Source organism: Coregonus lavaretus (assembly GCF_964263955.1).
Source record: "Coregonus lavaretus genome assembly, chromosome: 28".
Lineage (NCBI taxonomy): Eukaryota > Metazoa > Chordata > Actinopteri > Salmoniformes > Salmonidae > Coregonus > Coregonus lavaretus.
This window is the reverse complement of record NC_140015.1, coordinates 2,881,772-2,953,860: the sequence shown is the minus strand read 5'-3', so window position 1 is coordinate 2,953,860 and position 72,089 is coordinate 2,881,772. Positions and strand designations below refer to the sequence as shown.

Here is a 72,089-nt window from a genome sequence, read left to right as displayed (position 1 = left end):
CTAACCCTAACTCTAAACACTAATTCTAACCTTAACCCTACACCCCCTAGAAATATCATTTGACCTCATGGGGACTAACAAAATGTTCCCAGTTGGTAAAATGTTTGATTGTTTACTATTCTTGTGGGGACTTCTGGTCCCCACAAGAATAGTTAAACACGTCCACACAAACACATTAACAAATAGACCATGGGACATAATTACAATGACTTTGAAGCAAAAGGAAACATAGGGGACAGTAAGCATCAGTGTAGGGAAAAGTCCCAGTTCCTGATGGAATACTTTTCAAAGTGTATCCTTCTCTCCATCCCTTCTGGAGTTGTCAATGGTAACCATGATTTGATTGAACATTACCAATTGATGAAGGAGCTCTTGCCGGCAGAGTGGTTGCCCATCAACATGACTGTGATCTTTTTCCTGGGTGCCAGCAGAGTCACACCAACTGACTGAGCCACTGCTACCAGGCCTAGAATAGAGACAGGAGATGAGAGATGTGATCAGGACAATTAGTTAACGTTAGATAAGCTAACATTGGCTAGCTAGCTATGACATAAATACTAGCTGTAAACTTGCTCGCTAGCTATGATATAAATAGTAGCTGTAAACTTGCTCGTCGATTTGATGAGTTTCGTATAATGCCGATTGATCAACTTTGTTAGTTTACTAGTATTAGCCACTAAGCTATAGCTAGCTAACTAATCTAGCTAATTATTGCTAACAACTCCTGCCGGTAGTTACGTTAAAGTGGAAATCCTTAATTGAAATATTAACAAAGTATCCTCCCCACCACAGTTTCAGTAAAAAGCTGAGGGACGTGGCTGGAGAAATACAACCAATTCAAATCCATAGACTATGCTATGGATGCAAGGGTTCTGATGGGGTTCGACTGTTGAACTAAGCTCAGGCATTTATACGTTATATTCTTCAAGATAAGCAACTAAGTAGCGTGTACCCCCCAAAAAAGCATATTTTGACCAATTAGTAAAATAATTTGTTAATTGTGTAGATAATCATCTAAGAAAATCAATGGTCCAAACCTCATGTCTCTATCATAATCTGTTCAAAAGTGACTCTTATCAACTGTATACAAGAATTTTAAGAATTTAGCATTCTCTGAGAAGCAGAGGTTACATCATGTAGGCCTGATACACTATCAAATCAAATTTTATTGGTCACATACACATAATTTATTTAGCAGATGTTATTAAAAAATAATATATATATATATATATATATATATATATATATATATATATATATATATATATATATATATATATATATATTTAACCTTTATTTAACTAGGCAAGTGAGTTAAGAACAAATTGTTATTTACAATGACGGCCTACACCGGCCAAACCGGACGACGCTGGGCCAATTGTGCGCCGCCATATGGGACTCCCAATCACGGCCGGTTGTGATACAGCCTGGAATCGAACCAGGGGGTCTGTAGTGACGCCTCAAGCACTGAGATGCAGTGCCTTAGACTGCTGCGCCACTCGGGAGCCCAAGAGTTATTGCGGGTGTAGCGAAATGTTTACAAAAGTATGTGGACACCCCGTCAAATTAGTGGATTCGGCTATTTCAGCCACACCCGTTGCTCACAGGTGTATAGAATCGAGCACACGGCCATGCAATCTCCATAGACAAACATTGGCAGTAGAATGGCCTTACTGAAGAGCTCAGTGACTTTCAATAATCCCTAGCTGTGTATTGCTGCTCTCCATGTTATCTGTGTCTTGTGAGGTGTGGAAACACTGTTGCTTTTATGGATTTTGTGTTGTTGCTTTTTGTGCGGTTGCTCTGTCTGCATGCTACGTGTTGCTTGTCCTATGTTGTTCTGCATGTGCTCCCTGCTCATTGTTTGTCTGTATTGTTATTGTAATAGTTTTTAATAACCTGGGTTTGGCGGATGCCAGGAGAACGACGCTACCTGCCTGAATGCATAGTGCCAACTGTAAAGTTTGGTGGAGGAGGAATAATGGTCAGGGGCTGTTTTTTCATGGTTCGGGCTAGGCCCCAGTTCCATTGAAGGGAAATCTTCATTTTGAATTGGAAGGCTGACTGCGAGCCAGGCCTAATCGCCCAAAATCAGTGCCTGACCTCACTAATGCTCGTGATTTAATGGAAGCAAGTCCCCGCAGCAATGTTCCAACATCTAGTGGAAAGCCTTCCCAAAAGAGAGGAGGCTGTTATAGCAGCAAAGGGGGGACCAACTCCATATTAACGCCCATGATTTTGGAGTGAGATGTTCGATGAGCAGGTGTCCGCATACTTTTGGTAATGTAGTGTATCTGATTGGAGGTTAACTTTACAGTAATACAATTGGTCAAAAACATAGGTTTTGAATCCAAACAACTCAGATTCTTATGAAAGGGTCTAAGATGAATTGTTCTTTCTCTTATTTGTTCCTGACCTGCTGTGATGAGATACTTTATTTCATTCTTTCTCGCTCCACCCCATGGACTTTTGGGACATGGCCTTTCAGGATATGATTCCTCTCTATCTGACCATGCTTAGAATAACGCCTTGTAATGCTTGTTAATGCCTTGTAACTTAAGCTTTATGCCTTGTATGTGAATCCATTTGTTTCACAAAGTAATTAAATACGTTTTTATTTAGAATTCTATTCCCAGACATTTCATCATTGCCTATAACTGTCACTCAAGTCTCCTTGCATATTCCTATTTATCCTATGGAGTCTGATAAAGATCATTAATTTAATGGGCTAATTGCTTAGTCTTATTACGAGTGGCATGCGAGGTATATATACACATACATACATACACACACACACTACCGTTCAAAAGTTTGGGGTCACTTAAAAATGTCCTTGTTTTCTAAAGAAAAGCAATTTTTTTGTCCATTAAAATAACATAAAATTGATCAGAAATACAGTGTAGACATTGTTAATGTTGGAAATGGCTATTGTAGCTGGAAACGGCTGATTTTTAATGGAATATCTACATAGGCCCATTATCAGCAACCATCAGTCCTGTGTTCTAATGGCACGTTGTGTTTGCTAATCCAGGTTTATCATTTTAAAAGACTAATTGATCATTAGAAAACCCTTTTGCAATTATGCTAGCACAGCTGAAAACTGTTGTGCTGATTAAAGAAGCAATAAAACTGGCCTTCTTGAGACTAGTTGAGTATCTGGAGCATCAGCAATTGTTGGTTCGATTACAGGCTCAAAATGGCCAGAAAGAAATTACTTTCTTCTGAAACTCATCAGTCTATTCTTGTTCTGAGAAATGAAGGCTATTCCATGCGAGCAATTGCCAAGAAACTGAAGATCTCGTACAACGCTGTGTACTACTCCCTTCACAGAACAGCGCAAACTGGCTCTAACCAGAATAGAAAGAGGAGTGGGAGGCCCTGGTGCACAATTGAGCAACAGGACAAATACATTAGAGTGTCAACTTTGAGAAACAGGCGCCTCACAGGTCCTCAACTGGCAGCTTCATTAAATAGTAACTGCAAAACACCAGTCTCAACGTCAACAGTGAAGAGGCGACTCCGCGATGCTGACCTAGGCAGAGTTGCAAAGAAAAAGCCATATCTCAGACTGCCAATCTTAATCTTTTATTTTTATTGGCCAGTCTGAGATATGGCTTTCCATACAGCGCCTCCGACCACATTTTCGTCTCAAGCATAAATTTGCTCTTATCCATAGGATATAGTGTTTTTGTCATTTTAGGGAACTATCGCTTCTACCAAGTGGCGTGGCGAGAAGCTGTCTCCGCACCACGTGCTCTCACCACTGGTGTCCCCCAGGGCTCAGTTCTAGGCCCTCTCCTTTTCTCCCTATACACCAAGTCACTTGGCTCTGTCATATCCTCACATGGCCTCTCCTATCATTGCTACGCTGACGATACACAACTAATCTTCTCCTTTCCCCCTTCTGATAACCAGGTGGCGAATCGCATCTCTGCATGTCTGGCCGACATATCAGTATGGATGACGGATCACCACCTCAAGCTGAACCCTGGCAAGACGGAGCTGCTCTTCCTCCCGGGGAAGGACTGCCCGTTCCATGATCTCGCCATCACGGTTGACAACTCCGTTGTGTCCTCCTCCCAGAGTGCGAAGAGCCTTGGCGTGACCCTGGACAACACCCTGTCGTTCTCCGCCAACATCAAGGCGGTGACCCGATCCTGCAGGTTCATGCTCTACAACATTCGGAGAGTACGACCCTGCCTTACACAGGAAGCGGCACAGGTCCTAATCCAGGCACTTGTCATCTCCCGTCTGGATTACTGCAACTCGCTGTTGGCTGGGCTCCCTGCCTGTGCCATTAAACCCCTACAACTCATCCAGAATGCCGCAGCCCGTCTGGTGTTCAACCTTCCCAAGTTCTCTCACCTCACCCCCCTCCTCCGCACACTCCACTGGCTTCCAGTTGAAGCTCGCATCCGTTACAAGACCATGGTGCTTGCCTATGGAGCAGTGAGGGGAACGGCACCTCCGTACCTTCAGGCTCTGATCAGTCCCTACACCCAGGCGAGGGCATTGCGTTCATCCACCTCTGGCCTGCTGGCTCCCCTTCCTCTGCGGAAGCATAGTTCCCGCTCAGCCCAGTCAAAGCTGTTCGCTGCTCTGGCACCCCAATGGTGGAACAAGCTCCCTCACGACGCCAGGACAGCGGAGTCACTCACCACCTTCCGGAGACATTTGAAACCCCACCTCTTTAAGGAACACCTGGGATAGGATAAAGTAATCCTTCTACCCCCCCCCCCCCCAAAAAAAAAAAAGTATAATTGTAAAGTGGTTATCCCACTGGCTATAGGGTGAATGCACCAATTTGTAGTCGCTCTGGATAAGAGCGTCTGCTAAATGACGTAAATGTGCCCTTGAGCAAGGCACTTAACCCTAATTGCTCCTGTAAGTCGCTCTGGATAAGAGCGTCTGCTAAATGACTAAAATGTAAATGTTAACAAATGTGTGATGAACATGAATTAATATATTTGATGTGATTATTTAATCCATTAAACGTATGTACATTTCTATTAAAATTGAAATCATTTTAACATTCTGTGCCAGATATAACCTTATGGCTGAACCCAGATTGAAAAATAATAAATACAAAAACATATTTGGGGGCCAGGGTTTCCCAAACTCGGTCCTGGGACAACATCCCCCCGGGTGCACATTTGGTTTTTTGCTCTAGTACTACACAGCTGATTTAAATAATCAAAGCTTGATGGTGAGTTGGTTATTTGAATCAGCTGTGTAGTTCTAGGGCAAGAACCAAAACGTGCACCCAGCAGGGGCCCCAGGACCGAGTTTTGGAAACCCTGCTCTAAACCACCGCTTATGTTGCTTATGCCTGGAGCCAGCCCTGCTCAGAACTATGCTTTGTGAAGATAGAACCTTATAGTCCCAACGTCTGATTTGTCTTCGTAAAATGTATTTTATAACATAAGGAAATTAAAGTATCACTAAATCGCGTTTTCACTCACTCTGGCACACCTTAAACTATGGATTTCCCATTTAACGTAACGTTAGCGTCCGTTGGTGCTAGCTAGCTACTAGCTAACGCGTTAGTCATAATCAATGAGTCATACCAAAAATAGCTAGCAAGACATACAGGCTGAATGATATTCAGACTACAAATGTCTGTTCAAATTGGTTGATCTCTTCATTTGATCAGACATTAGCTAGCTATCTAACTCACCACTGTCGGCATCGATGTACAACTGATGACAGTCCCGTAAAATGCGCTCATCGCAAGACACACTTCCAGATAACGAGTCGGCATTTGCTGCGCTTCGGCTCTTGATTTTCCCAGACATTGCAAAACGTTAATCCAAACGCATCAATGAAAATAATGAATGTTGCTTTAAACTATAAAAGTATTAGCTAGCTACTCATTAAATGTCAGATTGATCTAAAAAGCCCCTCTTCTTACTCAGTTTAAATTTAAACACCCCGGTCCGTTGTAGAGGAACGTCGGAGCCACGTCTTCAATCAGTATACGCAAAGCCTTTCGGGTAGTGTAGTTCCTGGTTCTTCTTTTGTATGCTGTCGTTCGCACATTTTGTTTGTGCATGCCATCACTTACTGTGCAGTAGTGTGTGGTGAGTCATGTTACATTTTGTGATACAAAAAAAGGAAGGGGGAAAAATTACACCACCAACTCACCATACACATATATACCACTATTTCATAAAAATCACCGAAGCGCAGCAAATGCCGACTCGTTATCTGGAAGTGTGTCTTGCGATGAACGCATTTTACGGAATTGTCATCAGTTGTACATCGATGCCGACAGTGGTGAGTTAGATAGCTAGCTAATGTCTGATCAAATGAAGAGATCAACCAATTTGAACAGACATTTGCAGTCTGAATGTCATTCAGCCTGTATGTCTAGCACCAGCGGATTCAAAGGGTGAATGGGCAAGACAAAATATTTAAGTGCCTTTGAATGGGGTATGGTAGGTGCCAGGCGCAACGGTTTGTGTCAAGAACTGCAACTCTGCTGGGTTTCTCAAGCTCAACAGTTCCCCTTGTGTATCAAGAATGATCCACAACCCAAAGGACATCCAGACAACTTGACATAACTGTGGGAAGCGTTGGAGTCAACATGGGCCAGCATCCCTGTGGAACTCTTGACACCTTGTAAATTCCATGCCCTGGTAAATTGAGGCTGTTCTGAGGGCGAAAGGGGTGCGCAGCTCAATATTAGGAGGGTGTTCCTAATGTTTGGTATACTCAGTGTACATTGTGCCAAGAAAGAAAATTGGTCATTTCACATGAGTGTATTTTCATAAAAATGTTTTGAAGGTGGGAATAGACACATGGTTATGTCACACAGACAGGCATGTTGTTCACCCTGGCAAAGACAATAAAAGCCCAAATATAATAATTGATATGTGTTTACATAACACTTGGCTTCATCAAAAAACAAAATAGACCGATATAGTTTCAAATGCCTTTATTTTTTATTATGGCATTTTCAATTGAAGCAAAAGTTAAACTCAGACGCGTTTCGGAATCAGGGAGTAACAAAGGAACTATGAGAGCATGTCTTCTTTTGAACAAACCATGTTCCCATCAGCCCTAATTAAAGGAGGAGTGGTTACAGAGTAGTCATTGGTGGACACCACATAGTAAAAAGCAATAGGTAATATACATTCTAAATATATATACTATCAAAATGCATATTAAGGTTAGAAACATTAGAGGTCTAAGTAGTTCTTGCCTTGAAGAGCACGGCGCTTGTAACGCCAAGGTAGTGGGTTCGATCCCCGGGACCACCAATACACAAAAATGTATGCAAGCATGACTGTAAGTCGCTTTGGATAAAAGCGTCTGCTAAATGGCATATTATATTATTATTGAATATGGAAGGACATTAATGTATTTCTCACCATTTCTGTAGGGTCCTAGTTTGCTATAACTACTTTGTGGTCTGTTTTTTGCCGTATTACCCTTTTCTATGTTTTATCTATTGTGGTCCATATTCGCTGCCATCTAGTGATCTTTGAAATGTATGGCTCTTCTCACTATATATCTTTTTTGTCCTTCCATATTCAAGGCCATAACTACTTAGACGTTTCTAATGCTTCTAACCTTAATATGCATTTTAATAGTATATATATTTAGAATGTATATTACCTATTGCTTTTTACTGTTTACTATGTGGTGTCCACCAATGACAACTATGTAACCACTCCCTCTTTAATCAGGGCTGATGGGAAAATGGTTTGTTCAAAAGAAGAAATGCTCTCATTGTTTCTTTGTGACTCCCTGATGAAGGCCATGATGCCGAAACATAGTGATTATGCTGCAGGGCCTTGCTCGGGCCAATCCTCTTGAATGCGAGGACAGTGTGTCACCACTTGTTGAGGTCACACTACCTCATAATTCCATCATTATATTCTACTCAACCTTGCACCAACATCAGTACGAATCATCTTAGTCCTTCGGTCAAACACGGTTTCCTTGGTTACCAGTGAGCATGCCTCTCCTTGGCGACCACCTCCAAGAAATGGGAGTGGCTTGCATAGAGGGATAGCATGGAGTCAAGGTCGATCCAGTGGACTTGCCCGGCATCATCTCCTGCTTGCAATGGGAGCTCGCTCACACTGTTCCCTAGGTAACCAGAGCAAAAATCTATATTTCAGAGAACTGCAATGTGTGTACAAATAAAGAGCAGAATGGGGGAAAATGAAAGAATAAGGAAACATGTTGCACGCTATCCTGCTGTAAGAAGAGCCACATCCTGATTGTTTTCATTGAATTTAGTCAAAAAAAATTCCCACATAGATAAGACTGCCTTAACTTGTTGTTTATCAGTGTCTATAATATTGTAAGAGTAATCATTGATATACCTGTATCATCATGGAAGTTGACAGCAATTGTTTCCATCCAAGAGTTGTCATTATTTCTTGGGTCATCTACATAGCCCTTATAAACCTGAGAAGTAGAAGAGGGACATAGAGAGAGAAAGAAAACGAAGTGTTTTACGTCAACTACACAAGCGAATACAAAATGAAAAGAAATATATGAGGATAAATTATTTCTAGCCTGCTGACCTCCAGACCTGGCGAGTTGAACAGCTGAGTGATGTGCTTGTGGATCCGCTCTCTGTCCTGGGGGGAAGCTGCCAGGGAGTTCAGAGCCTCCTCAGAGAACTCACGCTGCAGGGTGAGGGACACCAGCTCCCCCGGGTCTACCATACCCTACACACACACAGTCATCATCCATACGAATACGGTGAGGTGAGGTGTAGAGCCATGGTTGATGCCCTATGCTCCCAAGAAGGCCAAGATGATACAGATGTTCAGAGCAGGTGAGGAAGAGGATGGAGGAGCAGGTGAGGAAGAGGAGGGAGGAGCAGGTGAGGAAGAGGAGGGAGGAGTAGGTGAGAAAGAGGAGGGAAGAGCAGTTTAGACAGAGGAGGGAGGAAGGAAGGAGTTTAAAGAATCCCACTGACCCCTGGGATGGCCCATTCCCCACAGTCTCTCCTCTTGATGGACACAAACTGCAGAACTGGCAGTTTGGACACTGGGTGCGACACTTGCTGTCCAGCTGAGTCTCTCTTCCACCTGTAGGGCGGTGGCACATACAGTAGAGAAAGGTTAAACTACGGAGACTACAGTACGCAAATCTACCCCTAACTCCATAGGCCAGGGGTAACTCTTACCCTATGAGGTCCGGAGCCTGCTGGTTTTTTGTTCTACCTGATAAATAATTGCACACACCTGGTGTCCCTGGTCTAAATCAGTCCCTGATTAGAGGGGAACAATGAAAAAATGCAGTGGCACTGGCTTCGAGGTACAGAGTTGAGTTTGAGGCTCATAGGCACTTCTGAGAGGGTTGTAACCAATATGGCGAGAATTCTACATAGCCTTTCAGAGGTCAAGGTCAGGGTGGAGCTACCTGGGTTGGGGGCCATTCCATTTAAATTCCAGTCAATCCAGGAAGTACACTGAAATTCAAATGATTTTCAATTAGGAACATTTATAATTTGGTTTACTTTCTGAATTGACTGGAATTGAAATGCAATTGACCCCAACCCTGGATACTACCATATTGCTTACACCTATTATCTCTTGCCTAGGGGGTGGCCCAAATTGGGCACAGGAGTTGGTTTTACTTTAAAGAGAGTTTGTGGGAAGGTTATGGTTAAGTTATCTGAAAAGTAGTTGCATAGTTTAAGAGATGATGGAATAAAGTGGGAAAGTTACCTGGTAACAATGGGATCTGCTGCGTGATTGGGTCCCCACCGTCCCAGCAAACCTCTCCCAGTCAAACCAGTGCGGCCGTGAGGATTTCTAGAGGGGGACGAGAGTTAGCTTATGTATGATGAATTGCTACACAATCAATTATTTTAAATTGATATGAGTTCATATACACTACCGGTCAAAAGTTTTAGAACACCTACTCATTCAAGGGTTTTTCTTAATTTTTTACATTGTAGAATAATAGTGAAGACATCAAAACAATGAAATAACACATATGGAATCATGTATTAACCAAAGCAGTGTTAAAAAAATCTTAAAATAGCCACCCCATGCATTGATGACAGCTTTGCACAATCTTGGCATTCAATCAAACCAGCTTCACCTGGAATGCTTTTCCAATAATCTTGAAGGAGTTCCCACATATGCTGAGCACTTGTTGGCTGCTTTTCCTTCACTCTGCGGTCCGACTCATCCCAAACCATCTCAATTTGGTTGAGGTCGGGGGATTGTGGAGGCCAGGTCATCTGATGCAGCACTCCATCACTCTCCTTCTTGGTAAAATAGCCCTTACACAGCCTAGAGGTGTGTTGGGTCATTGTCCTGTTGAAAAACAAATGATAGTCCCACTAAGCCCAAACCATATGGGATGGCGTATCGCTGCAGAATGCTGTGGTAGCCATGCTGGTTAAGTGTGCCTTGAATTCTAAATAAATCACTGATAGTGTCACCAGCAAAGCACCCCCACACCATAACACCTCCTCCTCCATGCTTTACGGTGGGAAATAAACATGCAGAGATAATGCGTTCACCCACACCGCGTCTCACAAAACACGGCGGTTGGAACCAAAAATCTCAAATTTGGACTCCAGACTAAAGGACACATTTCCACCAGTCTAATGTCCATTGCTCGTGTTTCTTGGCACAAGCAAGTCTCTTCTTCTTATTGGTGTCCTTTAGTAGTGGTTTATTTGCAGCAATTCGACCACAAAGGCCTGATTCACACAGTCTCCTCTGAACAGTTGATGTTGAGATGTGTCTGTTACTTGAACTCTGTGAAGCATTTTGTGAAGCATTTATGTGGGCTGCAATTTCTGAGGCTGGCAACTCTAACGAACTTATCCTTTGCAACAGAGGTAACTCTGGGTCTTCCTTTCCTGTGGCGGTCCTCATTAGAGTCAGTTTCATTATAGCGCTTGTTGGTTTTTGTGACTGCACTTGAAGAAACTTTCAAAGTTCTTGAAATGTTCCATATTAACTGACCTTCATGCTTAAAGTAATGATGGACTGTCGTTTCTCTTTTCTTACTTGAGCTGTTCTTGCCATAATATGGACTTGGTCTTTTACCAAATAGGGCTATCTTCTGTATACCCCCCTACCTTGTCACAACACAACTGATTGGCTCAAACGCATTAAGGAAAGAAATTCCACAAATTAACTTTTAAGAAGGCACACCTTTTAATTTAAATGCAATCCAGGTGACTACCTCATGAAGCTGGTTGAAAGAATGCCAAAAGTGTGCAAAGCTGTCATCAAGGCAAAGGGTGGCTATTTGAAGAATCTCAAATATAAAATATATTTTGATTTGTTTAACACTTTTTTGGTTACTACATGATGTGTTATTTCATAGTTTTGATGTCTTCACTGTTATTCTACAATGTAGAAAATAGTAAAAATAAAGAAAAACCCTTGAACGAGTAGGTGTTCTAAAACTTTTGACCGGTAGTGTACATGTAGAACTCTGTAGCAAAACACTACTTAGTAACATGCTGCAGAATGCTAGCTTATCATTGGCTAGTCAATGATTGAATAGGGTCACACATTTGCCACAGCTGCTTCTGACAGCTCATGTTTACAAGTCAAGTATTATGTTGGAGATTTTAAAGATACACTCAGTAAGATGACATCAGCATCAACAGAATTCAAATCTGCTAAGACTGATTTTCTTGGGGATTTCCACAATTTGAGCCAATAATGGCATCCTTGCCATATTTGAATGCTGTTGATGTTGTCTGTAAGTAGGAAGTTGTGTATTTTGATGTCATCTTGCTGAGGGTCACCATTGTAGAACTGTATTGGATGAAGGCTCACAGTGGCATGCCCTGCTCCACTCTGTAGTCTCCCTCGTGACTCCGCCTGTCCACATTGCCATCCAGAGCGTTAAACCGCGGGGAGAAAGACCTGTGAAATAATACAACATTGTAATAATTCTTAATAATCATTAATATTCAACTAATCACTTAGTTTAATATTAATGTCAGTAAAACAGATGACAAAATGGATTTGTAACCCTCTCTCTCTCACTCACCCGATGTCCTGATCTGCCCATACAGGCTTGATGAGCACAGACGTGGCAGTGTAGCTCACTGGGCTGTACTGGGGCCAGTCGGTCTTCCAGTCAACTTTGTCATCAGGCACTGGGAACCGCTGTGTCTCTGAGCCGGGGTACTTTGGGCATCTGGCCTTGCTGTGAGGGGCCGAGGAGGGCATGGTGAAGACACTGGGCGGTAGCACACACAGACTATAGGCAGTACTGGTACTGAGGCTTTTACTAACTCTGGCAGAAAACTGGTCAGGAGAGCATGAGGTGGGAGGCCTGGGGAGGGAGAGAGATTTAATATCTAAAACTAACATTTGAAGAAACCTTAGCAATGTATGACAATAGTAACATAAAACAGAGAGTAGATACAATGCAGACAACAAGGCAATAGCAGTCTACAGAAGGTGAAAAGAACAGATAACTACCTAATGATACGAATAGAATGATCATAGGTCTCCAAAATTACTTCAGAATGATTCCATACCCGATTCCTGAGGTGCAGAGGCAATATGGAAATCCTAAAAGGGTAAGTGCTATTCGAATCGGCCCAACCCAGTTTCGTCCCACTCGTATCATAACCAGTTAGTCAACACAGTACAGTCGTGTATACACACTGATAATGCTGCAGTAAGCAGGAAATACAGTCAAAGCCCGCTGCTTTTAAAAAAGGAGCGCACCAAATCGTATAGGAATATTTCAGTGTTGTTGCAGACGGCGCAATCTGAAATAATTTGGAAGCTGCATTTGCTCATATGATTCGACGTTTCATTCAGTTTCAACAGTGTCCAAAAGATTTGTCTAACTAACCCCAGATAGACCACAGCCTGTCCTTTCCAATGGGAACAACTGAGTCATAGTGGGCAGAACAAGAAAGGAGGGGGCAGAGCCAAGCACGAGCTAGCGAGATCCTATTGGCGCGTTCTAGCATGAATTTGCATATTTCTGTCAAGGAACATCTACTCTGTGCAGTGCGCGTGTGCAATAAATAAATTCGCCCTTGCACTCCTTCTAAACAACGCAATTTTTTAAAACTTTGGCAACAGGTAAAATCGACAAAACTTAGTCCACTCTGTTCGTAGCAGATTGTAGTTTGATGAACAGAAAACTATTGAAATCAAATGTTTCATCGATGTGAAATTTAGCATAACGTCTGCCAAAATCAATCTCGCTCCGTCTTCTCCCACTGCCGGCCACTGGGCTTCCTCTCATCAACATATTTGGTAGTGAGTGGAACCGCCAGCCGGATGCTTCACACGTAAACGTCTGGTAAAATATCTGGCTCATTGTTCAATCTGTGACTGTACTGTCTTTGGTGTCAACGTTTGTTTCTGCTTCCGCATGTTGTCATGACGTCAGCGCCCAGTCTTTGATCACAAATAGAACAATGAGCCAGATGTTTCACCGGATGTATAAATCTGAAGCATCAGGTTAGCGTTTCCAATTGGTGGTTTAGACACGAGAGCAGGATCAGAGAGGAAGAGAAAGAAGCGATTCCCAAACTTTCCATAACAAAGCCATCACCTACAGAGAGATGAACTTGGAGAAGAGTCCCTTAAGTAAGCTGGTCCTGGGGCTCTGTTCACAAACACAAACAGACCCCACATAGCCCCAGGACAACAACAACAACAACACAATTAGACCCAACCAAATCACAAGAAAACAAAAAGAGAATTACTTGACACATTGGAAAGAATTAACAAAAAAACAGAGCAAACTAGAATGCTATTTGGCCCTAAACAGAGAGTACACAGTGGCAGAATACCTGACCACTGTGACTGACCCAAATTTAAGGAACGCTTTGACTATGTACAAACTCAGTGAGCATAGCCTTGCTATTGAGAAAGGCCGCCATAGGCAGACCTGGCTCTCAAGAGAAGACAGGCTATGTGCACACTGCCCACAAAATGAGGTAGAAACTGAGCTGCACTTCCTAACCTCCTGCCAAATGTATGACCATATTAGAGACACATATTTCCCTCAGATTACAGAGATCCACAAAGAATTCGAAAACAAACCCAATTTTGATAAACTCCCTTATCTACTGGGTGAAATACTACAGTGTGCCATCACAGCAGCAAGATGTGTGACCTGTTGCCACAAGAAAGGGGCAACCAGTAAAGAACAAACACCATTGTAAATACAACCCATATTTATGTTTATTTATTTTCCCATTTGTACTTTAACTATTTGCACATCATTATAACACTGTATATATACATAATATGACATTTTAAATGTCTTTATTCTTTTGGAACTTCTGAGTGAAATGTTTACTGTTCATATTTATTGTTTATTTAACTTTTGTTTACTATCTACTTCACTTGCTTTGGCAATGTTAACATACATTTCCCATACCAAATAAAGCCCTTAAATTGAAATTAAATTGAATTGAATTGAACGAGAGAGGCCCAACTCGGCGGAAAATCTGTCTCCCTCCAGCAGGTGGCGTTTTTCCATTGTTTCGCCCACCAAGCAGAGTTTTTGTATGGAGGTAAATGAGTGTCGAATTTGGTCCCCCAAAAAAGGTATGTCTTATTTGCTATGTGAGGTTTATTTGATCGAATAGAAGTTTCATAATGCTTAAGTTGTTATATAGTCTTTATATTGGAGTTGTCTCAAGATGGCTATGTATATTCATGGCATGAGGCCAGTAGCATAGAATCTCTCTCCATTGAATACAGGCGGTTGACGTCAACAACCCTCATCAAATATTCAAAAAATGATTAGAATAATTAGATGTATCCACCAATCCAAAGAAAGGATAGCTAGACAGCCCACTGTGCCACTTTGTGGACAACGACTCTCGTTGTTAGGGCGGAGAGACATGTATCTTGTCAGTATATCCATCATCTTTGGCGGGATACAGATTTGAGGAAAGAGAAGAAACACGAGACGGACGGAGGAGGTGCGATGACGTGAAAGTGTAAGAATGGCGCTGTTAAGATCAGAGATTCATCTCCTGAGTTTACACCTTCGTTCAAGGTGTACATACCTACATCTCCTGATTTCAGACAAAGTAATCTTATATGTAGGTCTTCATGCTCTCTTGAAAACCTTGATGATCTCAAATGGAGTCCGACGGCAGTGGTGAGCACTCTGAGGTTGAGCCAGTCCAGGATGAACAGGGCCTACTTGGTGTAGTGGAGACTTTCAGTGGAAACTTTGAATGTTTGCCCTGAAAATCCTTCCAGAGATGATTTTTGGAAAGATTGTATTCCTGCTTTTTGGCCGACCCATACATTGTGTCGGACTGGGTAAAGGACAAACCGGGAAAATGTAGATAATTCGGAATTGTTTCGTTTTTTTGTTTATCCGCCTCCCAGACGAAGCAGACGCTTCGAGTCACGCGGCTCGGGGCTCAACCTGTGGTGTGCTTTGCTCTCCGGAGCAGTGCACCACTAAAAGGGGTGATCATTGGGGTAGCGTTGAGTGTAGAGGTGGATCAAATGAAAATAAATATTCCTAGTGTTTGTGACGCCCACCGTTTGGTGAGACGTAGACCCGGTGGCAATGGCGAGACTGAGAATACCCTGTTTGTCTTGTTGAGCTTTGATACAGAGTTTCTTCCTGATAAGGTCAGGTTAGGTTATATTTGCTATTCTGTGAGGGCCTATGTTCCGAACCCGCTTCGGTGCTTTAGGTGCTAAGGATTCTGACATGTTGAAGCAGTGTGTAGAAGGGAGATCCCACAATGTGAGAAATATACAGGAGGGCATAGTCAGAGGGAGTGTACAGTTGGGATAGAGAAAGCACTGTGTCAACTGTGGAGGTGCCCATGCAGCTGGGGATCCGAAGTGCCCTGTGAGAGAGAGACAGGTTGAGATTGCTAGAGTTCGAGTGGGGCAGAAAGTTTCCTATGCCGAGGCAGTGAAGAGAGTAGAGGATAGCCTGAGGGTGAGTGAGTCGACTGGGAGGCCCCCAGTGAGTAGGCCTGAAGAGCGAGAGCCAGAGAGTTTTAATAAGGTTGGATTTCTTGCATTTATAGCCATTGTGATCAACTGAACTGCAATGATCGAGCGGAAATAGATGTGGTAGTTGCAGCAGCAGAGAAATATTTGGGTGTGAGAGATTTTAGTGCAGAAGATCTACAGGAAGTTTTGAGAGAAGGGGTTCCATCCTTCCAGGACCAAATAGTGGGATGGGGTGGTGGGTTTTTTGGGAAAGTGTATAGGTGCAGGGTAAGATGGTGGGGCAATTCCCATTCCCCTTTGTCCTGTATTTATTGATTTATTTTTTGTCACAATGTGGAATGCACATTCCGAACTGAGAAAGGCGGTAATCCGCCAAAAAGCATCTAGTCTTTCCCAGAAATTCACAAGAAGAAGAAGGCATTTCCACTCACTACCAAATATGGTGATGAGAGGAAGCCCAGTGGCCGGCAGTGGGAGAAGATGGAGCGAGATTGATTTTGGCTGACATTCTGCTAATTTTCTCATCAATTAAACATTTGATCTCAATACAGTTTTTTGTTCCCAAAACTATAATCTGTTAAAAACAGAGTGGACTACGTTTTGTAGACTTTACCCTTTGCGGAAGTTTGATCAATCTTGGGTTAGTTATAAAAATCTTTGTTTTGATCCCAAATTATCCCCTGCTTAGTCCCTTACCCTCCCTCCCAGTCATGACTAGAAGGGATCCAGTTTTTGTCAAATAAACGTCAAAAGCAGATTTTTTGCATTTTAGCTAACCTTAACCATTTTCCTAACCTTAACATAATTCTCCTAACCTGCTATGTTAATTATCCTAACCTGCTACGAAAAGTCAAATCTGATGTTAATTTGACAAAAGCTTCTAGCCATGACCCTCCCTCCAAGCACTTGTGACAGACATTCTTACCTGTGTTCCCTCTATTTTTTTTCGGCACTGAGCAAATTTTAGGTCTGCTGAGCGCAAACTTGAACATTGTGAAAATTCTATGCAACTTCCAGCGCGCGTTTACTATGAACACTGAGGCTGTACCCGCTTTAAGTTACAGTTTTAACAGTGGCCATGTAGGCTACTGTGGCTATTTGATCATAATGCAGGGCTTGACATTAACCTGTTTATCCACTTGTCCTTCAGACAAGGAGGTGACTGAAAATGTTGTTGTGTTGTTTGATGCAAGGAACCACTTTACAAAATAAAATGCATTATTATTCCCATACCATTATTACAGAGGATCAGACAAATGATGGCTACTTAGCTTATTCAAGCCTGTCTCAAAATACAACACTGCCCCTTTAAGACAAAAAAAAGCTATTTACCTGACTCACTTTTCAAAGATGTTTAGAAATAGATATGTTTTGTGCTCGTGTAGGAAGCAATCGCTCCCCTATTACTGACTATAAATAATTTATAACTGGGCTAATAACTCACTAACTAGCAAGTGCATCTACTCACGATCGCTTATGCGGTAAACACAGTCCAGTTCAAAGTAAATGGCACAGATCCATATATGGCAATGGTCTATTTGCATATAGGCCTACTGTAGCTCTGATTGTTTATGCCACACCAGTCTGTGTAGAGTACAGGCTGAGTAGTGCATGTCAATGCAATAGAATCCTACTCCGATGCATTCTGCCTACAACAAAATCTCTTGCATAGTTTGTTTTGTTTTGGTATGTTGCATTGAAAGTGGGTAATATTGCGTTGATTTGATCACAATTGCCACAGTAAAGGGAAACGTTGATAGTGTTAACAGGGAAAACTGTAGCTGGTCCTCTGTAGCTCAATTGGTAGAGCATGGTGCTTGTAACGCCAGGGTAGTGGGTTCGATCCCCGGGACCACCCATACGTAAAAATGTATGCACACATGACTGTAAGTCGCTTTGGATAAAAGTGTCTGCTAAATGGCATATTATTATTATTATATTATTAAAACTCTAGAACAGTGGTCACCAACCTTTTCTGAGTCAAGATCACTTTGAGTCAAAATGCAAGCTGAGAACTATCGATCAGATTTTTTTTAAGGACTTAAAAAACATAAGCCTATTATTAACCAATTAAAAACAGTTCTGTAGCAATGAGGTTTGTGCAGTAAGCTATAGGCCCAATACATTATCACTGCATATTGGCTTTGCTTGAATTGCCCTGCCAATGCATTGTTGTTCGGGCCATTTAAAAAAATTATATTTCAACATTTGAGGTAGGCTATATGATCACACCGGTAATAGATCCGTTGTTGTATTATTTGTGAAGCACAGCTGAGTGAGCATACATTTAAATAATTCGCTTTTTATTTTACTGGGCTGATGGTGCCTGCATCTGATGGTCAGTCTCAGCGGAGGGAGAGAGCAGCAGACTGTGGGTCCGCCTCTCAACATCCCTCCTCTCTCCCTTTCCTCCACTGATACTGACCAAAAAGGGACACCGTCTTCCAGCTGATGGCGAAACTCGAGTCACACCGCATTATTTCTGCCTCATGCACAAATTCATGTTGTTACTCCTATGAACAGAGAAAGTGAAATTTTCCTCGATATTAAAAATTGGGTCGCTAATAATAACAACAACGCAAGCCTATAGATACACTTTCCTACTCATTTATTACTTCTGCAGTACTTGTTGTAGCGCTGAGTGAAAATAGGGAGAACTCGTATTTTATGGCTTATAAAAGTGATGAATATAAAGTGTTGACAGTGCTGCGTAAGAACTTAAACATGAACTCACTCATAAAACCAGCAGCTCTTTGCTGTATTCATTGACAGTCTCTCCCTAGTCATGGTTTTAAACGTTTTGAAATCTCACAGTATCAATTTTGCTGTAGCTTTCTTTTATGCCTGCTACATTACTGCAAACACTGTCATCTGAGCCAGCCGATTGGCCCGTGGGAGACCGATAGTGCACTTGATTTACATTTACATTTTAGCAGACGCTCTTATCCAGAGCGACTTACAGGAGCAATTAGGGTTAAGTGCCTTGCTTAAGGGCACATCGACAGATTTTTCACCTAGTCGGCTTGGGGATTAGAACCAGCGACCTTTCGGTTACTGGCACAACGCTCTTACCCACTAAGCTACCTGCCGCCCGCCAGGAAGGCAGTGTTCGTACCTAGTCTAGACAAATGAAATGGTTAAAAATGTTAACAGTTTGCGTCCCCGGCAGGCAGGGCAGCTGAATCGAGTGCATCAACCACCAACAGCCCGAGACAAATAATTACATTTTCTATTAAGGTATCTTTACTTTTACTCAATTATGAAAATTGGGTACTTTTCCCACCACTGGAAAAATGTACTTAGTATGACTGTGATATGTAGTTGTCCCACCCAGCTATCTTAAGATGAATGCAATAAATGTATGTCACTCTGGATAAGAGCATCTGCTAAATGACTAAAATGTAAATGTAAAATGTGTTATAAAAAAAAAAATGTCCTGGGTGTGGGGAAAATGGGGAAATAAAGGTTTTATCACAATCAACATCACATTGGATCACTTTTATTTGGGTTGTTTTAATTTTTCTATTCAGCCTGCCATCCAGATGGTGTCAGTAACGCATCATAGTTGGGATGTCAACCGCTGCTGAAACTCCAAAGCAAAGAAGACTACGACGAAGAACTAGAAACGAATCCATTTACACACTCTGGAGGGGGGCCTTGATCGACTCGTCTTCATCCGTCAACGAAACAAGGAAATATATTTAACCTTCCAATCAACCTGAAGTCAATTTTAGAGTTGCGCCAGGCCCCCTCCCAAATATTGACTGAAAATAGTAGATTTCTAGACTGAATCATGGCGGATTCGAGCAACAGTGCTGTGGCGGCTGGAGCCATAGGCTCGAATACTGGTGCCGCCGGGGCTGTTGCGCCGGAGGGAGCGACTGGAGCTGCGGGGATCAAGCCCGTGTTGGAGGTGGTAAAGGGGCAGAACTTTGACGTTGGCCCCCGTTATGTCAACCTCTCGTACATCGGGGAAGGGGCCTACGGAATGGTTTGGTAAGAGAAAATATACGACGTTCGCCGTAAAAACATTGACTTCAGTATAAAAAAACAAGCCAGCTAAGCTTCGTCTGAAGGCGTTGGCTAGCTCCCTGCCTCCTCATATCGCCTTTTCATTGACATAATAACAACTATCTAGCTGTAAACGCACAATTCTGCACCTACCCTTGTTGTGTATTCAATTGCACTTAACGTTACCACTGGTAGTGAGAAACTATTTCTACGTAGTTAACTGGCTAGGTAGCAACAGATTGCCAGCGTTTGGCTCACTTAGCTAGCTACACTAGTAGTTAGGTTAGTAGGTAGCTACTAGCTAGCTAACGTTACATTTACATTTACGTCATTTAGCAGACGCTCTTATCCAGAGCGACTTACGTTACGCGTTGTGGTTTTAGTATGTCCTGATTCCCGCTATTGTATCCCAGTAACGTGCGCAATTGCATAAAATGAACAATCTAGTTTCTACAAGACACAGCATACGTCATTTGTAGTAAACAACGCTATCTAGCTAGTTTGCAAACTAACTAGCTATATAATAACCGCAGGCTAACTTGCTAGCTAACAACGTTAGCGTACAATTAGCTAGCTAAGTCGCTAATAGGCGTGGTTATTATGAGGCTGCCAAATTCTTTTTCAATACAGGAAGTGGCAGGAAGTGATTGCGCAGGTCTTTGTAATCTTGATACAGTATAAACAGTCCAACGTTCACACAGCTTGAGTCGTTTTTTGATGGGCCTACTGTTACTAGCTTTTTAGTTAACCAACCTCACTGATGATAATGACGATAACACTTGTTTTCTAGTAGAAAATGTCTCGCGAGGTTTTCTGTGCAATGTTGCACAGTGCACAAGGTGCGCGTGAGAATTGTTTAAGCGAGATCAAAGATGGAGTTAAGCTCGATTTCAGATGTTTTCATTGGTCCTTTTATCCAAGAGGAAACTGCACTTTACAGCTCCAGCTATATGCAGTATCAACAGTTTATCTACCTCTGGCACACCATTGCATGCACACCACACTCTGAATAGTTTATAGACCCGAATATTTTTTATTTTTAATGGCTCAAGAACTTTTACATTTCCTTGACAGTTTTATTTGCTATGTTGTCAAATAGAGCCAAACCCCTCTTCTGCAATGGTTCCTCTTAGTTGGTCGTCTCATTGTGCTCATGCTCAGGTGTCAGTCATCACTGTGTCAGTATTATAAAGAACTGCCATGTCATATGTAATGTGCTGGGCTTATTGTGTTGTAACTGGAGCCCTCTCTTCCCCATCTCTCATCTCGCTCTACCCCCCCCCCCCCCCTCCCCCCTCCCCCCCTCATCTTTCTCTCTCTCTCCATCCTATCTCGCTCTGTCTCCTAACTCTCTCCCTGTCTCTCTCTCCATCCTATCTCGCTCTGTCTCCTCTCTCCCTGTCTCTCTCTCTCCATCCTATCTCGCTCTGTCTCCTAACTCTCTCCCTGTCTCTCTCTCTCCATCCTATCTCGCTCTGTCTCCTAACTCTCTCCCTGTCCCTCTCTCCATCCTATCTTGCTCTCTGTCTCCTCTCTCCCTGTCTCTCTCTCCATCCTATCTCGCTCTCTGTCTCCTCTCTCCCTGTCTCTCTCTCCAATCCTATCTCGCTCTCTGTCTCCTCTCTCCCTGTCTCTCTCTCCATCCTATCTCGCTCTCTGTCTCCTCTCTCCCTGTCTCTCTCTCCATCCTATCTCGCGCTCTGTCTCCTCTCTCCCTGTCCCTCTCTACATCCTATCTCGCGCTCTGTCTCCTAACTCTCTCCCTGTCTCTCTCTCCATCCTATCTCGCTCTCTGTCTCCTAACTCTCTCCCTGTCTCTCTCTCCATCCTATCTTGCTCTGTCTCCTAACTCTCCCACATCTCTCCCTCTATCTTCTCTCTCCTCCACCCAACCCAGCTCGGCCCATGACGGCATGACAGATTCTCGCGTGGCCATTAAGAAAATCAGTCCATTTGAGCACCAGACTTACTGTCAGCGCACCCTGAGGGAGATCAAGATCCTGCTGCGGTTCCGCCATGAGAACATCATCGGCATCAACGACATCCTGAGGGCCCGCCGCATCGAGTGCATGAGGGACGTGTATTCTTTTACCCAGAAAGGAAAGGGAAAGGGGGATACCTAGTCAGTTGTACAACTGAATGCATTCAAATGAAATGTGTCTTCCACATTTAACCCAACCCCTCTGAATCAGAGACAGAGGCTAATGGGGAAACTGTCTGTCTCTCTCTGTGTGTGTGATCTCTGCACATTACTAGTACATTACTAATGGTGGGGGAAGGCTAAATAAATACAGCAGAATAGGCCTAATTTAAAATAATAGTGATAAAGGAACCAAAATATGCTGGGTAGTGCATGCCCAGCGCTCATGGCTGAACAGTACCCGGATTGAAATTGGAGTGGGAGAGAAGGTCAACGCTCTTTTTTTAAATTTATTTGTTATTTATTTGTTATTTATTTTTTTACATCCGCTCCACTCACCTGCAAAATTACGCAAGCATGGCTCCTCGCTCCACTCAGCTCACATGCTCTGGTGTGGTATTAAAAAATATGTACTGCTTGTCTCCAGTCATGTAAAATGAGGTAGAGTTGCATGAAATGGGTTTATCAAAGGCTAGTTTTTCTCGGATCTGCAAATACCATGCTAGATTTATGCAATGCTTTTATTATAAAGTAGATATTTTCACCCCCTACCCTTGTCCGCTGTGGTCTGCAAACCCATAACCTTCTGGCCTGCAGCCCTGCGCACTATCAAAATTGCTACGCTGCTATGTAATGTTTACGAGACCCATACGTTTCTAAAACTGCATATCTAAGGCTCTGGTCTGTCCTAGGAGTGAGGGTAAACATGTTCTCTGCTATCCACCTTGTTTTAATTATTATTTAGGGTATAGGGGAGGGTCACTTTTTTTACGTGTTCAGGGAGGATCGGGTACAAATATATTTTACTGAAGGAAGGGCCGTCCATTTTCATTTCAGAGAGGTCCGATTTTCTCCAGGTATCCCTCATTTATAAATAACGTACAGTCCCTAAATGTTTTGCATGAGCTCAGTATTTCCTTGATGAAAACAAAGGGTAAGAAAATTTAGTAATTCCATGCAGAAGCATTGGAAAATAAACAAATTAATTGGTCCTGCGCCAGAGCGGAAATTACTGGAAGTGAATATTAGCTATACGGGGGGAACTAGGAGATATTATGATGGGTGTGTAAAGACCTTTATGCTTTCTGAAACTCCACCAAAAATTCACACTTAACACATGGAATTGGTTACAGTCAGGTTCAAATGGATATGTGGATGTTGGCCTGTAGTGCCCGTAACTGTCATATGCCTCCTCATCCACTGTTGGCCCCTTGAATGGCGCCACCTGCTGGTTCCCAGCGGTATAGTACTGAACCTCATGGAGACAGACCTTTACAAGCTTAGATCTAACAGAATAACATGGGTTAGGGTTAGGGTTGGGTCCCTCTCTGTTCGTTAGGCTCCTTAACCCCTTGATTCCCAGCTACATAGTGCAGGACCTGATGGAGACAGACCTGTACAAGCTCCTGAAGACCCAGATGTTGAGTAACGACCACACCTGCTACTTCCTGTACCAGATCCTGAGAGGCCTGAAGTACATCCACTCTGCCAACGTGCTGCACCGCGACCTCAAGCCCTCCAACCTGCTCATCAACACCACCTGTGACCTCAAGGTAATAATAACCAGAATACTACTACTAACCCTAACCCTATAACTTCAATACTACTGCTAACCCTATATCTGCAATACTACTACTGCTAACCCCAACCCTATAACTGCAATACTACTACTACTTACCCTAACTGTGACCTCAAGGCATGGTTAGCTACCCCCTATCCATTGATCTAAGACCAGGGCCGATATTTATAAAGCGTTTCAGAGTAATAGTGCTGTTCTAGGGTCAGTTTTGCCTTGTCAATTAATGGACAGGAGGCACTTCTTCTCTGAGACCCTTATGAATACGCCCCTGGTTACCCTAGCTATCACCCAATCATAACCCTAACCATTTGGGAGTGGGGATATCTAACCTTGGACCGGTGGTTAGGGTCCATCTTGTGAAGAAAATGATCTACTCTATACTGTATAGATTGATCTTAACCAGAAGAGGGCGTAGTGGGGATTTTCTGGCATGAACAGGGGTGTATTTATTCCGCCGAATCTGTTGCAAAACGTTTCTTAAGTGGAAGCAAACAAAACGAGGAGGGACTTAACTGAATTTGTCCAATACAAACTCTCGTTTTAGTTGCAAGCAAGTGTTTGGACTAATGATTACACCCCAGGTCATTGTGTGTACATGTCTGCATGCTTCTCTGCGCGTTTTAACGACCCTCCTCTGTCAGATCTGTGACTTTGGGCTGGCACGGATAGCTGACCCAGAGCATGACCACACAGGCTTCCTGACAGAGTACGTGGCTACGCGCTGGTACAGGGCCCCCGAGATCATGCTCAACTCTAAGGTGTGTGTGTGCATTGATTCCATGTCTGTAGACCATGTTTTCTCTGTCAGGGCTACTCCTAGTCCTTTGATAGTGTGTATGTGAATTAATGTGTTTGTTCTAACTGTGTGAGTTGTTCAGGGCTACTCCAAGTCCATTGATATCTGGTCAGTGGGCTGCATCCTGGCTGAGATGCTGTCCAACAGGCCCATCTTCCCTGGGAAGCACTACCTGGACCAGCTCAACCACATACTGGGTGAGAGAGAGAGACACAGGATGCGACCCAAATGGCAGCCTAATCCCTATCTAGTGCACTTCTTTTAACCAGAGATTTATGGGCCCTGGTCAAAAGTAGTGCACTATATAGGGAATAGGGTGCGACACTCGCTTAAACTTTTGCATGACTTGCTGTGTGCTCTTTTCCGAAATATCCTTGACTTTGGCTTCTGTCTGTGAGAAGGGGTGGACATGGCTGAACTTACCTGAACTTGCCTTATACACTGAACAAAAATATAAACGCAACAATTTCAATGCTTATACAGGTGATATAAGGAAATCTGTCAATTGAAATTAATTAAATAGGCACTAATCTATGGATTTCACTACTGGGAATACAGATATGCATCTGTTGATACCTTTTTTTTTAATGTATAGGAGTGGATCAGAAAATCAGTCAGTATCTGTGTGACCACCATTTGCCTCATGCAGCGCGACATCTCCTTTGCATAGAGTTGATCAGGCTGTTGATTGTGGCCTGTGGAATGTTGTCCCACTCTTCAATGGCTGTGCGAAGTTGCTGGATATTGGCGGGAACTGGAACATGCTGTGAGCATCCCAAACATACTCAATGGGTGACATGTCTGGTGAGTATGCAGGCCATGGAAGAACTGGGACATTTTCAGCTTCCAGGAATTGTGTACAGATCCTTGCGACATGGGGTTGTGCATTATCATGCTGAAACATGAGGTCATGGCGGCAGATGAATAGCACGACAATGGCCTCAGGATCTCGTCACGGTATGTCTATGCATTGAAAGTGCCATCGATAAAATGCAATTGTGTTTGTTGTCTGTAGCTTATGCCTGCCCATACCATAACCCCACCACCACCATGGGGCACTCTGTTGACATCCGCAAACCGCTCGCCCATACGACGCCATACTGTCTGCCATCTGCCCGGTACAGTTGAAACCGGGATTCAACCGTGAAGAGCACACTTCTCCAGCATGCCAGTGGCCATTGAAGGTGAGCATTTGCCCACTGAACTCGGTTACGACACCGAACTGCAGTCAGGTCAAGACCCTGGTGAGGACGCAGATGAGCTTCCCTGAGACGGTTTCTGACAGTTTGTGCTGAAATTCTTCGGTTGTACAAACCCACAGTTTCATCAGCTGTCTGGGTGGCTGGTCCCAGACCATGCCGCAGGTGAAGAAGACGGATAGAGAAATGAACAGTAATTTCTCTGGCAACAGCTCTGGTGGACATTCCTGCAGTCAGCATGCCAATTGCACGCTCCTTCAACTTGAGACATCTGTGGCATTGTGTTGTGTGACAAAACGGCACATTTTAGAGTGGCCTTTTTATTGTCCCCAGTACAAGGTGCACCTATGTAATGATCATGCTGTTTAATCAGCTTCTTGATATGCCCCACCTGTCAGGTGGATGGATTATCTTGGCAAAAGAGAAATGCTCACTTACAGGGATGTAAACACATTTGTGCACAAATGGGATCTCATGAAACATGGGACCAGCACTTTACATGGTGTTTATAATTTTGTTCAGTATTAATGCATTTCCTATTTCCATTTTCAAAGTGTTTCAACTGTTTGCTACATTGTGTCCTACTGAACAGGACCCAGGTGTAAAGTGTTTGATTGGTTGTGCAGGCATCCTAGGCTCTCCCACTCCGGACGACCTGAACTGCATCATCAACATGAAGGCTAGGAACTACCTGCAGTCTCTGCCTGAGAAACCCAAGATCCCCTGGAACAAGCTGTTCCCCAAGGCAGACAGCAAGGGTAGAACACACACATTATTGCATTACATTATAGTAATTTATCTTACCCAGAGCGACTTACAGTTAGTGCATTCATCTTAGGGTCATTAGGTAAGACCGTCATAGTAAGTAAAACTGTTCCTCAATAAAGCAGCTATCAGCAAAGTCAGTGCAATGTTTAGTGCAAGAAAGGGAAGTACAACAGGATTTTTAGTTTTTTTCACACATGTACACATTCTCACATGCTAACACACAAAATGCATACAGTGAGTGAAAAAAGTATTTGATCCCCTGCTGATTTTGTACGTTTGCCCACTGACAAAGACATGATCAGTCTATACATTTAATGGTAGGTCTATTTGAACAGGGAGAGACAGAATAACAAAAAAAATATCCAGAAAAACGCATGTCAAAAATGTTATAAATTGATTTGCATTTTAATAAGGGAAATACGTATTTGACCCCTGTGCAAAACATGACTTAGTACTTGGTGGCAAAACCCTTGTTGGCAATCACAGAGGTCAGACCTTTCTTGTAGTTGGCCACCAGGTTTTCACACATCTCAGGAGGGATTTTGTTCCACTCCTCTTTGCAGATCTTCTTCAAGTCATTAAGGTTTCGAGGCTGATGTTTGGCAACTCGAACCTTCAGCTCCCTCCACAGATTTTCTATGGGATTAAGGTCTGGAGACTGGCTAGGCCACTCCAGGACCTTAATGTGCTTCTTCTTGAGCCACTCCTTTGTTGCCTTGGCCGTGTGTTTTGGGTCATTGTCATGCTGGAATACCCATCCACGACCCATTTTCAATGCCCTGGCAGAGGGAAGGAGGTTCTCACCCAAGATTTGACGGTACATGGCCCCGTCCATCGTCCCTTTGATGCAGTGAAGTTGTCCTGTCCCCTTAGCAGAAAAACACCCCCAAAGCATAATGTTTCCACCTCCATGTTTGACGGTGGGGATGGTGTTCTTGGGGTCATAGGCAGCATTCCTCCTCCTCCAAACATGGCGAGTTGAGTTGATGCCAAAGAGCTCGATTTTGGTCTCATCTGACCACAACACTTTCACCCAGTTCTCCTCTGAATCATTCAGATGTTCATTGGCAAACTTCAGACGGCCCTGTATATGTGCTTTCTTGAGCAGGGGGACCTTGCGGGCGCTGCAGGATTTCAGTCCTTCACGGCGTAGTGTGTTACCAATTGTTTTCTTGGTGACTATGGTCCCAGCTGCCTTGAGATCATTGACAAGATCCTCCCGTGTAGTTCTGGGCTGATTCCTCCATTCTCATGATCATTGCAACTCCACGAGGTGAGATCTTGCATGGAGCCCCAGGCCGAGGGAGATTGACAGTTCTTTTGTGTTTCTTCCATTTGCAAATAATCACACCAACTGTTGTCACCTTCTCACCAAGCTGCTTGGCGATGGTCTTGTAGCCCATTCCAGCCTTGTGTAGGTCTACAATCTTGTCCCTGACATCCTTGGAGAGCTCTTTGGTCTTGGCCATGGTGGAGAGTTTGGAATCTGATTGGTTGATTACTTCTGTGGACAGGTGTCTTTTTATACAGGTAACAAGCTGAGATTAGGAGCACTCCCTTTAAGAGTGTGCTCCTAATCTCAGCTCGTTACCTGTATAAAAGACACCTGGGAGCCAGAAATCTTTCTGATTGAGAGGGGGTCAAATACTTATTTCCCTCATTAAAATGCAAATCAATTTATAACATTTTTGACATGCGTTTTTCTGGATTTTTTTGTTGTTATTCTGTCTCTCACTGTTCAAATAAACCTACCATTAAAATTATAGACTGATCATTTCTTTGTCAGTGGGCAAACGTACAAAATCAGCAGGGGATCAAATACTTTTTCCCCTCATTCACAGTTTTCACATACATTTGCAAGCATTACATGCATACTCACACTTTCCCTTTTCCTAGCTTCACTAGCAGCCCATTCTCCTACTCAGGTGTGAGTTGATGGGAATACCGGCTTTTGGTACACCGAGTAGACTTCAACCTAGTTAAAATGGTGACATTAGGTGTCTATCCTTCCCTTTCATGTGGGATTTATGGATAATCTATTGATTTTTGGAAATAACTATCCCTTTAAAGGTCATGAACAGTAAAAATCATGTTTTTCATGAAATTTGATGCTATTTGGATGAAACAAGATAGAAGTATGATGACCAAAGTATGAAAATGACTTGCTTCTACATTTTATAAAGTTTGATCATAAAGTTAGTGGTCCCCTCCCCCATGTCAAACACTTGGATTCAGGGGGTGGGATTATTAAGGGGATAGGGTGACATCACCCTAACTCATTTTAATACACCAATGGTAACATGATATTCTCTTACCTAATTTAAGTAAGTATGGCCTTGTAACCAACATCGTCGAAGGCATGTTTGCAGAGCGGCATGGTTTATATAGCTAGATAGTTACTCTGCTGGTGCCAAAATGCAAATATATAATTAAAATGGTACACTATTAATCTATGGCAAAGATACTTGTATGTCTCCCCTTTCATCTGTGTCTGGTGTTAGCTAGTTACTGGCTAGCTAGGTCTTCAGCCAGCATGGAACAGAAGGGAGGAAGGGTCGTTCAAAACACTGACGCAGTTGTCAAGTCAACACATCCGTCAGTGTTGCTGTGAACCGCATCCCAAGAGACATGCCAAACATTGATGCAATTTCGATGTTCTTTGAGTTGCTTTGTGAATCACTAACTTAGCTTGAGATGATTTTACTGCAACACTGCATCCAAGTTGCTTGACATAGGCGTTTCAAAGAGCTGTCCATCAAGGTGAGCTCATGAATATAAGCTCCCCACCCACTCATCCTGTCTTTTCAAACTTCTTGGTAGATGGCCATGAGAGGGGGAAAATTCATTTTTCTCAAATGTTGAACATTTTATATCCAAAACAAATATTATGGGTGATATTTTAGTAACTCAAAAGGCTATTTTACATGGGAATCAGAATGACTGTTCGGGACCTTTTAACAACACTCTCCCATCTCTCCCTCCAGCCCTGGATCTGCTGGGCCGCATGTTGACCTTTAACCCTATCAAGCGCATCACGGTAGAGGAAGCCCTGGCTCATCCCTATCTGGAGCAGTACTACGACCCCACTGACGAGGTATGACAGCAGCAGCCCGTCCTCACATACGGTATTCCCCTCACATGCTGTAGTGCCCTGTCTATAAACAATCTAAAGCCCTTTTCACGTATGAAATTTGGTTCCCTGGTTCGGTTTCCTGAAGCGTTTGAGAATTCTACAAAATATGTTTTGCTTTCACAACACCTAAAAATAGACCACATTTTACATGACATTAGAAAGCGAGCTTGTTTTCAACAGGCGTAAAGTTCCACGCCGCAATACCTGATACTTTGGTCCTGGATTGTTGTCCCACTACTCCCGCAGGTCCAGGATTTGTTTCAGCCATGTTTAGTTTACGTTCTACACATGCTTTATAGCACGGATCAGTAGGGATGCGCATCTTTCCCTTTCAAGACGTTTCGATGCGTATCTAGATACATGGGCTCTGATACGATACAAGAACGATACGTTTTAGTTTGAAGCGATTCGGTTTGATTAGAGAACAAATCGATGCGATACGATTCGATGCACTAACATTTGTTGCATAAACACATTTTCCATTCTAAATTAAAATATGCTGCGGCTGGATCTCATGAGCTGTGTGTGTGTGTGTGTGTGTGTGTGTGTGTGTGTGTGTGTGTGTGTGTGTGTGTGTGTGGGAGCAAGCCCCGTTCAGCAGGTATAGCCAGATGAGTCGTCTCCAGTAGCTTACTTTTTTCCCAGTAAAACTCAATTTTCAACAGCGTATAGATGGTAATACCCTAGCAAATTACATAAACTCTGCAAAAAAATAAACGTCCTCTCACTGTCAACTGCGTTTATTTTCAGCAAACTTAACATGTGTAAATATGTGTATGAACATAGCAAGATTCAATAAGTGAACATAAACTGAACAAGTTCCACAGACATGTGACTAACAGAAATGGAATAATGTGTCCCTGAACAAAGGGGGTGTCAAAATCAAAAGTAACAGTCAGTATCTGGTGTGGCCACCAGCTGCATTAAGTACTGCAGTGCATCCTCATGGACTGCACCAGATTTGCCCATTCTTGCTGTGAGTTGTTACCCCACTCTTCCACCAAAGCACCTGCAAGTTCCCGGACATTTCTGGGGGGAATGGCCCTAGCCCTCACCCTCCGATCTAACAGGTCCCAGACGTGCTCAATGGGATTGAGATCTGGGCTCTTCGCTGGCCATGGCAGACCACGGACATTCCTGTCTTGCAGGAAATCACGCACAGAACGAGCAGTATGGCTGATAGCATTGTCATGCTGGAGGGTCATGTCAGGATGAGCCTGCAGGAAGGGTACCACATGAGGGAGGAGGATGTCTTCCCTGTAACGCACAGCGTTGAGATTGCCTGCAATGACAACAACCTCAGTCCGATGATGCTGTGACACACCGCCCCAGACCATGACTGACCCGCCACCTCCAAATCGATCCCGCTCCAGAGTACAGGCCTCGGTGTAACGCTCATTCCTTCAACGATAAATGCGAATCCGACCATCACCCCTGGTGAGACAAAACCGCGACTCGTCAGTGAAGAGCACTTTTTGCCAGTCCTGTCTGGTCCAGCGATGGTGGGTTTGTGCCCATAGGCGACGTTGTTGCCGGTGAGGACCTGCCTTACAACAGGCCTACAAGCCCTCAGTTCAGCCTCTCTCAGCCTACTGTGGACAGTCTGAGCACTGATGGAGGGATTGTGCATTCCTGGTGTAACTCAGGCAGTTGTTGTTGCCATCCTGTACCTGTACCGCAGGTGTGATGTTCGGATGTACCGATCCTGTGCAGGTGTTGTTACACGTGGTCTGCCACTGCGAGGACGATCAGCTGTCCGTCCTGTCTCCCTGTAGCGCTGTCTTAGGCGTCTCACAGTACAGATATTGCAATTTATTGCCCTGGCCACATCTGCAGTCATCATGCCTCCTTGCAGCATGCCTAAGGCACGTTCACGCAGATGAGCAGAGACCCTGGGCATCTTTCTTTTGGTGTTTTTCAGAGTCAGTAGAAAGGCCTCTTTAGTGTTCTAAGTTTTCATAACTGTGACCTTAATTGCCTACCGTCTGTAAGCTGTTAGTGTCTTAACGACCGTTCCACAGGCGCTGTTGCGCCTTCTTCACCACACTGTTTGAGGTGTTGGCAGCTGCATAGGCTATTCTCGTTGAGCAGTGGCAACCTACTCTCTCTGTCCATTGCCGTTGTAATCTACTGGGAAGCCAACATTTTCCCAAACTGGAGATTTTAAACGATGATGGAGAATCCTCCTGGTTTATCGACCCCACCACTCGCCATTGTACAGAACAAGGTCCCGGCTGTGCATCACAAAAGGACAGTTTGAAATGCGCCAATTAAGATTTTAATTTTGATTACAATGTTCGCATAGGCTCTAGTTTCAACGGAATAGCCTGAAATGTATTTTTCAGCTCAGATGTACTCGAGGCATTCAACACAGCGTATGCATAGCCTTATAGGCCTAGTGTTTTTATATATTTTCTTTAATGTATTTATTCGGGTTCACAGTGCGGACCGAACCGAGGTCCCTGTACAGAGTGGTTCGGTACGAATACGTGTACCGTTACACCCCTAGCTACTGATATTCCCTAGGGTTGTTCGGCATGCAAAATTACTTGTAGATTAATGACTGTCACAGTTACATGCTTAGTTCGACACTGAAGGAGAGGACGCATCAAATATGAGATTTTCGGAAGGTAGAAAGAAAGTAATATGAGCAACAACAAAAACTGTGAATCAGCAATTCGTAACGTTTGAATCAATTTTCTGACCGATGCATTTGCATTTGGTTCGGTTTGGGGTCCGTGGACCAATGCAGTTGTATCTTAAACATTTGAATCAGGGACTGATGTGAATCGTTACATCCCTATGGATCAGGGTACCAAACGCTCCAGGATCATATGTGAAAGCGCCCTAAAGTGTTTATGATTTTGTGTACTGTTTTGAGTGTACTGTAGCCTATTTCTTGTATACTGTTATTACACTTAATAAAATATACTGAACAAAAATATAAACGCAACATGCAACAATTTCAATGACTTCACTGAGTTACAGTTCATATAAGGAAATCAACCAATTGAAATAAATTCATTAGGCCCTAATCTATGGATTTCACATGACTGGGCAGGGGCGCAGCTATGGATGGGCCTGGGAGGGCAAAGGCCCACCCACTGAGGAACCAGGCCCAGCCAATCAGAATTCATTTTTCCCCACAAAAGGGCTTTATTACAGACAGAAATACTCCTCAGTTTCATCAGCTGTCCGGGTGGCTGTTCTCAGACGATCCTGCAGGTGAAGAAGCCGGATGTGGAGCTCCTGAGCTGGCGTGGTTACACGTGGTCTGCAGTTGAGGCCGGTTGGATGTACTGCCAAATTCTCTAAAACGACGGAGGTGGCTTATGGTAGAGAAATGAACATTCCATTCCCTGGCAACAGCTCTGGCGGACATTCCTGCAATCAGCATGCGAATTGCACGCTCCCTCAACTTGAGAGATCTGTGTCATTGTGTTGTGACAAAACTGCACATTTTAGTGGCCTTTTATTGTCCCCAGCACAAGGTGCACCTGTGTAATGATCATGCTGTTTAATCAGCTTCTTGATATGCCACACCTGTCGGATGGATGGATTATCTCGGCAAAGGAGAAATGCTCACTAACAGGAATGTAAAGACATTTGTGAAAATTGAGAGAGATACGGTTTTGGGATATTTTATTTCAGCTCATGAAACATGGGACCAACACTTTACATGTTGCTTTTATATTTTTGTTCAGTGTATAAACGCAACATGTAACAATTTCAAAGATTTTACTGAGTTACAGTTCATATAAGGAAATCAGTCAGTTGAAATGAATTAAATAAGCTCTAATCTATGGATTTCACATGACTGGGAATACAGATATGCATCTGTTGATACCTTTAAAAAAATTAATTGAAAAAAATTGGGGGTGGATCAGAAAACCAGTCAGTATCTGGTGTGACCACCATTTGCCTCATGCAGCGTGACACATCTCCTTTGCATAAAGTTGATGATGTTGTTGATTGTGGCCTGTGGAATGTTGTCCCACTCTTCAGTGGCTGTGCGATGTTGCTGGATATTGGCGGGAACTGGAACACGCTGTGAGCATCCCAAACATGCTCAATGGGTGACATTGTCTGGTGAGTATGCAGGCCGTGGAAGAACTGGGACATTTTCAGCTTCCAGGAATTGTGTACAGATCCTTGCGACATGGGGTTGTGCATTATCATGCTGAAACATGAGGTGATGGCAGTGGATGAATGGCACGACAATGGGCCTCAGGATCTCGTCATGGTGTCTCTGTGCATTCAAATTGCCATCGATAAAATGCAATTGTGTTCGTTGCCCGTAGCTTTTGCCTGCCTGCCCATACCATAACCCCACCGCCAACATGGGACTCTCAGTTCACAACGTTGACATCAACAAACCGCTCGCACATACGACGCCATACTGTCTGCCATCTGCCCGGTACAGTTGAAACCGGGATTAATCCGTGAAGAGCACACTTCTCCAGCGTGCCAGTGGCCATCAAAGGTGAGCATTTGCCCACTGAAGTCTGTTACGACTCCGAACTGCAGTCAGTTCAAGACCCTGGTGAGGACAACGAGCACGCAGATTAGCTTCCCTGAGACTGTTTCTGACAATTTGTGCAGAAATTCTTCCCTTGTGCAAACCCACAGTTCCATCAGTTGTCCGGGTGTCTGGTTTCAGATGATCCCGCAGGTGAAGAAGCCGGCTGCGGAGGTCCTGGGCTGGCATGGTTACACGTGGTCTGCGGTTGTGAGAGCGGTTGGACGTACTGCCAAATGCTCTAAAATGACGTTGTAGGCAGCTTATGGTAGAGAAATGAACATTCAATTCTCTGGCAACAGCTCTGGTGGACATTCCTGCATTCAGCATGCCAATTGCACGCTCCCTCAACTTGAGACATCTGTGGCATTGTGTTGTGTGACAACTGCACATTTTAGTGGCCTTTTATTGTCCCCAGCACAAGGTGCACCTGTGTAATGATCATGCTGTTTAATCAGCTTCTTGATATGCCACACCTGTCAGGTGGATGGATGGATGGATTATCTTGGCATAGGAGAAATGCTCAGTAACAGGAATGTAAACAAATTTGTGAAAATTGAGAGATACGGTTTTGGGATCTTTTTTTTTTTTCAGCTCATGAAACATGGCACCAACTTTACATGTTGCGTTTATATTTTTGTTCAGTGTAGTATTTTCATTGTGTATAGCCCGTAGCAGAGGAGCCGTTCACCTTCACCATGGAGCTGGATGACCTGCCTAAGGAGAAGCTGAAGGAGCTCATCTTTGAGGAGACAGCCCGCTTCCAGGCCACCTACCAGGGCTCCTGAGACATAGAGGTACATACACATACATACTCGCATCACTCCATAACGATTACTAGAGCTTTATAAAAGATAGGTGGGCATTCTGCTCACACACACATGCAGACACTTTTTTGCTGTGATTTTTGTGATTTTTATCTCCTGTTCATTTTGTGTTTCAGCTTTGAAGACGAGTGACCAAGCCACACGGAGGCTTGGAACAGGAAGACTCTAAACGACAAGATACAAAAAAAACATATATACAGCATACAAAAAGGACCAGAAACATGTACATTTAACTGTTTTTTTTTCTTCTTCAATTTCTATCGTGGGAAGCTGTGTTTTTATTTTATTTTTGGTGGGGGGGGGGGGGGGGACACTGTTGTCTACTTAAAGGAAAGATTCACCCATTTTGAATGTTATATTATTTTTGTGCATCTCCGAGTGATGTGCTATTGATTCCCGGGTTATTTCATGTTTTCATGTATATCTGAGCTATTGCCATTCAAGCAGGCAGAAATTCGGACGGTATGGCGTAGCTCTGCGATAAAGCCGCTCTCATTACACTGAAAGTTGATAGAAATACGACTTTTAGATCGCAAAAACGTCTATAATGCATGTTCGATACTGGCCGATGTCATGACTCTGGAGGTTGTCTGAGCCATCATATTTTTGCAATATTCCTACCTCGAGAAATGTGTAATTAAACAGAGGGTCCACCCTATTTGTCTGCCTCTTTAGTCCATGGCCGTTGCAAATGTCAGACTCCACTCTGCGAGGCACATCGATCTGCAGGTTAAACATGGCGATTTTACAACTAACTATTTCACATGCTGAGATTGACTCTGGTATTATTGTGTGTAGCTACATTTGCTAGCTAGCTTGCCAGCCAGCCCATAGAGAGCATTGCATTGTGGGTTTTGTAGTCGACTTGAGCTGCAGCAGTTTTCCACAACTATTTTCACGTTGTTACCAACCTTATTAGAACAACAAAATGAAACATTTGTTCACTAAAAAAAATATTGTTCTCAGTGTTATTTAACACTGTAAATGATAGGAATTAGTGGTTTTGGGTGGATATTTCCTTTAAGTACTACTGCGCTCATTTTAACCACCATCAGGATACTCTTCCCTCTTTCTCTTCTTTTACTGCTTTTCTGTGTGGAGTGTTGTACTGTTTAAAAAGCAAGAACTTAATCTTACTCCCATCTGACCAACTCCATTTACCACTCTCTTCCCTGTGAGCCTGTGTTCTCTCTTTTTTTCCCTATCTCTGTGAATCTGTTCTTTCTTTCCATCTCTCTCACTAGTCACCGTATATGTTACTGTATTAACCAACTGTCTGTCTTGCTCCATGGAATTATTGTTAAAAGGGCGGGGGGAAAAAAGGAGATAGACGGGCGCTAGTTGGGTGTGTACATACAAATGGTTTTGTTTGTGATCTCATGGCGGTTTGGTTTGTACACCGTTATTTGAATGTTTATGATCAGTCAGGAGTCGTATTTGTATGTTTTGAAGTTTATATTTGAGAATAATTTGTAGTTTTTTTTGGAACACTGGTTTCTAGACATTCTTTACTTGCGAAAACAAACATGTTTTATGGGCATGTTGGTAGTTTTTCTTCTTTGTGATGTTGTTCATCTGAATGATACATTCTTGAAATGTACCAAGGTAGCAAAGGGAGAATGGGATGGAGGCATGGAGCGAGACAGCGGAATGGTTTGAATCGTCTCCATCCACACTTATTCAAAGAGGACGTCAGAGTTTTAAGATAGAAATACATATCCTAGAACAGGCACGATTACCCCACATCTTAGAATAGGGAATCACGTCAGCATTTCTAACATTTCTTCTGACTCACTAACGCCGATCAGCGACATGCCACTCACCGGTCCTTAAATGGGAGGTTAAGAAAAACTGCCAATCTTTGTTGGAGAGGGGTACCTATAGTATGTCTCTCTTCTCCCAACACAAAATGTCACCAAAACCAAATTCAAGTTGAAATCAGCCGCCATATTAGAAACATTCAAATTTCTCCTCTCTCTCTGCGTATTTGCCATTCACCTCTCTCCTCCCTTGTCTGGTATTATTTCAGGGAGGACAGTGGATGTGTAAATACTGTATTCAGTTAGTTGTGGAGGGTGGCAGGCAGAATCAGCAGATATACGGCTGATATTTACTTTACGCTTGTGTTAAACTGATAATGGTTGCCACGGTTACGGTGTCTATGGTAATTGGCTGATTTGGTCTTTGTTTCCTCCTAATGTGCTGTGTTTCATGGTGGGCGTCGCTCAGAGCTTAACGCATCGCTGTCACATTTTCCACTCGCATCTAACAGTGGACCGCTCCATTTTTCAGTAGTACGTCCTCAGAATCCATAAGCCTCTATTCACGGTAGAAGTGGCCCTATTTTCAGATCAGGGATCAGTTTAGCCTCTCCTAATCCTTATATTTAGCCATTCGAGGAGGCGGATAGTAAATCTGAGTCCATGGCTGTGTTCAGTACGTTTTTACGTTCTGGAACGTTCAATTGAACAGAAACTGTACTGAACGAGCAGTTGAAAAACAGGGAGGAGGAACAGTGTCAGCATGGCTTCTGCCCTTTTTAAAACGTTGTCAGTATGAGCAAACGTACCTCTAAGTCTGTTCAATAATGTTTTGGGGAAATGTGTCGTTCAGTACAAACCGTTCCGCAACGTAGCAAATGTTAAAGCGAACTGAACGCACCTCTGATCGATCAGTGCATATGGGCAGTATCATCCATTCCACACCCCTCAATTACCAGCCATGCTTTACTCAAAGGGCTTTCCCCCTCAGGTCCCACCCACCTTCCGCTTATCTCGCTTCTGATTGGCAGAGACCTCCCAAAACACATCCCAGGTTGCGCTGCCATTCGCTGACTCATTTATTTTTCGATTTCCTCCTGTACATTTTTGTTTGCGTCTCCTCCCTCCTCTTTTTCAACCAATCATGGATAGAAATGAAATCGGATCTGATTTAAAGGGGAGGAGCATTGCTTGAGTGACATCTGTCAGTCATGTTGGGGGAAGAGGGGGTTATTCGCGTCAATCATGTGACTCAATCAGCGCACCTGCACTTTGCCACACTGACCAAACTTTTTCCCCTTCTGTTTTTTCTTGTTTCGTTTTTTTCAACCGTTTTAGTCTTGAGTCAAGACATGGGCCTACTCTTTTGCTCTTATTTTTATTTTTAAAAAATTATCCCTCTCCATTCTGCTTACGTATTCTGGGCTGATTCTTCATGGAATCTCACTGGAGCCCATCACACTTTTTGAGTGTGTGCGTGTCAAATGTCTTAACACACATTGCAGTGGACCACCCTGGTCCGCACTGTTTCATTGTGTGTGTGTGTGTGTGTGTGTGTGTATAGTCAATGGTTGAAACACAGACACTACTCCAATCGGCAGTATGTATGTGTCTCTCTGCGTCTGTGTGTTTATCTTTTTGAAACGCACTCCAGAGGCTTTCCCCTTCTTTCTATTTGCATGTTTGGATTCTTGTGACTGTCTGTCGTTCTCTGACCAAAAGCTGCTTTACTACCCCCCCCCCCCCCCCCCCCCCCCACCAGCGACACGACCCAACTGACCACCAGTCTCACTGGAGGACCATGCGAATGAACCAACGGGACCATGTTTGCAATACGCAGTCACTCACTTTTTCACAGACACACACATACACACCACATATGCACACACGCACGCAATGCATGAATAAAAAATGCATAGTGAGTCCGGTTTCTAAATAATGTCCTTTATAATTGGCTGTTCTTATTGCTATCGTTGTTATATTGGTGTGTTTTTTACATAAAGGGAGTTAATTAGTATTATTAGTATGTTTTTATTTCTCTTTTTTGTTTCTCTTATGGGTGTGCTATAACTGGCAGTGTTTTCACTCTTTCTGGAACCTATTTTTCCCCTTTATTCTTTTAAATTAAGATGATATGCCATATGAGTAGGTTGTCAAAGAGATATGAGCTGATGAGGGTTATCGTCTATGTATATTCTATGGTAATTATGAATTAAACAATTAACAAATAAACAAAATTATATACATATAATAAATACAATTCCTGATACTGGTAAACTGTGTTTGTTGATTTTCTTGATGTATGACTTATGGTCTGTTTTTGTTACTACTACTGAATGGCAGTGTGGACAGCGTTATAGAAATATCTTAGAAGAGTTGTGAATTTATGTAGATGTTAACGTGTCACAACCTGCTTATAAGAGTAATCTCTCTCCTGTTCCGAGCCAAGCTGTCTGGTTGGACAACTCTTCTTACACCTCTTCCTCTGCATGCGTTCGGTATTCTCCCACAGCGCTCATCCTCTGTTTACTTCATCAAGGTTTGGGAATGTGTAAATCAAGGCTAGACTTTAGTTTAATAGCTAATGCAGGACTGAGTGAAAGACTGCATTTGATATGCTGGATGGTTACAGAAGGCAAAGGGCACTAGCATGTCTTACATTTTAAGAGTACCTGCTTCGACTGGACCTTGGATTGTGTGTGACCTTGTCAGTTGAGGAAGGAATGCTATACTGGGGAGTGAAAGATTGTTTCTCTGGCATACATGCTATGCTGTTGATTCTCTCAGATGTATCTAGTTCAGTTACTGTTGTTTGATACCTTTCAGCATTTCTATTGACGTAAACAATGCTGTGCTATACAGTATTCTGCTGAATTTGCATCCCTGTGTGTGAAAGTGCATTAACATAGCTTTTGACACCTATCCATTGTTAGGTACACTGTGTGTGTGATAAAACTGAGTTTACAAACCCATCCTTTGTTAAATACAACCATCTCAACCTGCCATGCATCAACGCTTGCTCACACGGCCTTTACCAGCCTATACTGTTAGCTCTCTCATATCTGTTGCTAGAGGTAACAGCCATTCTGTTATCATTACGTTCATATTCCCACCCATAAACGCATGTTTATGATGGACTAGTATTCGTTAACTGATTTTAAAGCTTTGTGTGGGTCCAAGTTACAGAGAGCGAAGGAGATAGGGTTGACTACAAACACAACCCAGGGAGGGAAGGAGAGTAGCGTTAGGTGAGGTTATGAGTCCAAGTTTTGCTAGGCATTCGAGTGCAAGTAATGGGAGTGACATCTTGTGAGACCTTGTGACACTTCCTTCGGAAGCCTCCTTTGGGCAGACTGGTTTGTCAAGTTTTTTTTTTTTTTTACTGTATGAAAATTGTTCCAACTTTCTGTTCTAGGCTGACTGGTGACCGATGGACCTTACTGAGAGGGAGAGAGAAACCGAGTGATCAGAATAAGAGAAGGAGTAGTAGAGTGGAGGATAGAAAGAGAGAAGATAATTGTGTAAAAAAGAGACAGTCGAGTGAAGTTTAGAATATGAGCAGGTCAATTCAATGTCTTTAGATGCATTTGAAGAGGATTTGGAGTGGTTCCTTCATCGGTTATTAGTTACCAGTGTTATGAAGCAGCTCGGTGGGGGATAGCTGAAAATATTCAAAGTATTTTATTACAACTTGAAAACAAGGGGACTCATCTCTGGCAGGTTTTTTCCCGTCACTTGTAGGTGTCCTATTCATTTATTGTTAGAGTATCTAGGAGGATCCAAGGACGTCTGCCTTTTGATCCTGAGCCTAATTGCCATCGGACACTTTTGAGGACTGTTTTTGGAGGGGAATTGATTATGGCCAGTTCCCTGTACTTTATCCTGCCGGCCCTAGGGGGCTACACCCTGGCATCACTCTACCTGTTGAAGAACCCTCAGATCCTCCACAAGAAGAAACGTGCTGCCTTCCACTGCACCCACATCTCACACAGAGGAGGTAAGGAAGGAACGGTGGAGGGAAGTAGTAGTTACCTTGCTGCTTCACCTTTCCTCTGTAACCATTGATGTGAATGGGCTGGACTAGTGAAAGTGGAATGTTTGGAGCCTGTGGTGTAGCTGCAAGCAGGAGTGCTGAGTGACTTTATTGATTTGGCCCAGAGTCACACTGTATCTGGATAAATATTTGGCTCTGATTTGAACTATCCTGTCATTTCAAGTCCGCGGGGATCAAGGAAAAGCAGGCCATAGAGTGAGAGTCTTGGAGCTGGATTTGACACTGATGTGCTTTGCTTTTCTTCTGATCTGTGTTGGCAGGAAGCGGCGAGAGGATAGAGAGCACCATGGAGGCCTTCACGCAGTAAGTGACCAACCCTGACCAAACCTGACTTCAGATCAGTTACAGTGCTTATCATAAGTATTCACCTCCCTTGGATTTTTTCACATTGTATTGTGTTACAAAGTGGTATTAAAATGGATGTAACTATTTTTTTTCAACGATCTAAACAAAATGCTCTGTCTATTTTTTTTAAGTTAACGAGTCAATACGTGTTAGAAACACCTTTGGCAGCAATTACAGGTGCGATTATTTTGGGGTAAGTCTCTAAGAGCTTTGCACACCTGGATTGTGAGATATTTGCCCGTTATTCTTTAAAGAAATCTCTGTCAATTTGGTTGTTGTTCATTGCTAGACACACGCAGCCATTTTCAAGTCTCGCAATAGATTTACAAGCAGATTTACAGTACCAGTCAAAAGTTTGGACACCTACTAATTCCAGGGTTTTTCTTTATTTTTACTATTTTCTACATTGTAGAATAATAGTGAAGACATCAAAACAATCAAATAACACATATGGAATCATGTAGTAACCAAAAAAGTGTTAAACAAATCAAAATATATTTTATATTTGTGATTCTTCAAATAGCCACCCTTTGCCTTGATGACAGCTTTGCACACTCTTGGCATTCTCTCAACCAGCTTCACCTGGAATGCTTTTCCAACAGTCTTGAAGGAGTTCCCACATATGCTGAGCATTTGTTGGCTGCTTTTCCTTCACATCAAATAAATGTTGATTTGTTTAACACTTTCTTGGTTACTACAAGAGGTCGGGTGATTGTGGAGGCCAGGCCATCTGATGCAGCACTCCATCTCCTTCTTGGTAAAATAGCCCTTACACAGCCTGAAGGTGTGTTGGGTCATTGTCCTGTTGAAAAACAAATAATAGTCCCACTAAGCCCAAACCAGATGGGATGGCGTATCGCTGCAGAATGCTGTGGTAGCCATGCTGGTTAAGTGTGCCTTGAATTCTAAATAAATCACAATGTGTCACCAGCAAAGCACCCCCACACCATAACACCTCCTCCTCCATGCTTTACGGTGGGAAATATACATGCGGAGATCATCCAGCAATTCGACCATGAAGGCCTGATTCACACAGTCTCCTCTGAACAGTTGATGTTAAGATGTGTCTGTTACTTGAACTCTGAATCATTTATTTGGCCTGCAATTTCTGAGGCTGGTAACTCTAATGAACTTATCCTCTGCAGCAGAGGTAACTCTGGATCTTCCATTCCTGTGGCGGTCCTCATGAGAGCTAGTTTCATCATAGCACTTGATGGTTTTTTTGACCGCACTTGAAGAAACTTTCAAAGTTCTTGAAATGTTTCGTATTGACTGACCTTCATGTCTTAAAGTAATGATGAACTGTTATTTCTCTTTGCTTATTTGAGCTGTTCTTGCCATAATATGGACTTGGTCATTTACCTAATAGGGCTATCTTCTGTATACCCCCCTACCTTGTCACGACACAACTGATTGGCTCAAACGCATTATTAAGGAAAGAAGTTCCACAAATTAACGTTTAAGAAGGCACACCTGTTAATTGAAATGCATTCCAGGTGACTACCTCATGAAGCTGGTTGAGAGAATGCCAAGAGTGTGCAAAGCTGTCATCAAGGCAAAGGGTGGCTATTTGAAGAATCTCAAATATAAAATAAATGTTTTTGTTTAACACTTTCTTGGTTACTACATGATTCCATATGTGTTATTTCATAGTTTTGATGTCTTCACTATTATTCTACAATGTAAAACAATAGTAAAAATAAAGAAAAACCCTTGAATGAGTAGATTTGTCTAAGCCTTTGACTGGTCGTGGTCAAAAGTTTTAAGAATGACACAAATATTAATTTTCACAAAGTCTGCTGCCTCAGTTTTTATGATGGCAATTTGCATATACTCCATAATGTTATGAAGAGTGATCAGATGAATTGCAATTAATTGCAAAGTCCCTCTTTGCCATGAAAATGAACTTAATCCCCCAAAAACATTTCCATTGCATCTCAGCACTGCCACAAAAGGACCAGCTGACATCATGTCAGTGATTCTCCCGTTAACACAGGTGAGAGTGTTGACGAGGACAAGGCTGGAGATCACTCTGTCATGCTGATTGAGTTAGAATAACAGACTGGAAGCTTTAAAAGGAGGGTGGTGCTTGAAATCATTGTTCTTCCTCTGTTAACCATGGTTACCTGTAAGGAAACACGTGCCGTCATCATTGGTTTGCACAAAAAGGGCTTCACAGGCAAGGATATTGCTGCTAGTAAGATTGCACCTAAATCAACCATTTATCGGATCATCAAGAACTTCAAGGAGAGAGGTTCAATTGTTGTGAAGAAGGCTTCAGGGCGCCCAAGAAGGTCCAGCAAGCGCCAGGACCGTCTCCTAAAGTTGATTCAGCTGCAGGATCGGGGCACCACCAGTGCAGAGCAGGTGTGAGTGCATCTGCACCCACAGTGAGGCGAATACTTTTGGAGGATGGCCTGGTGACAAGAAGGGCAGCGAGGAAGCCACTTCTCTCCAGGAAAAACATCAGGGACAGACTGATATTCTGCAAAAGGTACAGGGATTGGACTGCTGAGGACTGGGGTAAAGTCATTTTCTCTGATTAATCCCCTTTCCGATAGTTTGGGGCATCCGGAAAAAAGCTTGTCTGGAGAAGACAAGGTGAGCGCTACCATCAGTCTTGTGTCATGACAACAGTAAAGCATCCTGAGACCATTCATGTGTGGGGTTGCTTCTCAGCCAAGGGAGTGGGCTCACTCACAATTTTGCCTAAGAACACAGCCATGAATAAAGAATGGTACCAACACATCCTCCGAGAGCAACTTCTCCCAACCATCCAAGAACAGTTTGGTGACGACCAATGCGTTTTCCAGCATGATGAGCACCTTGCCATAAGGCAAAAGTGATAACTAAGTGGCTCGGGGAACAAAACATCGACATTTTGGGTCCATGGCCAGGAAACTCCCAAGACCTTAATCCCATTGAGAACTTGTGGTCAATCCTCAAGAGGCGGGTCGACAAACAGAAACCCACAAATTCTGACAAACTCCAAAGCATTGATTATGCAAGAATGGGCTGCCATCTGTCAGGATGTGGCCCAGAAGTTAATTGACAGCATGCCAGGGCGGATTGCAGAGGTCTTGAAAAAGAAGGGTCAACACTGCAAATATTGACTCTTTGCATAAACTTAATGTAATTGTCAATAAAAGCCTTTGACACTTATGGAATGCTTGTAATTATACTTCAGTATACCATAGTAACATCTGACAAAAATATCTAAAAACAATGAAGCGGCAAACTTTGTGAAGACCAATACTTGTGTCACGACTGTAAGTCAAAACTGTATGTAGGCCACTCAGGAACATACACTCATTGGAGGCTGCTGAGGGGAGGACGGCTCATAATAATGGATGGAAAGGAGTCAATGGAGTGGTATCAACCACATGGAAACCACGTCTTTGATGTGATTGATACCTTTCCATTTACTCCATTCCAGCCATTATTATGAGCCGTCCTCCCCTCAGCAGCCTCCACTGCATTCACTGTATTCTAGGTTATTGTCCTGCTGAAAGGTGAATTCATCTTCCAGTGTGTGGTGAAAAGCAGACTGAACCAGGTTTTCATTCAGTTAATACTCTCGGTACAACACAACTGTATGTGAGTCATGCTCTCACGACTTCGATTGAAGAACTAAAATCATGCCTGACAAGGCCACTGAAATCCACGCCTCACTGGAACCCTTCAATTATTCTGCTCTTCACCTCGATGTCAGTAGGAAATATACTAGCTTTCCCCCAGCACCTCCGATGAGGAAGCAGCCCCTGAGCACTTGGCTCGGGTAACCCCTGGAACGAGGGTCCTTGGCACGGGTGTGAGTGACCAGTGCGCCCCTCCACAAAAACATTACTGTGACAACAGTGCCCCACGTTTGGTTACGGTCCAAACAAGGTACTATGTCAGCCCTTGCCGGAGCCCCCGTGCCCTTTAAGTGGTTGTTGGTAGCAGAGTCAAGGGAATTAGCAGGGTTGGACACGACCATGCTATTATCCCACACAAAGTCTCTTTGGTTATCAAAATCTCTCCCAGTCCCGATGGTGGTGTCCCAGCCTTTCAGATGGCGCTTCACAGAAGGCTTGCTGTCTGCACCGACCAATGGCGCACATACGCAGTGTCACCCTGGATCATGCCAATAGTGATGTCGGGGTACAGGCTACAATTTGTTGTGCGTTCCCCACGCTTCTGCAGCATCATCACTTCGACTGTTCCAGAGTCCTCATCACCTGTTTTGAGGGAGGAAATATCCTCCCGTCTCCAGAAGCAGCCAATCCGATTGGTTCCTATGTCGAAGATCCAGGATGGCTGGTACGGACGGTATTTCCTGGTTCCGAAAAGGGACGGGATTGTACGTTCCATTGGAGACCTACAGTGCTATGAAAAAGTATTTGCCCCCTAATTTTCTCTACTTTTGCATATTTGTGATACTGAATGTTATCAGATCTTCAACCAAAACCTAATATTAGATAAAGGGAACATAAGTGAACAAATAACACAACAATTACACATTTATTTCATTTATTTCATAAACAAAGTTATGCAACACCCAATTCCCCTGTGTGAAAAAGTAATTGCCCCCTTACACTCAATAACTGGTTGTGCCACCTTTAGCTGCAATGACTCCAACCAAATGCTTCCTGTAGTTGTTGATCAGTCTCTCACTTGTCGCTGTGGAGGAATTTTGGCCCACTCTTCCATGCAGAACTGCTTTAACTCAGTGACATGTGGGTTTTCAAGCATGAACTGCTCGTTTCAAGTCCTGCCACAACATCTCAATTGGGATTAGGTCTGGACTTTGACTAGGCCATTCCAAAACTTCAAATTTGTTGCTTTTTAGCTATTTTGATGTAGACTTGATTGTGTGTTTTGGATCATTGTCTTGCTGCATGACCCAGCTGCGCTTCTGCTTCAGCTCACAGACGGATGGTCTGACATTCTCCTGTAGAATTCTCTGATACAGAGCAGAATTCATGGTTCCTTCTATTAAGGCAAGTCGTCCAGGTCCTGAGGCAGCAAAGCATCCCCAAACCATCACACCACCACCACCATGCTTGACCTTTGGTATGATGTTCTTACTGTGGAATGCAGAGTTTGGTTTGCTATTGTCAGGGGGCTCCCATGGGCTGAATTGTATCCTGCAAGGTGATCACGACAGCCGCATCCACCCAAGGGTGGGGTGCGCTATACGAAGGCAACTCGTTTCGAGTGGTATGGACAGTGGTTCGGAGCGCACTGCATATCAATTACCTGGAGCTCCTAATGATGTATCTGGCACTCAGGTGCTTCCCCCTGCTTTTATCGGGCCGGCTTGTGCTGGTCAGAACCGACAATATGTCAGTGGTGGCATGCATCAACAGACGGGGAGAGACTCTGTCTCTCTCCCTCCTTCTGTCTCTCTCCCTCCTTGGCTCGCTCCATAATGCTGGGAAGCAGTGCGCACATGCTCTTGCTTCGGGCGACACATTTCCCCAGTTGCCTAAACTTGGGTGCAGAACTTTTATCCAGTTGGGACCCTCTCTCTCAGGAGTGGAGGCTACACCCCTGGGTGGTCTTCCAGATATGGGAAATGTTCGGCAGGGTCGACGTAGATCTTTATGCATCTCGAGAAAATGTGCATTGTCGTCTGTTTTTCTCGATAAGGGACCCGAGCGCTCAGTTGGGAACGGACGCACTAGCGCACCAGTGGCCTTGGACCGTCCTTTACGCATTTCCCCCAGTGGAGCTGATTCAGCCCACATTGGAGATTTTGCGGCTGGAGGGCTTGTCATTGATTCGACTATAACTACTGTTCTCTGAAGGAGAGAAATGAGGTACAAGACCTGTTTGGCCCTGTGCTTCCCGGTTCTGGACTCGGTGAAGAGCGGTACTGAATTGAAACCAGAAATTTGACATTGTTTTTCCATTGGAATTTGGTTGTACTTTTAGAGGGTTGAAAGGGGCAAGTATAACGCAAACGTCTAGCAACCCAAAGGTTGCGTGTTCGAATCTCATCACGGATAACTTTATCATGTTAGCTAATTAGCAACTTTGCAACTACTTACTATTTTCTTTAGCTACTTTGCAACTACTTAGCATGTTAGCTAACCCTTCACATAACCCTAACCATAACCTTAACCCAGTCACTACAACGATACAGGCGTCCTTCCTAACTCATTTGCCAGAGGGGAAGGTATTTCACCATGAGGCCAATGGTGACTTTAAAACTGTTACAGAGTTTAATGGCTGTGATAGGAGAAAACTGAGGATGGATCAACAACATTGTAGTTACTCCACAATACTAACCTAATTGTCAGATTGAAAAGCCTGTACAGAATAACAATATTCTAAAACATGCATCCTGTTTGCAACAAGGCAATAAAGTAATACGGCAAAAAATGTGGCAAAGCAATTAACTTTTTGTCCTGAATACAAAGTGTTCTGTTTGGGGCAAATCCAATACAACACATTACTGAGTACCACTCTTCATATTTTCAAGCATGGTGGTGGCTGCATCATGTTATGGGTATGCTTATAATCATTAAGGACTGGGGAGTTTTTCAGGATAAAAAATAAACAGAATGGAGCTAAGCACAGGCAAAATCCTAGAGGAAAACCTGCTTCAGTCTGCTTTCCACCAGACTCTAGGAGATGAATTCACCTTTCAGCAGGACAATAACCTAAAACACAAGGCCAAATCTACACTGGAGTTGCTTACCAAGAAGACAGTGAATGTTCCGGAGTGGCCGAGTTACAATTTTGACTTAAATCTACTTGAAAATCTATGGCAAAACCTGAAAATGGTTGTCTAACAATGATCATCAACAACAAATTTGACAGAGTTTGAAGAATTTTGAAAAGAATAATGGGCAAATGTTGCACAATCCAGGTGTGGAATGCTCTTAGAGACTTACCCAGAAAGACTCACAGCTGTAATCGATGCCAAAGGTTCTTCTACAAAGTATTATACAACGGGTGGGTCTAATACTGAATGCTGATTGGTTAAAACCACATTCCAGCCGGTGTCTATTCCACAAGTTACCACCGGCTAAATCTATGACGTTAAAATGCCTATTTACTCTGTTCCATCTGACTGCGCAATCCACTGTCTCATCAACCCAGCCAGGCAATTTATAAACTTGATCTCCACTATAAAAAGCATCTAGACATTATCTCACATTTCTTTTAGACTAACATTTAGTTTTCAACAGCGGAGATTTGTATAAACCTTGCTGTCTGTCTCTCCGACATTTGCAACATTGTTTCAATATTCAAATTCGATCTCCTGCTGTCCCATAGTAATGAAGGTGTCGGGAGTCGGGACAAGACAGACCGGAAGGCAGCGTTTCTCAGCCAGTCTAAATCATGAGTCAGCTGGCATCATTTTCATGGATATATACAAAAGTCAAATTAAATGAAGTGCTGCTAGTTTGCAAACTTTCCAGCTTCAGTTTGAAGTGATTGTGTTAGCTGTGTTGTTGGCTAGCTCCTCTGAACAACCGTGTCCTGACGAGAGAGCACATTTTCTATGCCAGGCGAAATCGCGCCTCATTAGCTCATTGTTATGGATGTATCCAAATAAATTACACTAGAAAGCAACTTAAACAAATGCAAATGAAGCTACTTTGCTGTTTTCTGTCTGCACTGTTTGACGTGACTGTAAGTTAGCCGTAGTTGGCTAGCTAGCAAGCAAGGGATAAGAACATTGCCAGCCAGTATGGCGATGGAACATTTAGAACTAACGACTGGGTCACGTCCATAGATACAGAACAAAAAGACTGAACAACTGGGTCGAGTCTCTGGCAACCGAACCGATAGAATGTACGACCAGCCGGCTTGGGTAGCAACCCTGGATTTGTGTCGGGACTATATCTTGTGGAAGGATCAAATAGTATGAATAAATTCATCAAAATAATGTTTTTAATGAAAATATGTCAATCATTATTTGACTATGTTGGTAACCCGTTGTACAAAAGTGATAATGCCCTTGAAGCCGGTGTTTGGAGGAGACTTCGTCTCGGGCCTAACAACACCACGTTCTCGGGCATTATCACTTAATTGAATCAGGGGTGTGAATACAGTTCGTATGTAAATTTGATATTTCTGTCATTAATTTTCAATAAATATGGGGTATTGTGTGTGTGTGTATATGGGTGAGAAAAAAATATATTTAATCCATTTTGAGTTCAGGCTGTAACACAACTAAATGTGGTCTAAGCCGAGTGGCGCAGTGGTCTAAGGCACTGCATCGCAGTGCTATCTGTGCCACTAGAGATCCTGGTTCGAATCCAGGCTCTGTCGTAGCCGGCCGTGACCGGCTACGACAGAGCCAGCGTCGTCCAGGGTAGGGGAGGGAATGGCCGGCAGGGATGTAGCTCAGTTGGTAGAGCATGGCGTTTGCAACGCCCAGGGTTGTGGGTTCGATTCCCACGGGGGGCCAGTATGAAAAATATAATGTATGCACTCACTAACTGTAAGTCGCTCTGGATAAGAGCGTCTGCTAAATGACTAAAATGTAGATGATGTAAAATTAATAAGTCAAGGGGTATGAATACTTTCTGAAGGCACTGTAGGTCCATTATAACAGTTTCGATTTGGTAGATTTTTGTATTTTTCTCAAACCACCCTCAGGCCGGATTGGACCCCCTCGCGGGCCGGATCCGGGCCGTATGTTTGACACCCCTGACCTAGATTCAATCAGATCAAGCATTAACCCACGCTAACCGACACCCGCACAGCTGGTGTTTTGGCAGTGTCATAGCCGGTAACTGCGTTGGAGCTGTCAAATCAGTGAGCAGCTGCTCGTGTGGTCATTGTCACAAAGCCACACCCGTCCCACTCACGTTAGAAGTTCAGAACTAGAAAGTGTGGGCTATATAGAAATAATAAAACTCAAATTGAAAACCATTCAACAAAACATTTCAGCCTAATCGATGTGTAGATTTGTATCACACATTCCAGTGTTGGAACTTGAAAACATGGCTACATGGGATTTCTACTAATGTGCCACTATCCGCAATAAGTATGATGCCAAGAGCCACTTGTGGATTGACTCTACCGCAGTTCCACCTATGACACCATCAAAACAACAGCTAAGTGGGTGTCGGCATTGAATCTAGCCCCCCCCCCCCTTCCCCCTCAGTGCGGTGGAGCAGGGTACAGGAATGCTGGAGCTGGACTGTCACCTGACCCGGGACAGTCATGTGATCGTGTCACATGACGAAAACCTCCTGAGGCAGACCGGCCATGATGTCACCATCTCCTCCCTAAACCTAGAGGTCAGAGGTCAAATGTTTATTAAAACCATAGAAATAGAATGTAAAACTCCCTGTGATTGTTGCTCTTTGTTACCATAGCTATTCTGACCATAATGTGTATGTATTATAATGTGAATACATGTTTATAAGCTGTTTATGAGCTTTTATAAGCTGTTCCATACAGCTTATTAAGACAGTAGTGAGACAGTTCATTCATTTTGTAGAATAAAATACTAATTGTGTTTTCTTTTCAGGAGTTACCCCTGTATAAGGACAGACTGGAGGTCACGTTTTATGCAGGTATCTACTGTAGCACATACACACACATACACTATATGGCCAAAAGTGGTCGTCGAACATCTCATTCAAAAATCATAGGCATTAATATGGAGTTGGTCCCCCCTTTGCTGCTATAACAGCCTCCACTCTTCTGGGAAGGCTTTCCACTAGATGTTGGAACATTGCTGCGGGGACTTGCTTCCAATCAGCCACAAGAGCATTAGTGAGGTTGGGCACTGAAGTTGGGCGATTAGGCCTGGCTCGCAGTCGGCGTTCCAATTCATCCCAAAGGTGTTCGATGGGGTTGAGGTCAGGGCTCTGTGCAGGCCAGTTAAGTTCTTCCACACCGATCTCGACAAACCATTTCTGTATGGACCTCGGTTTGTGCACGGGGCATTGTCATGCTGAAACATGAAAGGGCCTTCTCCAAACTGTTGCCACAAAGTTGGAAGCACAGATTTGTCTAGAATGTCACTGTATGCTGTAGCGTTAAGATTTCCCTTCACTAGAACTAAGGGGCCTAGCCCGAACAATGATAAACAGCCCCAGGCCATTATTCCTCCTCCACCAAACTTTACAGTTGGCACTATGTATTGGGGCAGGTAGCATTCTCCTGGCAACCGCCAAACCCAGATTAGTCCGTCGGACTGCCAGATGGTGAATTGTGATTCATCACTCCAGAGAACGTGTTTCCACTGCTCCAGAGTCCAATGGCAGCGAGCTTTACACCACTCCAGCCTACGCTTGACATTGCGCATGGTGATCTTAGGCTTGTGTGTGGTTGCTCGGCCATGGAAACCCATTTCCCCATGAACAGTTCTTGTGCTGATGTTGCTTCCAGAGGCAGAGTGTTGCAACCGAGGACAGACGATTTTTACGCACTTCAGTACTCTGTGTTCCCATTCTGTGAGCTTGTGTGGCCTACCCCTTGGTGGCTGCGCCGTTGTTGCTCCTAGATGTTTCCACTTCACAATAACAGCACTTACAGTTGACCGGGGCAGATCTAACAGGGCAGAAATTTGAGGAACTGACTTGTTGGAAAAGGGTATCCTATGGCGGTGCCACATTGAAAGTCACTGAGCTCTTCAGTACGAGCCATTCTACTGCCAATGTTTGTAAATGGAGATTGCATGGCTGTGTGCTTGATTTTATATACTTGTCAGCAACGGGTGTGGCAGAAATAGCCAAATCCACTTATTTTAAGGGTGTCCACATACTTTTGGTGATATAGTGTATGTCTCGATCAGACCGACAGCGTCATTGCATCAATGCTATGTAATAAATTCAATATTCAAACTTTTTTAATTATGTAATCCAATGTTTTTTTGTGGCTATGTGTGCAACAAAAGTTCAACACCTTTTGCTACTATTTCTGTCAAGTCTAAGCATACAATTGTATGTATACGTTGCACCATACAGAACGCACTGCAACTGCCTCTGCAACGCAATGCTGCAAGGCAAATGTAGCATTCCATTGGAAATTAATGTACTTCTGGTGTACCAAAATGCAAAGGCGCTGTCGGTCTAATCGAGGCAATACACACACAGAGAGACACACACACACACCCTGAATCATCCACCATACTTCTCTGACAGAAGTGGGTCGATGGCATAGACAAATGCTCCTTGTGAAGTTTTGTACCTGTGTGTGTGTGTGCGTACGTATGTATATTCACTGCCCCACCCTTCTCCCTCCCATCCTCTCCCTTTCATCCCTCCGTTCCAACACCAGGCCGCTACAGCACCGGTACAGACAGGAAGTTCACCCTATTGGAGGAAGTGTTCAGGAAGTTTCCTAAGATGCCAGTCAACATCGAGATCAAAGAGGACAACAGCTTGCTGATTGAGAAAGTACAGGACTAAGCTGAATTGAATCAAATCCAACTTTATTTCAACTTTACATTGTTTTAAAGTGACCCAACTGAGCTGAATCCAATTAAATTCAACATTATTTACAGAATATACTTTATTAATAAAGTTAAATATATCAAAATCAAAGTTATAGATATAGCAGCAATGAACGGGGTTCACAGGATTACAGAAAGGACACAAGATAGTTGGATAACAAAGCAAGCAGTCTATCATACACAAAAAAAAATATATATATTATGCACGCATGACTGTAAGTCGCTTTGGATAAAAGCGTCTGCTAAATGGCATATTATTATTATTATCATGTAGGAACTATCTTCCTTTATGTGCAATCAGTGAAAGCTTTACCATGGTTATCTCTCAATACCACAAGGATGACGACATCTATTGTGCCACTAACTGGTCTGGTGCAGCAATCCAATGTTACAGTGACTTTATAGTCACACAGCTTCTAAGGACATATACACTGGTTTACATACCAAATTTCATGGCCCCATGTCCATCGGTTCAGTTCTTATAGCCTTGGTGTGATATGGTGCCATCTAGTGGTGTAACGTGGCCGTCTTTGAATGCAGCAACTGATCATTCTCATTTTTTACATTTACATTTTAGTCATTTAGCAGACGCTCTTATCCAGAGCGACTTACAGTTAGTGAGTGCATACATTTTCATACTGGCCCCCCGTGGGAATCGAACCCACAACCCTGGCGTTGCAAGCGCCATGCTCTACCAACTGAACTACACGGGGCCTATTCATTAGAGGCTAATTCATTGAGTCTATACCAAATCTGGAGTTAAATCTGATTCATGGTTCGTGAGAAGAAGATTTGAAAAGTATTTTTAGCATTAGCATATGTGCTAACGTGTATTTATAGGTACAGTGCAGCCATATTTGAATGCAGCAACTAAAACCATTAAAGACTGATGTAATGAGTCTAAATACAAAATCTGGACTGAATCTGACATATGGTTCTTGAGGAGAAGATGATTGCAGATGATTTTGAGCATAAGCGTTACATATGCAGAATGAGTTGTTAATAGTTTCCTTGTTTTTTTAGATATCAATACCAATTTCAGTGTAATTCATCTTAGAGTCCTTGATATCCTGACGGGCCTTATGGGTCCTTGAGGCAAATTTGTTCAGCATGAAGAAAGACACCTAGGTCAAACAGGGCGGCGGATATGAGGGTTTATGTGAGACCGCTTATAACAGTGCCACCTATAGGCCAATCGGTACCATTTATTTTGCCCAATTTTACTCATGGTCTCTAGTTTCTGTGTGCCAAATTAGAAAAAAAGTTGGCAATCTATGCTTGAGTTATTTGACCATGTCAAGGAAAAAAATATCTAAGAATAACCATAGGTTTCACAGCTTTGCTGAATGGCTAAGTCACAGACAACGAATAACTCCTCTCACCCTTTCTCTCCCTTTCTGCCCCGGTCTCCAAACATCTCTCTTCCGTCTCTCTCTTCCATTTCTCTCTCTCTCGCTCCATACCTCCTTCTGTCTCTCTCAGGTGTCCAACTTGGTGAAACAGTATGATAGAGAGAACCTCACAGTGTGGGCGACTGCAGACTCTACCATTATGAACAAGTGCTGCAGAACTGTAAGTGTCAACTAGGGGGAAATCCAATAAACTGAACCAGGGATCTCTAACTCCAACTCCTCTCCTAGGGAGAGATGTATTTTCTTGCACTCTCTCAACCCACCCTCTCTCTCTTCCCTGTCCCTCCTGCTCTCTTCCATCCTCTATCTCTCCTCCCCTCTCTCTCTCTCTCTCTCTCTCTCTGCTCTCCCTCTCTCCTTGTAGAACTCCACCATGCCCTATAGTTTCAGTATGAGACGAGGGCTGCAGCTGCTCCTCCTTTACTACAGCGGCCTGCTGCCCTTTGTACCGCTGGGAGAGAGCTTCCTGCAGTTCTACCTGCCCCGCATTTTCAACAGGTAGGTGTGTGTGTGTGTGTGTGTGTGTGTGTGTGTGTGTGTGTGTGTGTGTGTGTGTGTTTGTGTGTGTACGCGCGCATATGTGTTTTTTTGCGTATGGGTTCCAAAGTTAACATGCTGATACAGTACCCATCTGACTTCACCATCATCTGACTTCACCATCATCTGACTTCACCATCATCTGACTTCACCATCATCCGAATTCACCATCATCTGACTTCACCATCATCTGACTTCACCATCATCTGACTTCACCATCATCCGACTTCACCATCATCTGACTTCACCATCATCTGACTTCACCATCATCTGACTTCACCATCATCCGACTTCACCATCATCCGACTTCACCATCATCCGACTTCACCATCATCTGACTTCACCATCATCTGACTTCACCATCATCTGACTTCACCATCATCTGACTTCACCATCATCTGACTTCACCATCATCCGACTTCACCATCATCTGACTTCACCATCATCTGACTTCACCATCTGTGCATGGGTGTGTGTGGTCACATGTTTATCTTAGGTGCACACGGATGTGTGGTGACAGAGAGCTTTCTATTGTTCTATCTGTCTGGCAACCCTGTGTGTGTGTGTGTGCGCGCGTGTGTGTGCGTGCGTGTGTGCGTGCGTGTGTGTCGTAAATTGTAACTGTATCATCTAATCTCATTCTATTTGATGCAGGACATATATTCCTGAGGAGCGTCTTCTGAAGAACAGAATGGTCATCTATCTGTTAGAAAAGTGGGTACATTTATTACAGTAACAAAGCAGTTCCCTTTCCTTACTAAAACCAAAAGACCATATACAAGCTTTGATGAAAGATTAAACCACCTGCAAATGTTTCATGTTGTTCCAGATTAACGATGAGGAAGAGTCTATTCAAACATCTGGTCAACAGAGGAATTCAGGTACAGAGCAACCATAATCGTTATCATCATCATTATCATCATCATTATCATCATCATTATCATTATCATTACTATTATCATCTTAATCATCATTTTCGTTACTGTCGTCACTTCCTAGCCCCTTCTGCTAACTTCTACCGCTTCAGTATGTCATGGGCTTTCAGTAGGCTCAGCAGAGCTCCTGTTACATCCCACTTTCTCTTATCTAGCCCTTTAAGAACTGTAGACACTGAGGGTGTAGGGCAAGGGGCAAACATAGGAGGGGGTCCAATCCAGCCCAATTTTAGTGCAATTTCTCTGTTATACTGATCTATAATGGGCTTATGGATGATTAGTGGGCAACGGCCGGCCCCCCAAGATGGGTCGGCGGGGTTTTCTGATAGACTGAAGTCACGCAAACTCATATTCAAAGTCAAACGCGGCATCAGCAAAGAGACCTGCTCCGACTCTGTCATCAGTTAGATAGCCAAGATCATGGGTCGTAAAAAACGGAAAGGGTGCCTATAAACGTAGAAAGGGCACATTCTACATTGTCACCTCACTCAAAACGTCCTATTTATTGGGCAGCTAAAACTATGATTTGGTCAAACAGTAAAGTACATTATCCTCATGAAGTTTCCACTTCTTCAGGTGTTGAACCCCACATAAATTAGTTTAGGATATTAGTTAGTGCACATAAACATGTATGTAATTCATCTCTATTGAACAAATATAAATCTGGAAATTCTGGAGTCCTATTTTGACAATAAACCCCAAATTCATGACAATCACTGAATTAGCACATAAAAATATCTTAACATGCATTCCTGCTTGGACGTGAATACCTCAGTAGTCTATTTATTATCCTTCTTAATAAAGCACTACGAATGACTTTATAACATGATTACTCATGATTTGGGTCCGACCACCAACTGTAAAAGTAAGTGGCACCAGTGGAAAATGATAGTCTGGAAGCCTGTAATAGAAATGAATAGGATAGGTGTTGATTCAGGGGAAAAACATATGAAAGGCACTCATTTGCAATACAGCCTAAGGACTAGATTCAATCAGATCAAGTGTTAACCGGCAATAGCTGCACTGCTGATGTTTTGGCGGTGTCGGAAGTGTAACAATGTTGGAGCTGTCAAATCGGTGTGCAGCTGCTCTTGATTATTGTCACAAAGCCACATCCGTCCCACTCACGTTAGAAGTTCAGAACAAAAAAGTGTAGGCTATATAGAAATAATGACGCTCATATTAAAAATCATTAAACAAAATAATGAGGATTTCTATCAGCCAAATCGAAGTGTAGAATAACATCTCAAATTCCAGTGTTCGAAATTATAAACAAGGCTGCATGGGATGCGACTCCGTGCAGCCAATGACAATGTCCGCTTTAGGTATAATGCCAGGAGCTGCTTGTGGATTTGACAGCTCTAACACAGTTCCGACACTGCCAAGACAACCACTATGCGGCTGTTGGCTAAAGCAGAAGAAGCACAGAGGAACAGCAGAGATGATGCTGAGACAGAGACACACACAACAGGGAGGCAAATAAAATGGCTAGAGCAGAGGCACAGTTATAGTGGTGAGTTGTATCTCCAGTGGTTCTTTTACATATTGTATTTGTTTTAAACATGAGCTGGTTAAAAAAGAGGAGGAGGACCATGTTTTGCCAGTCACTGGTACAGAAATGGTTGAGAAACGCTGTACTGCCAATGTTATATGTCAGCACTACTGCCTGTGTCTAAGTCTAACTCACAGTGGATGCGAATGTCAGACAGAAGACTCAAGCCTGGTGTAGATGTAGGTCTGTGATAGGGTCTGGGCAGTGGCTGATAGGGTCTGGGCACCACTCCCCCCATGGTGGGGGGGTGAGTTGGTGGCACGAGCAGTGGTGTGGGCTGGTGTGGATAAAATGCCAGGGCCGAATTCTTGTCCCAGTCCACCCCTGCGGCCCAGCTCACTAATAATCAAGCTAGACAGTCAGGGAGCATCAGAAATAAAATAAAAGATGAATAAAGGACTATTTTTTGCAAATTTTGACGGCGAGGACATAAAACCAATTTTCAGTGCGGCGCTCTTCAACTTGTTGAAGACCGAATGCGCCCCCGGGTCAAAATGAGTTTGACACTCCTGGTGAAGGGACAGGTCACTGAAATAGAACCAAGGTCATGTTAATTTAAGATATTTCAACTCCCTGTTTCACTTTGTTTTGGACAATTTTCTTCTGTTTTGTACCTAATGAACACGACCCAGCCCTCTCACTCATATCCACCCACATAAAAAAATACTATAGTAATTATTGTAGTGTTTTTGCGGATTTTAGTATACTGTAGTAATCACTGTAGTGTTTTTGCAGAATGTACTATACTGTAGTATTTACTATAGTGTTTTTGTTTTATTATTTTTGACATAGAAGTGGAGGCTTTCTCCTTCAGGAAACCTACTGGAGAAATAAATACTAAAAGAGCAAATTTTCCATAACCTGTAGGTAGGTAGGTAGGTAGGACTGGGGTCTGAATGAATAGTTCAGAGCTTCTGCTCTTTTCTATAACCTGTAGGGAACACAATATATGGTCTACACTTAGCATGTAGGTTTCTCACTTACAATGCATTCGGAAATTATTCCGACCCCTTCACCTTTTCCACATTTTGTTATGTTACAGCCTTATTCTAAAATTGATTAAATTGTTTTTTCCCCTCATCAATCTACACACAATACGCCATAATGACAAAGCAAAAACAGGTTTTTTGAAATGTTTGCAAATGTATTAAAAATAGAAAACGGAAATATCACATTTACATAAGTATTCATACCCTTTGCTATGAGACTCAAAATTGAGCTCAGGTGTATCCTGTTTCCATTGATAATCCTTGAAATGTTTCTACAACTTGACTGGAGTCCACCTGTGGTTAATTCAATTGATTGGACATGATTTGGAAAGGCACACACCTGTCTATATAAGGCCCCACAGTTGATAGTGCATGTCAGAGCAAAAACCAAAAAGTGAAGGGGCCTGAATACTTTCTGAATGCACTGTATGGGTGGCACAAAATGGGATATGGGGGAGGGGAATGGGCATGTATTTATGCAAATCCAATACTGTAGTTCCTCAATACCTCTTTGAAGTCACGTAGATCACATCATTACGCTCTTTTTGTTTACAAAGCCCTGCTCCACAAACTTCAAACTTACCTAACATCACTGTTAAGATTTAAAGTGACAAGTTATCGAACTCGTTCACAGGGTTGGTTAACTCTGGAGACTCCTTTGGTGTCTAGAGAGTTAGGTAAATCAGCCTTTAATTTCCTTGCACCTTACGTGTGGAATGATCTACAATACACTTTAAAATTGGAGGAATTGGTGCCTCAATGGCATTTCAGACAGTTGTTAGGGGACCTTTTTACTGAGGAATGTATCTGTTTTTTATTATTGTGTTAAAATTTTTGTGTATATAATAAAGTGTATTTATTGTTTATGAATGTGTAGTTTAATGTGTTTATTGTATTTTGTATTGTGGCGCTTATACAGGGCTCATCTGGAAAAGAGACATTGGTCTCAGCATTGACTCCCTGTCAAAATAAAGGTTAAATAAAAAAATAGTATTTACTATAATTAAAGTGTTTTTGCGGACTATAGTGTTTCTGCGGACATTACTGTAGTATTTACTACAGTGCTTATTTTTGAGGATAATACTGTAGTATTCACTATAGTATTCTACAGTATACTACAACATTCTAAAGTAAAATTACTACACATGATCAAGGGATACTACAGTGTGTAGAACAGTATTCTACAGTATACAAAAGTTTACTATAGAATTCTATAGTAAGTACTGTAGTATTTTAAAGTAAGCTGTAGTATTTTTTCATGTAGGATAACTGACGTCTGGCCTTCTCTGTCTTCAGGTGCACCTGTTCGTCTGCAACGAGGATCCGGACATCGAGGTGGCGTTCGAAGCAGGAGCCACAGGCGTCATGACAGACTACCCCACCCTCCTGACTAACTACCTACACAGACACAGGAGTCAAGATTGACAGCCCAAACCTCCAATCAAACTACTGATTCCCAAACAGGGTTCTTGACTGCAGCTCAAGCTACCTATCAAGAGACCTCCACTCGTACGTTGTTTATCACTGAAAGAACCACACTGAAATCACAATTTTCCTTCACAACTCCAGTCTCCAGCAATGAGCAAAAGGACAGTTCTGTGAGGAAGTTGCCTGAAAAGCACAGATCCAAGACCGCGTAACTTTCCCAAATTCCAACCTTAACCAATAGAGGGAAAAACACAAAACCAACCTCTGATCAATGTCTTTAGGCAACTTCATTCCATCTACACAAAAGGATGTCACTTACACTTACTGTCTTTTGGTTAATGGATTGTGGCCAAATATTAACACACTGTTCACCTCTCTCTGCAACCTTCCCAAACCCTAATGGATCTATCAGGGGCTGTCTGGATGTTGTTGGGGGGAAAAGTGATTTATTTAAGTCTATATCCTTGACGTTCTCTCATGTTATTATGACATTTACATAATATAACTGACTTTTGGGGTCTTTATGACAGGCTATACAAGTAGTATGTTTATCAATGCAAAGATGATTTAAAGAAATACTTGTATTGTTTTAAGTGTTCTCAAGACCAGCCTCCATTTGTTTATACCACCGGAAAATAATGGCTTCCCACACACACACACACACAGTATTTATGTATTTACTTGCTTCACTTCCTCATTCTCTCAGCCCAGGCCATGGTCAAAGTCCGCTCACGATTTTTAACAATAATCTACCAGCCAGTCCGGTCCCAGTGGGAAACAAAGGCTGCACTTTCCTGACCTGGTTCTCAGTGCGTTGAATGCAGTATAACAAATAGGTTAATGGAATAAGTGGATAAATTCAAACACAACTCTTTAGAGACGTGGTAAAAGATTATTAAGACCTTGTCCTTTAGACTTCGGAGAAATAGGGCTTCTGTGACGCACGCAGCAGCTACAATGAATAAGAACTGGAAACACAAGGCACTGGACTGGTTCATCTAAATCTAGATAAGAATATCAGACTTGATAGTTGAGTACAAGTCAGACCTTTAGTTAATGTAATTTTCTAATCATCTTATAAAGTTTAAGATATACATGGTGGGATAAATATGTATTTTTATTATGGGGGGTAAATAATGGCAGTGGCAACATGAGTTATATAAATAGATATTGAGGCCAAACCAAATTAAACGGGTCTATTTATATAATTAATATGAATTTGGAGGACAGAAATTATTAAATATTAAAGGATTAGACCTATCACTAAAAGCTTCAGTCATACAAAAGTTATACTGAAATCCGAACTGGTTCTCTAGCAAATTAGTAAGATTGTCTCACCCTATGTTCAAGAATGGCCTTTTTCCCTTTATTCAGATTACAACCTCTCACTTTCAGTAATTTGAAAAGGAAATCATCTCCCAAATATCACTATTTCTAAAACAAGCCATAGAAAGTTGGTTGCAATTTCAATTTAATCCTCCAGAAACGACAGAACAAATAATGCAACAAATATTGTGGTTAAACTCAAATATAACACAAAAAAACTATTTTTTGACAAAATGTTTAAAAAAGGTATAATCTTCGTAAATAATATCATCGGTAGGACTGGTGGAGTTATGTCGCACATGAAGCTAACAAAAACATATGGAAATGTCTGCTCTACCCAAAATTACAACCAAATAATTGCAGCCTTACCGCAAAAATGGAAGAGGAAAGTGGAAGGGGGAGAAAGTAAGGAACTTGTCTGTCGGCCTTGCATTAAAGAACATAATTGGTTAAAGAAAACTGTGATAAATAAAAAAGTATACCAGTTTCATTTAAGGACCAAAGGATTGACAGCCATCCCATATAGATTGCAAAATAGTTGGGAAGAGATTTTTGACGTACCGATCCCATGGCATAGTGTTTATGAACTGATATGCAAAACGACACCGGATTCAAAACTTAGAATCTTTCAATTTAAATTATTATATACAATTCTTGCTACCAATATAATGTTATTTATATGGGGGACACAATCTTCCCAGCTCTGCAGATTTTGCTGCGAAGAGACAGAATCATTAGATCATTTGTTTTGGTACTGTACATTTGTAGCTTGTTTTTGGACACAGGTCCAGGAATGGCTAAAGGATTGCAATATTTACCTGGAGCTAACCTTGCAGATAGCATTACTGGGTGATCTGAAAAGTCATAGTCAATCGATCAATAATATAATAATACTTTTAGCAAGAATGTTTATTTTCAATTTACAATCTGTAGAAACAATGAGAATAGAAAGGTTCAGAACTTTTGTAAAATATCACAGTACAGTTGAAAAATATATGGCAAATAGAAATCCAATATGGATGGTGTTAAGAGATAGATGGGAGGTGTTGAATGGAGTTGAAGGATGGGACTAATAACTAACAACAACTAATAACAAGATAACTAATAATGTAAGCACACTGTGTCCATAATAAGTATATAGGTTGTAGGTTGGGAGCTTTTGTGAAAGAGCACAGTTAGAAAGATATGGCATATAGAAGCAAACCGGATGGACATCATGAAAATGATCGGAGAGGTTGAGAGTAGAAGTAGTTCAGGAGAAAAAACAAACAAAATATATGTATTGTCAAATTGACTGTGTCCATAAAATGTATATAGTAAGTATAAGCTGGAAGTAGAGGCCTAAGCATTGTTGTTCACTAGTTTACTCCAATTAAGGAAAGGGTGGTGGGGTTGGAAAGTAATAAAGGGGAATATATATTTTTTAAAGGATATGTATGTGTATGTATGTATGTATGTATGTATGTATGTATGTATGTATGTATGTATGTATGTATGTATGTATGTATGTATGTATGTATGTATATGTGTATGTACAGTGAGGGAAAAAAGTATTTGATCCCCTGCTGATTTTGTACGTTTGCCCACTGACAAAGAAATGATCAGTCTATAATTTTAATGGTAGGTTTATTTGAACAGTGAGAGACAGAATAACAACAACAAAATCCAGAAAAACGCATGTCAAAAATGTTATAAATTGATTTGCATTTTAATGAGGGAAATAAGTATTTGACCCCCTCTCAATCAGAAAGATTTCTGGCTCCCAGATGTCTTTTATACAGGTAACGAGCTGAGATTAGGAGCACACTCTTAAAGGGAGTGCTCCTAATCTCAGCTTGTTACCTGTATAAAAGACACCTGTCCACAGAAGCAATCAATCAATCAGATTCCAAACTCTCCACCATGGCCAAGACCAAAGAGCTCTCCAAGGATGTCAGGGACAAGATTGTAGACCTACACAAGGCTGGAATGGGCTACAAGACCATCGCCAAGCAGCTTGGTGAGAAGGTGACAACAGTTGGTGCGATTATTCGCAAATGGAAGATCAACAAAATAACTGTCAATCTCCCTCGGCCTGGGGCTCCATGCAAGATCTCACCTCGTGGAGTTGCAATGATCATAAGAACGGTGAGGAATCAGCCCAGAACTACACGGGAGGATCTTGTCAATGATCTCAAGGCAGCTGGGACCATAGTCACCAAGAAAACAATTGGTAACACACTACGCCGTGAAGGACTGAAATCCTGCAGCGCCCGCAAGGTCCCCCTGCTCAAGAAAGCACATATACATGCCCGTCTGAAGTTTGCCAATGAACATCTGAATGATTCAGAGGAGAACTGAGTGGAAGTGTTGTGGTCAGATGAGACCAAAATGGAGCTCTTTGGCATCAACTCAACTCGCCGTGTTTGGAGGAGGAGGAATGCTGCCTATGACCCCAAGAACACCATCCCCACCGTCAAACATGGAGGTGGAAACATTATGCTTTGGGGATGTTTTTCTGCTAAGGGGACAGGACAACTTCACTGCATCAAAGGGACGATGGACGGGGCCATGTACCGTCAAATCTTGGGTGAGAACCTCCTTCCCTCAGCCAGGACATTAAAAAATGGGTCGTGGATGGGTATTCCAGCATGACAATGACCCAAAACACACGGCCAAGGCAACAAAGGAGTGGCTCAAGAAGAAGCACATTAAGGTCCTGGAGTGGCCTAGCCAGTCTCCAGACCTTAATCCCATAGAAAATCTGTGGAGGGAGCTGAAGGTTCGAGTTGCCAAACGTCAGCCTCGAAACCTTAATGACTTGGAGAAGATCTGCAAAGAGGAGTGGGACAAAATCCCTCCTGAGATGTGTGCAAACCTGGTGGCCAACTACAAGAAACGTCTGACCTCTGTGATTGCCAACAAGGGTTTTGCCACCAAGTACTAAGTCATGTTTAGCAGAGGGGTCAAATACTTATTTCCCTCATTAAAATGCAAATCAATTTATACAATTTTTGACATGCGTTTTTCTGGATTTTTTTGTTGTTATTACATTTACATTTTAGTCATTTAGCAGACTCTCTTATCCAGAGCGACTTACAGTTAGTGAGTGCATACATTATTTTTTTATTTTTCATACTGGCCCCCCGTGGGAATCGAACCCACAACCCTGGCGTTGCAAACGCCATGCTCTACCAAATGAGCTACATCCCTGCCAGCCATTCCCTCCCCTACCCTGGACGACGCTGGGCCAATTGTGCGCCGCCCCATGGGTCTCCCGGTCGCGGCCGGCTATGACAGAGCCTGGATTATTCTGTCTCTCACTGTTCAAATAAACCTACCATTAAAATTATAGACTGATCCTTTCTTTGTCAGTGGGCAAACGTACAAAATCAGCAGGGGATCAAATACTATTTTCCCTCACTGTACATACACACACATACATACATACATACATACAGAGGGGAGAACAAGTATTTGATACACTGCCGATTTTGCAGGTTTTCCTACTTACAAAGCATGTAGAGGTCTGTAATTTTTATCATAGGTACACTTCAACTGTGAGAGACGGAATCTAAAACAAAAATCCAGAAAATCACATTGTATGATTTTTAAGTAATTAATTTGCATTTTATTGCATGACATAAGTATTCTCCATGGAGAATAAGAGCACCTCCTCCCAGCAGCCCACTGCACTGAGGCTAGGAAACACTATCACCACCGATAAATCTACAATAATCAAGAATTTCAACAAGCATTTTGCTACGGCTGGCCATGCTTTCCACCAGGCTACAACTACCCCGGTCACCAGCTCTGCACCCTCCGCTGCAACTTGCCCATGCCCCCCCCGCTTCTCCTTCACACAAATTCAGACAGCTGATGTTCTGAAAGAGCTGCAAAATCTCGACCCCTACAAATCATCACTCTAGATCCAAACTGTTACAGACCTATATCCATCATGTCCTGCCTTTCGAAAGTTTTTGAAAGCCAAGTTAACAAAACAGATCACCGACCATTTCGAATCACACCGTACCAACTCTGCTATGCAATCCGGTTTCCGAGCTGGTCATGGGTCCACCTCAGCCACGCTCAAGGTCCTAAACGATATTATAACCATGATCGATAATAGACAGTACTGTGCAGCCGTCTTCATCGACTTGGCCAAGGCTTTCGACTCTGTCAACCACCGCATTCTTATTGGCAGACTAAATAGCATTGGTTTCTCAAATGAATGCCTCGCCTGGTTCACCAACTACTTCTCAGATAGAGTTCAATGTGTCAAATCGGAGGGCCTGTTGTCTGGACCAATGGCAGTCTCTATGGGGGTTCAATTCTTGGGCCGACTCTTTTCTCTGTGTATATCAATGATGTCGCTCTTGCTGCTGGTGATTCTCAGATCCACCTCTACGCAGACGACACCATTTTGTATACATCTGGCCCTTCATTGGACACTGTGTTAACAAACCTCCAAACGAGCTTCAATGCCATACAACACTCCTTCCGTAGCCTCCAACTGCTCTTAAACACAGGTAAAACGAAATGCATGCTCTTCAATCGAACGCTGCTGGCACCCGCCCACCCGACTAGAATCACTACTCTCGACGGGTCTGACAGAGTATGTGGACAACTACAAATACCTAGGTGTCTGGTTAGACTGTAAACTCTCCTTCCAGACTCACATTAAGCATCTCCAATCCAAAGTTAAATCCAGAATCGGCTTCCTATTTCACAACAAAGCCTCCTTCACTCATGCTGCCAAACATGCCCTCGTAAAACTGACTATCCTACCGATCCTTGACTTCGGTGATGTCATTTACAAAATAGCCTCCACTCAGCAAATTGGATGTAGTCTATCACAGTGCCATCCGTTTTGTCACCAAAGCCCCATACAGTGGGGAAAAAAAGTATTTAGTCAGCCACCAATTGTGCAAGTTCTCCCACTTAAAAAGATGAGAGAGGCCTGTAATTTTCATCATAGGTACACGTCAACTATGACAGACAAATTGAGAATTTTTTTTCCAGAAAATCACATTGTAGGATTTTTTATGAATTTATTTGCAAATTATGGTGGAAAATAAGTATTTGGTCACCTACAAACAAGCAAGATTTCTGGCTCTCACAGACCTGTAACTTCTTCTTTAAGAGGCACCTCTGTCCTCCACTCGTTACCTGTATTAATGGCACCTGTTTGAACTTGTTATCAGTATAAAAGACACCTGTCCATAACCTCAAACAGTCACACTCCAAACTCCACTATGGCCAAGACCAAAGAGCTGTCAAAGGACACCAGAAACAAAATTGTAGACCTGCACCAGGCTGGGAAGACTGAATCTGCAATAGGTAAGCAGCTTGGTTTGAAGAAATCAACTGTGGGAGCAATTATTAGGAAATGGAAGACATACAAGACCACTGATAATCTCCCTCGAGCTGGGGCTCCACGCAAGATCTCACCCCGTGGGTTCAAAATGATCACAAGAACGGTGAACAAAAATCCCAGAACCACACGGGGGGACCTAGTGAATGACCTGCAGAGAGCTGGGACCAAAGTAACAAAGCCTACCATCAGTAACACACTACGCCGCCAGGGACTCAAATCCTGCAGTGCCAGACGTGTCCCCCTGCTTAAGCCAGTACATGTCCAGGCCCATCTGAAGTTTGCTAGAGTGCATTTGGATGATCCAGAAGAGGATTGGGAGAATGTCATATGGTCAGATGAAACCAAAATAGAACTTTTTGGTAAAAACTCAACTCGTCGTGTTTCGAGGACAAAGAATGCTGAGTTGCATCCAAAGAACACCATACCTACTGTGAAGCATGGGGGTGGAAACATCATGCTTTGGGGGTGTTTTTCTGCAAAGGGACCAGGACGACTGATCCTTGTAAAGGAAAGAATGAATGGGGCCATGTATCGTGAGATTTTGAGTGAAACCCTCCTTCCATCAGCAAGGGCATTGAAGATGAAACGTGGCTGGGTCTTTCAGCATGACAATGATCCCAAACACACCGCCCGGACAACGAAGGAGTGGCTTCGTAAGAAGCATTTCAAGGTACTGGAGTGGCCTAGCCAGTCTCCAGATCTCAACCCCATAGAAAATCTTTGGAGGGAGTTGAAAGTCCGTGTTGCCCAGCGACAGCCCCAAAACATCACTGCTCTAGAGGAGATCTGCATGGAGGAATGGGCCAAAATACCAGCAACATTGTGTGAAAACCTTGTGAAGACTTACAGAAAACGTTTGACCTGTGTCATTGCCAACAAAGGGTATGTAACAAAGTATTGAGAAACTTTTGTTATTGACCAAATACTTATTTTCCACCATAATTTGCAAATAGATTCATAAAAAATCCTACAATGTGATTTTCTGGAGAAAAAAAATCTGATTTTGTCTGTCATAGTTGACGTGTACCTATGATGAAAATTACAGGCCTCTCTCATCTTTTTAAGTGGGAGAACTTGCACAATTGGTGGCTGACTAAATACTTTTTTTCCCCACTGTATACTACCCACCACTGTGATCTGTACGCTCTTGTTGGCTGGTCCTCACTACATATTCGTCGCCAAACCCACTGGCTCCAGGCCATCTATAAATCACTGCTAGGCAAATTCCCGCCTTATCTTAGCTCATTGGTCACCATAGCAACACCCACATGTAGTATGCGCTCCAGCAGGTATATCTCACTGGTCATCCCCAAAGCCAACACCTCCTTCCAGTTCTCTGCTGCCAATGACTGGAACGAACTGCAAAAATCTCTGAAGCTGGAGACTCTTATCTGCCTCACTAACTTTAAGCATCAGTTGTCAAAGCATCTTACCGATCGCTGCACCTGTACACTGCCCATCTGAAATTAGCCCACCCAACTACCTCGTCCCCATTTTGTTATTTATTTTGCTAATTTTCACCCCAGTATCTCTATTTGCACATCATCTCTTGCACATCTATCATTCCAGTGTTAATACTAATTGTAATTATTTTGCACTATGGCCTATTTATTGCCTTACCTCCATAACTTGCTACATTTGCACACAATGTATATGTATTTTTGACATTATGTTTTGTTTTACCCCATATGTAACTGTGTTGTTGTTTTTATCGCACTGCTTTGCTTTATCTTGGCCAGGTCGCAGTTGTAAATGAGAACTTGTTCTCAACTGGCTTACCTGGTTAAATAAAGGTGAAATAAATAAACAGCAAAACATTTACTTGTTGTAGCAAAGTAGAAATATGTGTCAGATGGAGTCAGTAGACTTTAGAATTTGTTGTTAGACCCATAAAGTTCTGAAGAGAAACCCATCTGATCATTCATCTAAAAATAATAATAATTCACCTACATCAAAGAAAAATGCATACAGTCCACAATACATGAATGCCCGCCTTGCTCTTGTAATTGCAAACAGGTAATTAAAGCCAAACCTGCACAAACCTTTTGCTTTAAGGTGGTCCCTCATAAACAAGTTGTAAGCTGACACATTCTGTTTGTAGATCTTAGTTTTTTTTTAGGGACAGCTTGACTCTGGGACAGTTTTCTTCTTTCATTCCCTAACCAGTTCTAGAGGAAACAATAGGAAGACAACACAATAGTAAAGACTACAGCATCACATTTTCAAATCAGAGTAATTGCACATAATAGTTTATTAAAAGGGTAGACAAAAAAATATTGCTCCACCAACTCAGTGTTTTATCTTGCAGATGATTGAAAAAGGAGACCTTATATACCATGAATTATCTGTATTGTGTCACAACCAGAGGAGCAGTGAAACTAGAGGCAAAACAGAAATAAAGTGCCTTGCAAAAGTATTCATCCCCCTTGGCGTTTTTCCTATTTTGTTGCATTACAACCTGTAATTGAAATGGATTTTTATTTGGATTTCATGTAATGGACATACACAAAATAGTCCAAATTGGTGAAGTGAAATTAAAATAACTAGTTTTAAAAAAGTATCTAAAATAAATAACGGAAAAGTGGTGCGTGCATATGTATTCACCACCTTTGCTATGAAGCCTCTAAATAAGATCTGGTGCAACCAATTACCTTCAGAAATCACATAATTAGTTAAATAAAGTCCACCTGTGTGCAATCTAAGTGTCACATGAGCGGCCACATGAGCTCAGTATATATACACCTGTTCGGAAAGGCCCCAGAGTCTGCAACACCACTAAGCAAGGGGCACCACCAAGCAAGCGGCACCATGAAGAACAAGGAGCTCTCCAAACAGGTCAGGGATAAAGTTGTGGAGAAGTATAGATCAGGGTTGGGTTATAAAAAAATATCAGAAACCCACGGAGCACCATTAAATCCATTATTCAAAAATGGAAAGAATATGGCACCACAACAAACCTGCCAAGAGAGGGCCGCCCACCAAAACTCACGGACCAGGCAAGGAGGGCATTAATCAGAGAGGCAACAAATAGACTAAAGATAACCCTGAAGGAGCTACAAAGCTCCACAGCGGAGATTGGAGTATCTGTCCATAGGACCACTTTAAGCCGTACACTCCACAGAGCTGGGCATTACGGAAGAGTGGCCAGAAAAAAGCCATTGCTTAAAGAAATAAATAAGCAAACATGTTTGGTGTTCGCCAGATGGCATGTGGGAGACTCCCCAAACATATGGAAGAAGGTACTCTGGTCAGATGAGACAAAAATTGAGCTTTTTGGCAATCAAAGAAAACGCTATGTCTGGCGCAAACCCAACACCTCTCATCACCCCGAGAACACCATCCAATGTTTTCCATCGGCAGGGACTGGGAAACTGGTCAGAATTGAAGGAATGATGGATGGTGCTAAATACAGGGAAATTCTTGAGGGAAACCTGTTTCAGTCTTCCAGAGATTTGAGACTGGGACGGAGGTTCACTTTCCAGCAGGACAATGACCCTAAGCATACTGCTAAAGCAACACTCAAGTGGTTTAAGGGGAAACATTTAAATGTATTGGAATGGCCTAGTCAAAGCCCAGACCTCAATCCAATTGAGAATCTGTGGTATGACTTAAAGATTGCTGTACACCAGCGGAATCCATCCACCTTGAAGGAGCTGGAGCAGTTTTGCCTTGAAAAATGGGCAAACATCCCAGTGGCTAGATGTGCCAAGCTTATAGAGACGTACCCAAAGAGACTTGCAGCTGTAATTGCTGAAAAAGGTGGCTCTACAAAGTATTGACTTTGGGGGGGGGGGGGGTGAATAGTTATGCACGCTCAAGTTTTCTGTTTTTTTGTCTTATTTCTTGTTTGTTTCACAATAAAAAAATATTTTGCATCTTCAAAGTGGTAGGCATGTTGTGTAAATCAAATGATGTGTTGTAAGGCAACAAAATAGGAAAAATGCCAAGGGGGGTGAATACTTGGTCCTCTGTAGCTCAGCTGGTAGAGCACGGCGCTTGTAACGCCAAGGTAGTGGGTTCGATCCCCGGGACCACCCATACACAAAAAAAATGTATGCACGCATGACTGTAAGTCGCTTTGGATAAAAGCGTCTGCTAAATGGCATATTATTAATATTATATTTACTTTCGCAAGCCACTGTAGCTACTGGAAAAGGTTAAAATAACATAAGAATCAACATTATTATCACAACAGCAGAGGATAGGATCCAGGATTTGCATGTTATTCTTTCAGAATTTGAAGTCATAACCCTCTGATAGCTACCCAAGGGGAAGGGGTAGGGAGTGCATTGGGACCAGGGGAGGGAATCCAATAGCCCGACAAAGATGGATGAATGAATACTTAATGGTTCCATAGCGGCATTTGTTTGGGAATAATGGCACACATGTAACACATCACAGAACATTCAACACTTCACTTAAATACAACATAAATATCACAGGACATACTTCACAAGACAAGGTCAGACAGACAAATAGATAGAGCTATACTATAGGTGGTGAGTTACGGTTTCGTCTTCCTGGATGTAGGAACCTGATGCTGGTTGATATGAATGACTTGTGTGCCCTGTTTGTTCTACAGAGTGGGGTTTTGAACCTTCGACCTGACAGCAGCTGTTGGTACTGGTCGTATAGTGGGTGTGTCTTAGTAAAATGTTCTGGATTCATGGATGGTTCTTGATTTGTAGAGTGATGGGAGGCTTTGAGACTTGATGCTGCCGAACCATACCACCCAAGGAAGCAGAAGGTTAAGATGCTTTCAATTAATGTCTTATATAAAAGGTGAATCATCAGTAAGGCCATAGGAAGTTTCCTAAGTAGTCCTAAGCCAAATGTTTTGCCCAGAACCCAGGGAGATATAACAAAAATACAAAACCCTTTCTGATATTCACAGAATAGAAAACAGAACATGAATTGCCCTCACCTCCACCACACTCTCCGACAGTCCAGCTCTGGTGACTGCCTCCGCCAGCACAGGCGACCCTCTCCTGGTCATTCCCTGGTTAAATAAGGCTTTCAAAACCTCTCTTTGATCAGGAAACATGTACGATCTTCTTTGTCCTAAGAACAGAATGACACTTGTTAAGACATATCCTAATCCAGTGTTATATATGGATCAGTATACATATCACAGACTTCATATGAGAAGTGGGCCATAATAAGCTAAGAAATCACTAAGGCATAATACAAGATTAAACGCAAGGCAAGCCCCATGGCAGATGATACTGACTTCACATTATTCACATCCAGCCAAAGGTACCGTATGATGCAATAAGGCATGTTTCAGTATAAGCTTTGTGCCCTTAGCCATTAACACACTAAAAACCTACTCCACTGATTATTGTCAGGACTTACTAGTGAGATTGTTTCCATGATATGTTGGCTGATGCGGTACACTGTTGTTATGTTACTGGGTTGTGTTGCTATTGACATGGTGATTTTGCTTCTGTTTGTAACTAACTTTGTAACAACGGGCTGTAAAATCAGAACAAACGTTATTCACCAAGAATATTTACATGTACCAGGAATTTGACCTGGTGACATGGTGCTGATATACAGTATATGGATTATAACAATATTATAACAATATTACAAGGGCTCATGTAGTCAAGTATGTTGTGCTGGAGTATGCTGATGTTCGGCTTGTCAGTTGCACGAAAGAGGTAGAGCAGATGGCTATATCTTGCTACCCTGCTCCCCAGTTCTACCCTCATGTTTTTGGCCATGGTTGGTGACTTTAACGGAATGTAGATAGGAAGCCACAATTTTACCCCTCAAAGACATGAGAGATCCATCACACCCTCTTCACGACCTCCCTCCACTCAGACAGCACTGACAGTTCACAGCTTCTCAGTTCCACCTGCTAGGACAAAGCCATTGCAACGATTTCCTACATTCTGTTATCAGACTCTATACTGTTAGAGATACATTTAATGTCTACATTATTATATGATATATTCAAATCAAATACAATTTTATTGGTCGCATACACATATTTAGCAGATGTTATTGCGGGTGTAGCAAAATGCTTGTGTTCCTAGCTCCAACAGTGCAGTAGTATTTAACAATTCACAACAATACACACAAATC

At 42.7% G+C, this 72,089-nt stretch overlaps 4 protein-coding genes across 7 annotated transcripts in view; 2 read left to right on the top strand and 2 right to left on the bottom strand.

Moving 5' to 3' along the window:
* LOC311103755 (uncharacterized protein) overlaps positions 1–5,991 on the bottom strand; it is a 10,444-nt gene extending 4,453 nt beyond the window's left edge. Inside the window, exons 1-3 of one of the 2 annotated variants that reach the window (XM_084145400.1) lie at positions 5,912–5,972; positions 5,678–5,777; positions 355–466 (exon numbers count right to left, since the gene is read on the bottom strand). In XM_084145400.1, coding sequence (XP_084001526.1) covers positions 355–401 — 47 coding nt within the window. In that variant the 5' untranslated portion in view covers positions 402–466; positions 5,678–5,777; positions 5,912–5,972. Of the gene's footprint in view, positions 1–354; positions 467–5,677 lie in introns of both variants that reach the window. The other variant, XM_084145399.1, reaches the window with a different exon arrangement.
* A 931-nt stretch (positions 5,992–6,922) lies between these two features.
* LOC311103605 (ADP-ribose pyrophosphatase, mitochondrial-like) lies at positions 6,923–13,214 on the bottom strand. Of its 3 annotated transcripts, none has more exons than XM_084145202.1 (8): positions 12,435–13,214; positions 11,998–12,285; positions 11,781–11,870; positions 9,696–9,782; positions 8,942–9,053; positions 8,541–8,687; positions 8,337–8,421; positions 6,923–8,097 (listed from the first exon to the last, which is right to left on the bottom strand). In XM_084145202.1, exons 2-8 carry the CDS (start codon positions 12,177–12,179, stop codon positions 7,952–7,954), a joined length of 849 nt encoding a protein of 282 aa, XP_084001328.1. In that variant the 5' UTR covers positions 12,180–12,285; positions 12,435–13,214; the 3' UTR covers positions 6,923–7,951. The 3 variants fall into 3 exon arrangements, with proteins under 3 accessions (XP_084001328.1, XP_084001326.1, XP_084001327.1); XM_084145200.1 differs by having other exon boundaries at positions 12,476–13,212; XM_084145201.1 differs by having other exon boundaries at positions 12,494–12,862.
* Positions 13,215–19,523: 6,309 nt separating this feature from the next.
* On the top strand, positions 19,524–36,205 carry LOC311104074 (mitogen-activated protein kinase 1-like). Its single transcript, XM_084145736.1, has 9 exons — positions 19,524–19,916; positions 21,829–22,011; positions 23,435–23,624; positions 24,292–24,408; positions 24,529–24,643; positions 26,272–26,403; positions 29,398–29,507; positions 34,734–34,862; positions 35,009–36,205. The coding sequence occupies exons 1-8, from the start codon at positions 19,714–19,716 to the stop codon at positions 34,851–34,853; spliced, it is 1,170 nt and encodes a 389-aa protein (XP_084001862.1). The 5' UTR covers positions 19,524–19,713; the 3' UTR covers positions 34,854–34,862; positions 35,009–36,205.
* A 4,305-nt stretch (positions 36,206–40,510) lies between these two features.
* Positions 40,511–59,314, top strand: LOC311103832 (lysophospholipase D GDPD1-like; the record flags this gene model as incomplete). The annotated part of the gene is made up of 10 exons (XM_084145469.1): positions 40,511–40,649; positions 40,967–41,009; positions 50,164–50,299; positions 50,533–50,578; positions 52,290–52,408; positions 53,947–54,036; positions 54,241–54,374; positions 55,068–55,127; positions 55,243–55,294; positions 59,186–59,314. 10 exons carry the CDS (start codon positions 40,511–40,513, stop codon positions 59,312–59,314), a joined length of 948 nt encoding a protein of 315 aa, XP_084001595.1.
* Positions 59,315–72,089: the final 12,775 nt, after the last annotated feature.

Bases quoted from the DNA above. Each gene is read 5' to 3' on its own strand.
- LOC311103605 (XM_084145200.1), bottom strand. From the start codon at position 12,585: ATGATACGAGTGGGACGAAACTGGGTTGGGCCGATTCGAATAGCACTT. The intron at 9,054-9,695 runs GTAACTTTCCCA...ACCGCCCTACAG, and splicing joins GCAGATCCCATTGTTACCAG to GTGGAAGAGAGACTCAGCTG. The intron at 8,098-8,336 runs GTATATCAATGA...CTGGTTACCTAG, and splicing joins CAACTTCCATGATGATACAG to GGAACAGTGTGAGCGAGCTC.
- LOC311104074 (XM_084145736.1), top strand. From the start codon at position 19,714: ATGGCGGATTCGAGCAACAGTGCTGTGGCGGCTGGAGCCATAGGCTCG. The intron at 24,409-24,528 runs GTGTGTGTGTGC...TGAGTTGTTCAG, and splicing joins AGATCATGCTCAACTCTAAG to GGCTACTCCAAGTCCATTGA. The intron at 29,508-34,733 runs GTATGACAGCAG...CATTGTGTATAG, and splicing joins ACTACGACCCCACTGACGAG to CCCGTAGCAGAGGAGCCGTT.